We start from the raw sequence: 72,089 nt of genomic DNA on the forward strand, positions 1-72,089 counted from the left end.
GGCAGCTGAGGTGGTTCTCTATGCGCCAGCTCTGATGGGGAGGGAGTGGAGCTCAGACTCCTAGGTCTGAACTATCCTGTAGCCCTCTGGGTGTTGTCTAGGGGCCATAAGATTGCTCTACCCTTCATAAGAAGAGCCCTGCTGAATCAGACCAAATGCCTACCTAATCCAACATTCTTATCACTCTGGGTCAACCAGCTGCCTGTGAGAAGCCCTCAAGTACAGTAGATTATGACTGCAATAGTGCCCTTCCACTCATGTTCCCCAGTAACTGGCAAACTGCCTCTGATACTGCAGGTAACATCCAGCCATCAGGACTAGCAGCCATCAATAGCCTTCTCCATGAATTTGTCCAATTTCCTTTTAAAGCCATCCACATTGGTGGCCATCACTACATCTTCAAGTAGCAAATTCCATGGATTAACCACATGCATTGTGAAGAAGTATTTTCCTTTATCTCCCACCAATCAGCTTCATAGGATGACCCCAGATTCTATTATTGTGAGAGAAGAAGAAAAATTCTCCACTCCATGCATAATTGTGTACACTTCTATCATGCCTCCCTGTACTGGTCTTTTTTCTTAAGCTAAATAGTTCCGGACATTGTATTGGGCCTGTTCTGACAACACACTAAGCCATGATTAGTCTACTAACTCTTTTGCAGCAAATGATTAATGAGCATGTTTAAACCATAGTTATGTAGCCACAATGGTTACGAATGGTTAGTGTGTTGTCTGAACACGGTCAATATCTGAACATATGAAATTACCTCACAGTGAGCCATTCCATCAAGCCCAGTGTTGTCTACTTTGTGGCTTCAGCCTGAGGTCATTCCCAGCACCTGATCCTTTTAACTGGAGATACCAGGGACTGAACCTTCTGCATGTAAGGTGTGTGCTCTTCCACCTGAGCAATGGCCTCTGCTCAACATGAGGATGCTGTATCAAAGGGAACAGTACTAAGGATGCGAATCATAAAGTGAAAATCTGCACGGAGGCCACTTTGTGGGGAGAGAGCTTCAAGGAGTCCATCTGAAGATTTATATGAATTGGACGCCTGCCATCTCCATATGGAACTTGAACCGACCTTAATGGCTGAGTTCATTTTGCGAGAAAGCCCGCTCCCGGGCAAGCTGGCAGACCAGCGTATAAAACATTATGAAAACATAACAAACACATGGCTGAGCAAACCCCTCTGGAAGGTTCCCTGTGTGAGCATTAAGGGCTTAGGAAGCAGCACTTCAAAGAGACATGAATAAATGCTTCCTAGAAGCAAAGGGACAGGGGAGGGTTGTATTTCCCCACAAATAGTCACGGGCTTCTGCAAACAATCTTTCACCTTCCTTCTTGCCCATGCTGATTTTAGCCTGCTGGCATTAACCATTGCCATTGGTTTAAATATGTATCGGGGACAGAATGATATGTGTCCACTCCAATTTGTCCCCGTGCACTTTCTCGTCTCTAACTCCTCACTCTGGGTTGCCGTATGTTCCTGTTCTCCCACTACCATGTAGGGGTTCAGAATCCTAGGCTCAGGGGCCCAATGTGGCCCAGGGGGGTTCCCCAAATTGGACATGCCCCCTTCCCCTGGCCCCCTTTCTCCAGACCACCAATTGTTTCGGTGGTTTCCCAGCTTTTGCACAGTTTTTCCCCGATCTAAAAATCTGAAAGGCTTCCCTACTGGCAGTATTATTATTATTTATTACATTTAATATACCACCCCATAGCCGAAGCTCTCTGGGCGGTTTACAAAAGATAAAAACAGTGACCATTAAAAAGTATACAAAATTTAAAACCATCAAAACCATAAAAACAACAGTATAAAAACAACGGTATCCATTTAAAAACAACAGTTCTGGGGGCCGTTAATAACAAACAAACTTAGCATTGTTAAATGATGTTCAATGCCTGGGAGAAGAGAAAAGTTTTGACCTGGCGCCGAGAAGATAACAGTGTTGGTGCCAGGCAAGCCTCAGTAAGAGTTTTGAGCTAAAATATGTTGGTATTTTTGGTGTTTGGGCCCCACCCCCTTTTGCATATGGCCACGCCTCTTTTGCTTTTGGCCCCACCCACCACTGGCCTCCAGAGAGCTTCTCCGAAATGGGATCCAGCCCTCAGGCTGAAAGAAATCAAACACCCTTGTTTAAGGCTATCTACTGGAACTGAACTGTCCAAAGCCTTGCAAGCCAAATTGTGAGAGGTTTTAAGAACCATTGACAGTGACCCTGTTGAGATGAGATTTGGGGCTAACCATGAAGGCTTAGTGTGTCTTGTGTAAGGCATTTTCCCTAACCATGGTTGCTACATAACCCCTTTCTAACCATCTTCACTAAGCATTTATTTATTTATTTATTGCATTTGTATACCACCCAATAGCTGAAGCTCTCTGGGCGGTTCACCAAAAAAAGCATGGGCTGCAACAGGGTTAGCAGCCCTAACCGTGGTTGAGTGTGTCATCTGTGCAGTCTCTATGTCTAAATCACCACTACCATAGAGTTCAGCAGTAAGAACGGCCAAAATTGGCCACCCTACTCTGCCCAGCCCGCAATGCTGAGATTTGCTTCACAGCTCCAAACACAACAGCCGCCATTTCAAATTCTCACCCATATTCGCCACACACAGCTTGCAACGCCAGCTAATTCAGTGAGCCAGCACACTTGGAAGATGGAAGGCAGGGACAGAGCACATAGCGAACATGTAATGGCCACCAGAAGATGTGGTGCCTCTTGGCATGAGTGCCAGGAGCTCTCAGCATGGGCTAACATGGCCGCCACAGCCTCAACATGGCCGCCAGCTGCAGCCAGGAAGAGGCCGCCAGGGACTCTGCATGCCGCTAGGGAAGCTGGGACGTGGAATGGACCAGTTGGAGTACTGAAGAGACCAGTGGAGAGGTATAAGTTAGGCAAACCAAGCAACGGGCCGTGATTCCATCTGTGGCAGCAGCACTAGGCATGGTTAGCATAACCACATTTCCCAAAGTTAGGGTGACCATATGAAAAGGAGGACAGGGCTCCTGTATCTTTAGCAGTTGCATAGAAAAGGGAATTCCCTCTTCATCACAACAGTTAAAGCTGCAGGAGCTATACTAGAGTGACCAGATTTAAAAGAGGGAAGGGCACCTGCAGCTTTAACTGTTGTGATGAAGAGGAAATTTCACCAGGTTCTCCATATATACAAATAACACCTGCTGAAATTCCCTTTTCAATACAACTGTTAAAGATACAGGAGCCCTGGCCTCCTTTTCATATGGTCACCTACCAAAGTATCATCTCAACAGGGTGATTCATTGTGTGCAACTAGTTGCTACTCAAAGAGCCTGCCCCACTTTTCTAGGTCTGATCTTTTTACACAACTAAGGAAGGAGCCCGGCAATGTACAAAATCACCGAGCCCTTTAACAATCCACAGAGAAGGTTGGACCTTTGGTGGTTCACTATGTAAATTCAGGTTCACTCGTTTGCAATCCCAATCGCTAACTTGCAAGCAAGTCCCCAATTTAAATCCATGGAACTGGCTTGTATGGAGCACATAAGCTTTCCATTCCTCTACTGAAGCAACAGGGCTTTTGAAACCTGTCCTGAGCGTCCAGTGGAGAGAATGCAAAGGCCTTCCTGAAATAACTCAAGATAGGGGCTGCAGATGGTGGGTGGCGGAGGGGAGGGTGTTGGCTGGGTAAGTTTGGTTCTGGCTGTGTCTGTTGCTCGGAAACAGAGTCTTACAGTAGCATTCTGGAGTAGCGTGCACAGAGCTTGTTAGATTTCTGGAGGAAGGAAGGGAGCAGCTGGTGTGTGATACTGGTCTGTTGCATCAGATTAGGCAGTACCCTCCTGCTTTTATTCACCGCTACTGTACCCCTGCAGTTCCTTATCAATCTGTAGATTTCTAGATAGATCCCCCACTCCAATACATCATTTAAGTTTCTAGTCTTCTCTCCTCCAAAGGGAACTGATGTTGCAAAGTGTGGCCTGAGGAAAGAGAGAATGAAAGTGAAGCAATGTCCCCCCCCACACACACAAAAAGATGGTAACGTTTTATAGTTCTGTTTTCTATCTAGATTTAGATTTAGATTTAGATGATGATGATGATGATGATGATGATTCCACCCTTTTCCCAGTACTGGGACTCAAGGCGGTTTACAAGATTAAAACATGTACAATAAAAAATAAAAAAATAAATTACAAAAATTAAAATAGAATTAAACCTGCAGTAATATTAAAAACATGTTAATTTAAAAAGATTTAAAAAAAAAAAACTAGTATTCTCAGCATTTATGCAATACTTGCAACCAGGGCTGGGCAGAGCGGGGGCCAGTGGGGCCAGTTGGCATGGGCCTATGATTTTGAGGGGGGCTACTCCAAGTCCCCCTGGGCAAAGTTGCTTGATTTTTCTGTTGTTGATGATGAATTTGTCCAAAGAAAATCACGTAAAGCATTTCTGAATGTGAAGAAGTGATGTCTTATATACATCTTGAATGAAAGTGCTTGCCATTACCCTTTTTAATAAATCCTTCTAGTTCATATGTATTTAGAACTGATTAAAAATACTTAATGAGCAGTTTGAAATGGGGCCTACATTTCCTATCTGGCCCAGGCCTATTATCAGCTTTGCCCGGCCCTGCTTGCAACCAAGTACTCAAAGACCAACAGTTCACATACATTAACTCAGACCCCCTTACAACAGTCTCAAGAGGCAGGTCGGTACCAGACTGAAAGCAAATGCATCCAAATATAATCAGTGTTGGCTCCTGACGCAAAAAAGCAAAGTGAACCCAATCCCCACCCAAACCTGCCTTGCGGGCTGTCTATATGCAGAGAAAGCCCTGTAGTGGCTGCAGATCTGTGCTGCGTCAGTTATACGATGCAGGCGCAGCTTTGCAGCCACCGCTGGGCTTTCTCGCGAAGCTGCACATTGAAAAAGTCAGGGACTTACCCTTTTTCAAATGGAGCTACATCGGTATGGCTCTTCCGCCATCCGATGTTGCTCTGGGGCCAATACGGATGTTGTTTGTGGTGGAAGGCAACTGGTGACTCGTCCCCTTCCACCAGAAAGAGGGTGGGGAGCGGCCCTGGTTCTCAGATGGCCACAGAAACCCGCACTCCCTCCTCAGCTTCAGGATTACCCAACACCACCCTGGGAGATGAAAACCTCAGGGTTTCAGAGGGAGGTGGTGCCAACTTGGTCCAAAAGACCAGAGTTCTTTTGTTTTAAGAAGATTTATGTTGGATCAAGCCAAAGGCCTCTCTAGTTCAGCATTCTGTTCCCACAGCAGCCAACCAGCTGCCCATTGGAAGCCCACAAGCAGGACAAATGTACAAAAGCTTCCTCGCACTCATGTTCCCCATCAACATTCTGGTTACATTCTGCCTGTGAATCTGGAGATAATATACAACTATCAAAACTAGTAGCCATTGCTAGCCTTATCCTCCACGAACTTATCTAATCCACTTTTAAAGTCGTCCCAGTGAGTGGCCATTACTACACCTTGTGATAGCAAAATTTCATCATTTAACCATACTTCATGTGATGCAGTACTTCCTTGTGTTTGCTGTGAATCTCTTTTCTTTATCTGTTTTTAAATGATGCACAACCACGTACATTGGGGACAGGAAAAATAGAGCCTATAGATTAGAATCCGCTGCCTAAAGCGTTTCATGGTAACAGGTCAGCCCTGAATATAATTACCCTAAACCAGGGGTGGGAAATGCGTGGCCCACCAGACGTTTGGTGGATTGCAACTCCCGTCAGCCCTAACCAGCATAGCCAATGGTGAGGGATGATGGGAGATACGCTCCTACATCTGGGGCACCATACATTGCCAAACCCTACTCTAAGCTTTTTTAAAAAACCAAGATCATCTCTTAAATTAAATGCTTTATATAACACATTTTTTATTATTTAACATTTTGTGGATAATATTTCTATACCATACAGGGTAGTTTACCAACAACTAATCTAAAAAATATATACATTATTGTTTTAGCTAGTCCAATTTTGCTAGGACTATAACATGTGTGCTAGGAGGGTGGCGGGGAGAGAAAGCTGTGCTCCAGTAGAACTTCGTAGTTATGTACTACAAAGATCTCTGACTCCCTCTTGTGTCTGATTAACAGCAAGTGAAGATGCTCGTGTTTTCTTCTTCTTCTGATCCCACAGCACTTATTGCCAGTCATCTATCTCAGTGAGGAACAAAAAAAAAAAAATGTTCCGGGCCAATAACAGTACAGATTTCAAAGTAAAATTAATCCAGGAAGCCTCTTCCATTCATAATTGCAGCCCAGAAGATGGAGCATACAGCATCAGTGAAAGATTGGAGGGGGATCAGGATGCTCACACAAGCTGCTCCTAGAGCTACCAATTAAAAGAAACCAGGTTAGATCTAGATTTAGGTGTGCACAACTGGGTTTGTGGAAGGAGGCTTCCCCCACCTTTATTTATTTATTTTTATTTATTTATTTATTACATTTTTATACCGCCCAATAGCCGAAGCTCTCTGGGAGGTTCACAAAAATTAAAACCACAGTAAAACACCCAACAAGTTAAAACACAATTACGAAATACAGTATAAAAAGCACAACCAGGATAAAACCACACAGCAAAATACAGAGTTAAAACAGTAAAATTTAAATTTAAGTTAAAATTAAGTGTTAAAATACTGAGTGAATAAAAAGGTCTTCAGCTGGCGACGAAAGCAGTACAGTGTTGGCGCCAGGCGGACCTCTCTAGGGAGCTCGTTCCACAACCGGGGTGCCACAGCGGAGAAAGCCCTCCTCCTAGTAGCCACCTGCCTCACTTCCTTTCCTCCCCATGGCAGTCTCTCCAGCCCCCTGAAACTGCTACACAGAAGGTCAGAGGATCCTGCTGAATAGGGTGAGCTGGGTAGAAGGGAGAACCCCTGAAAATCTGGTGGAGCCCCCTCCTATGAGCAGAGCCAACCCAACAATGGAAGGCAGATCCAGCATCCAACCCATTTTGCAGCCATAAAAATGGAAGATGGCATCATCTGGTCGCCTTGTAAAATCCCATCAATCAAGCAGGGTGATTACACAATAAAAGCCTCATCTGGAAGTACCCTCACCCCCACCCCCAGCCCCCTGGATCTCACAGGGGAGTGCCTGGGTTTCATTATAGGTATACGGGCCACCTGCCCTGATGAAGCAAGAGAAACAGGCTTCCAAACAACTTCCCCTTTTGTATTTGCACCTGCCCTCGCAAAAGGGGGCTCCCTGACAGATGATAGGCCCAGATTTTGAAAGCTTATAAGACATTAAAACTGAGTTTATTTTAAGGCGAACTGCTATATGAACCTACCACAAGGTTTTTCGCTTACATGTAAGAGCAGCACAGAGAGTATAAGCTAGGTATAAGATGAGATAGTTAAGTGAACCTTAGATTATTAGGCCTGATAAAATATTGGTTGTGTGGGCCTAGTTTGAGCCAGAGTGAATTTTGAGAACTTTTGACTTTGTAAAAGAGAGAAAAGCTTGCGGTCAATGTACTTTTTTTCTCTTCTTCTTTTTAGATATGATTGCCAACTGCAGGGAACTAAGACAGGATGCTTAAGGAGGTTGGGGACTTTTCGAGTTTCTCTGGAAGACATCATTAATGATGTTTGTAAGAAGGGACGTAGATTTATAGTAAGGAGCATAAATGAAGCTAGACCAGCTTATAATATCCAGGCAGTAAGTAAATAGCAGAATCGATACCAAGTATGGTATTAGACATAGGGCTGGAATAGGACCTATGGGCATAAAAGAATTTTTTACCTGATGGCCAAAGGCTCCTGCCTTCCAACTTGACTCTATCTCACGTTTTTGGTAAGAGAAGAGATAAGTCCTCTGCTGACAGATTTGTTGTACATCTGAGTCTTTTCTTTCTCTTTCTGTATTAAGTATGAATGGTGTGTGTGAATGAACCTTTATTTAAAAAAAGTACTTTATTTCACTCTAACTGGTTGTACGTGTAAATGATATATGTATGTCAAACACAGCACTTCATTGCATCCAGAAAAGTAATGTTTCCTAGTCCAAGTCAAACTCTAGAAGACAAGAAAGAAAATCATGTCTAAAATTCACAGTTCTTTCACAACGTTAATGGCATTATTGGGAGGGGGGCATTAAACATAGAATCATAGAATAGCAGAGTTGGAAGGGGCCTACAAGGCCATCGAGTCCAACCCCCTGCTCAATGCAGGAATCCACCCATCCACTCTTCTTCCCTCTCTTCAGAAAGTATGCTGCTACACATGATCAGGGCCATTGCTTTTGTGTGTGTCTATTTGCATATGTCCCGATACAAGACAAAAAAAGACCCACACAATCTCCAAGTGCTACCATTAACTATTAAATAAATAAATAAATAAATAAATAAATAAATAAATAAATTCTTACCCGCCTCTCCCTTTGGATCGAGGCAGGGAACAACATTAGAACAGGAATCAATACATCTTAAAAATTCTTGATTTTACATTGATCTGGATAGGCCTGCCGGAAAAGGCTAGTCTTTAAAGCTTCCTTAAAATCACAGAGAGAGTTAATTTTACAAATCTCCACCGGCAGGCCATTCCATAATCTGGGGGCAACAGAAGGAAAGGTCCTCTGGGAAACTGATGTCAGCCTAGTTTTAGTTGTCCTTGAAAAGAAAATGGGAATATGTTGATACATAACATATGTATCATTCACCGCCAGCTGAAGACCTTTTTATTTTCTCAGTATTTTAACACCTAATTTAACTTAAATTTAAATTTTGCTGTTTTAATTCTGTATTTTAATTCTATATCAATTTCTGCTGTGTGGTTTTATCCTGGTTGTGCTTTTTATATTGTATTTTGCATTTGGGTTTTTAGATGGTTGGTTGTTCAGCTGAACTTTGGATCGCTGCCATGCACGCTGTACACTGAGTAGGCTGACATAGGGTCATGGCACTCTGTTGGCGCCACCTCCCTCTGAAACCCCATGCTTTCCCTCTCCCAGGTGGCATCGGGTAATCCCAACACCGAGGAGAGAGCATGGGGTTTCTGGGTGGCCATCCGGGTATCGGAGCTGCCCTTTTCCTTGGTGGAAAGCTGGTCGTCTTCCACCAGGCACTGACCCTGGACTGACCCCAGATTGGCTCCAGAGTGACATCAGACAGTGGAAGCACTGTACTGATATCACTCTGATTGAGAAAATCAGAGTAAATCTCCAACTTCTTCAATCCACAGCTTCACGGGAAAGCCCTGCGGTGACTGCTAAGCTGCGCTTGTGTCTTCTAACTGATGCAACGCAGATCCACAGCTACCGTGGGGCCTTCCCCATGTATCAACAGCCCCCTAGTAACATCATATCAATAGAAATAAACAGCTTTTCAGAAACTAAAGGGACTTTTTTGGCTATTTATTTATTAATTCAATATATTAGTTGTCCTATAACAAATTGTTCTCAGATAAAACAAATAAAAGTCCAATAAAATCCACATACATTTTCTCTTTTGCTGATGCACAGGGAACCAAAGTTGTATGAGATGACATATTTCTCATGTTAATGACATTATCTCATCTATGGAAAGCCCTTGGATCAATGTTCTATCAACTAGAGTAATATTTTATTCTTTATGAAATAATAAATTTATCCCTAGGTGGAATGAGCCAAGTTGAGATATTCCTTCTCTATAAGCATTGAACTTGGCTCCTTTCTCTTTTAGCATCAAAACTGGAAAAAAATCAGAATTTCCGCTTTCCTAAGCATTGTAACACACACATATATGTGCGAAATGACTGAATTTCACCTGGCACCTACATTGTACTCTTTCTGGCACCATGTGAAGACCTTTTTATTTCCCCAGTATTTTAGCATTTTACCATCCTAGACATTTTAACTCTGTTTTAAATCTGTATTTTAAATCTCTGAATTGCTGTTCAGTTTCATTCTAGTTATACTTTTATATTGTGGCTCTAAGCTTCTATATTTTATATTTTACACTGTACCTTATGGTTTTAATTTTTGTGAACCACCCAGAGAGCTTCGGCTGTTGGACAGTATAGAAATGAAATGAAATAAAATAATAATAATATGGCTTCTGAAACTAAAATGGCCTGCATACTGGATGGTGGGGCTGATAGATATGTTTCCTGTCTTCTTTATATGGATACCAAATTAATGCTGGCTGAGAAATTTGAGTTCACATTATAATAAGCATTGTAAAACACACACACATATGCTTTCCAGTTACCTAATTTCACATGCATGCACACTTTCCACTTACCTAATTTTGAACTTTCGAACCACTATGCAAGCTAAAAGTCAGTTATCTGTTGAAATTTGCACTTCTCTGAATTTTGCAATGGAGTTCTCCAATCAAAAAATGTTTACAGAAATGCATATATTGAGGAAAATAACTTTAGAAATGCATGATATTAGGAAAACTGCCTGAAAAAATGTTTATATTAGACAAAAACACATACAAAATGCATGTGTTAGGAGAAACATGCACAAAAAATGTTAATGAATTGTCATGCAAACTAAAAAAAAAAATCTCAAAGTTTGGCATGAACCAAATCTAAGACTGGAGAAATTCTCAGTTTCAGATGAAACAATTTTTAGAATGAAATAAGGAGAAACTGAAATGGACAGATTTGTCTATCTCTGTACTGAATATAGTGCAATAAAGACTTAATAGTTAAAATAAATATATAGTTGCCAGAAAAAGACAATATTTGTTTCATCTTTTGTTATTAAAAAATTATCACAGAACCAAACCTATTTTTTTCTTCCAGGTAAAACTATGAATATTAATAATAACATGCATTCATAACAGCAGATGTTTCTCTGTACATTTATGGCTTCATCTTATAGATCAGTGGTGGGGAACATGTGGCCGTCCAGATACTGTTGGACTGCAACTCTCATTAGCCATAGTCAGAATAGCCAATGATGGAAGTTATAGTCCAAAAACATCTGCAGAACCACATGTTCCCCATCCCTGTTATAGATCCTTGGTTCCTAGAGCACCTGGATAGATCACAAAATGACTCTTTTTTTCCTTTTGACTTTGCTATGCCAAGAGGAAAGAAGAGCAAGTAAGAAATCTTGGCAATGGTAGGTGAGGAGTTGGATCCTGGCATTCTTAGTAGAGATAGAGCAGAGGAAGGAAAAGTGGTGCCTGTGGTGCCCAACACCTTTTTGGTGCCTACCAAGGTGCCCTATCCAGCCCACATTTTTAAAAAACCCCAATAACAACACATTTTCTGACTGGCTGCAGGGAATGCTGTGAAATAGGTTTCTGTTGGTGCTGAAAATGACATGTTCACAGGAGTTGTTTCGTGGCAAAAGGGGCATAGCCAAAATTACAATAAAATCAGCATGTTGTAGCTTAAAGCTCTTACTGTCAGTACCTAAGCCTTAGGAAAGGCATTTCAGCTTTTTAGAAGGGAGTGTATAAAAGCTTGGATCAAACCATTGGTGGTACGGGGAGGGGGGTTAGGGCAGGGTCATGGCTATCTCAGCAATCTAAGAGGGCCACATTTGGCTCCTGGGTCTGAAGTTGTCCACCACTGCTCTAGTCCCCCGTTTTTAGCTCTGGCCTCATCCACTGCTGACACCCAGTCCCCGACTGATTTCCCACAAAGAATGTGGCCCTCACCAGAAAAAAACGTTCCCCACCTTCCCTTAAATGCTGCAGTCCTCAGTGTAAGGAATGGTGTAACGATACAATGACATGGCAGATTCTTGAATTTCCCACTTATGAACCAAGCCAAAAAAAAAAAAAGGCATGTCTGTAAAACTAAACATTCACTACTGTGGGATTTATTCTTGGTCCAGTACAGAGTGACTTGTTTAATATTTAAATGTGTGAGAACATCCAGAAACCTGCCACTCAAATGCCCACTTGTCTACAGCTCTCTTTTTGGTTCGATAACTGTAGCATCCTTTCAAAGGAAAAATTTGAAAGAAAATCAATATTAGAAAGCCTTTCCATGCCTGTCATTTCTTCCTTATCAAGCAGAAATGACACCACTCCACCTCCTCCTAATTACTCTGGAAGATATTCGCCAAGCATTCCTTCCAGAGTATTTAGGAGTATTTGACAAGTTCCTCTGCACATCCTCAAGACAATCACTTCTTTCTTATAAGTTCATGTGTTCCAATTCTATTGTCTAGCCTTTGAAAATCAATACTTATTCAAAAGAAAACTCTTCTTTTGCCATCTCCCTAAGAGTGTCATCACACAGGGGAAAATCGCATTTGCTTACTGTCGCTTCTCTGCCCATGTGTTTGTCCCTCATTACTTCCTCTTTTGAAAGGAGCAGTAAACAACTTGCATGTGGCCCATTCAGTGGGCTGTTTTGATCGCGCTGCTTCTCCTGCACACAGCAGGAGATAGTGGCAACTTCCATCTTTATTTTAAGTTGGACTTACTGGGGTGTTTTTTTGTCATGTGAAGAAGGCAAGAAGGAGCGAGAGGTGTTCAGGACGTAGATGATGTCATGAGGGACCCACGAAAATCCGCGAGTGCCCAGGAGCTCGTCTGATGGAGCTCCTACTTCATGCCTTTTACAGGGGATCCAGATGACGACATCTTCCATTTTCTTGTCTTCCTATTGCTTCCTCCATCCTTTTTCTAACCAGAAAAATCCCTTTATGGAGGGAATTCCCTACCCACAATATATAACTAATATTACAAATTTCAAATGGAAGAAAGCCTTTACTGACTTACGATTTCAGTCCATGAACTCTGCTATAATCTTAGGATGCTACTGTCAGATTCCCTACAGACGAAGAGTCTGCCCGTGCAGGGCCAACATGCCTGAAGGCCTCCCTCATTATCTGCTTGTTTGCCCAATTTATGAAGATTTTAAAAAAGCCTTGTTTGGGGATTTAGATCTGCCATCAGACAGATCTGATGGGTATTTGATCAATTTTTAACACAGGAGTATATCGCCTCAGGTTTTTGAAAAAGTGGCCTGCTTTGCTTTCAGAGCAGCAATTTGAAAGAGGAACGTTTGTGAGAAGTCAAACTGTCTTGATGAGTAATCCCTGACTGTTAGGTTTTATTATCATTTTAAGTTGATGTGTATTTTACTCTTGTTTTTATGTGTTCTGTTTTATTGTAATGGCTTCTGCTACACAAATAAACTATTTGATTGATTGGTTGGTTGGTTGGTTTAATGAGGAAAAGACAGAATACATGTACAAAATGCCTTTTGATTGATAACGTTAGGAGCCCTCTATTTATTTTTTTAATTTTATTTTATTAATTACATTTTTATACCGCCCAATAGCTGAAGCTCCCTGGGCGGTTCACAAAAATTTAAACCATGAAGAGCATAAAAACAACCAACGAATTTAAAATACAAATTTGAAAGCTTCCTAAGACTCAGTTCTGCTGCAACTGAAACCTTAACATTCAATGTGAAGTAATGTACAAGTGGATCTTCTCTTACGTAATTTTGACATTGTGGTACCTTTGAAAAATGAGAATTGGGCTTTTTCTGTGTGGCTATTGGAGGATTCCTAATTACTCACAATTGTTTCCAAGTGCAGTGTTTCCATTCTGAATGCATAAATCTTACACTGGGAGAGATGAACATAAACATTCTAGCTCTAAAATAGACCATTAGTTGCCTGGTTCATGTTAACACTCACTATGACCGGCTAGAGAAGTATATCTAATCTGATCACTGCAAGGAACCACAGCCAAACTACTGCTTGAGGGCACTGCCCAGTGAACAAAGGAATACAGAAAGACCCCTGTGAATTGTCATAGAACAGGCCCAAAGTCCTTCATTTGAGCTAAAAGGATTAATTGTGCCCTAAGGAACTAATCTACCTCCTAGTTTTTTGGAACACCTGCTGTCTAATCATCACCACAAACTGCACAACCATAAATTGATTTCAACAGGGCGTTTGGTCTTCTTGTTTAATTTTACCCCAACCAAATCCCCATCTGATTTCCCCAAGGAACAATTAAGAAACAATCATGCCCAAAGTTGTTTTGGTAGCCCCATTTAAAGCTAATCACAAAGCAATCACAAAGCATTTAGACTAAGACTAACAAGGATGTGCTATTGAAATGGGCAGTCTAAATTATAAACAAATTGTTCAAATGATTTGAAAAAGCAATAAAAAAACCACTTAAGCATTTCTGTAAAAACAGGTAAAGAAGACCCTTGCCGCAATGCCACATAGGGTGAGGCATGCTCAGGCCAATTGAAGTCAATGGATTTCAGAGTGACCAACTCTGGGTTGAATTCTGCCCCCCCGCCCTCTTCTTACATTCAAAGGAATCACGCAGGGGTCTTGAAATCCTTTCAGTTCAAGAGCCAAATTCCATTTCAAAAGTGTTCCTGGAGGACTCATTCCAATTGTGGGTGTGGCTTAGGGCAAAAGGGGTGGAGTCAAAAGCAACAGGTACAGGGCCAAAAATACCAGCATATTTTAACTTAAGGGCTCTTTCAGACGGTGGGGGGGGGGAATCACGTTTCTTTACCGTCTCTCTTGCTTCTGCTTCTCTTCCGCGATAGGGACGAGAAGAATCACATGGGGAGAAAGGGGAAGAAAGTAGCGACCACATGGCCCATTCAGTATAGTGGGACAGCACCCTCTAGTGGGCATTTTGTAGTGAAACTTCTCCTGCACATGGCAGGAAATAGTGACAAATGTCGCTATAGCTCAGAAAAGTCACATTTTTTGAGAATTATTTTACAACGGAAAAAATGGCGGAAGGAGCGGGAGACCAGCAGGAGAAACATGTAATCGTCAAAATGATCTGCAAAGATCCGTGAGTGGCCTGTCGCCAGCGTGTGATAAAACGCTTGTCTGAAGGAGCTCCAAAGCACTCACTGCCAGTAATAAGACCTAAGAGAGGCATGTTGTGAGGATAAAAATGGAGAGGAGGATGATTATGGGTTCCTTAGAGGAAAAAAGGTGGGATATAAATATTTATTTATTTATTACATTTTTATAAATAAATAAATAAATAAATTATACCGCCAATAGCTGAATGCAACAATAAGTAATAAACATACAGCTGAACTTGTGTGAGCGCTCTGTGTAATCAGGAACCCGTTCTGCATCGTTCCTAACCATGCAGAAGATGTACATGTGTAGGGTAGCCAGGTGTCCTACTTTGCAAAGAACAGTCCCCTAGTTTGGAGAGTTGGCTGAGGACAGTCCTCAAATTGAAGGTGTCTGCTGCTGGATGAGCTTTCCAGTCCAAGTCTGGCTCAAAGTCAAAGACCCCTAAGGAGGGAGTGCAGCAGGGGTCTTGAAATTGCCCACCAGGTCAGCAAACTGGGCAGGCACGCAGATCACCAAGTCAGCCTTATCCACGATGGTGAGAAGTCTTGTATTTCTATTTCAATTACAGGGCCAGGATCTGTTCTTGATCATCCCAGAGTGCAGGACACGGAATAATGGGCTCAAGTTACAGGAAGCCAGATTTTGGCTGGACATCAGGAAAAGCTTCCTGTTAGAGCAGTATGACAATGGAACTAGTTACCTAAGGAGGTTGTGGGCTCTCCCACTCTAGAGGCCTTCAAGAGGCAGCTGGACAACCATCTGTCAGGTTTGCTTTAAGGAGGATTCCTGCATTGAGCAGGGGGTTGGAGTCAATGATCTTACAGGCCCCTTCCAACTCTACTAGTCTATGATCCTTTCTAAATCTGTGTGCATTTACACGTGCAAATGTATGCAAATTGGTGTCCTCTCTTTTGGGTGATGCGTATTTGGTAAACCTATTGTGTACAGCTATATTTCATCACTTCTTTGGGAACCAGATTAACTGCAGCGGAGAGCCAGGGTGGGGGAGTGTGTGCATCCATTTTCTATCAATGAACCATCATTCTTTCACACTAGTAGACTTGAGTCATATTGGGACCTTGGAATCTGTTTAGTGTGGGTCCTGGCTGGATCAGGCCCCAAAGTGAAGCCACTATACCCACAGCTTCCCCCTTTTAGGCCCTCCAGTCTGTGCATAAAGATTGGCAGCAGGGTCCAGCAGCAGTTCAGCCCCGCTCACGATTTCTCCACTTGTTAACTGTACCCGTCGAGAACATTGGAGCAAAGCTATACTTCTTCCATGTACCCCCATCGCAAGTACTTAGGCTGGCGCCTTAGCTGTCAAGGCTTATCACACATCCAAGACTGTGTTGTTAGTCGAATATATCTCAGCAAGCCTTCATTAGATTTCAGCCAACCTGACACTCTTCCTGTATTTGTGCTCCGCCGAACACAAGCCGGCACATAGTTTCCTGTGTGATGGCGATAACATATGTCTGGCTTTGTTCTTGGCTGCTGAAGTGAAGGAGAAGACATTCCCCTTTGACCTATGTAAAGTGGCAAAGTCTTATCAGATCCTCTCCAGATATTGCTGAAGGAAATTGACAATGAGGGCCGGTCCTACCCAGGAAACATATTTTTGTTATGTCAGTAATAATCTGTTTTATAATGTCGTTAGATAAGCACTTTTGTACACTTGAGCCCGGTCCTTCTGGACAATGCACTTGGTAGGATGAGACTGAAGAAAAATAGCAAGACAAACACTTTACTCAGCACATTGTCTATTGTTTTACATCTTCTCTGGTGACGAGCTGCATCACACTGAGCATCATTTCATGGTGTGGTGCTAAAATAAATTGCAGCTAACTGTTATTTCCCAACCACCACCACCCACACCCCCCCCCTCTTATGACAAAACTCAATAAAGCATTTTAAAAGATCAAACATTTTACAAACCATTTTAGTCCTGGATATATATAGATATAGATACACACACACACACATATTATAGGATCAGGCCTTTCATCTTTATTATTAACAAATTGAAAAACAGGGAGATTAAAACCTGGCTTTCATTCAAGGTCAGGTCAGTAACGCTAAGAGGAAAAAGAAAAGAAAAAGAAAAACCCACCCTGAAGTGACCAGTAGGATAATCTGTGGTTTTGGTAATACCTATGGGTTATTCATCTTCTAAACTGGCAAACAATCTTATATTTAAAATCAATTAAATATCTTACTTGACATGCACTTTGCCTGCCTTAAATAAATTACATAGCAGTAAGAAGAACCCATATTTCTCTCATGAGGAATGCTTCTGATAAAACAAACAATGGAATAGGATTCTAATCTCTAGTCACTTTCACCCTTTCCTCTTTGAGTAGCCTCATAAAACTGACATTACTGGAAACACAATGGGTAATTGCAGTGGAAATTGGAAGTGAATGGATAAAGGATACAGTTAGAGAGGCATAAAATGCATGGCATAATCTCTTTCTTTTTTTTCTCCATACTGTTTTGTCTTTTGTAACCATAAGACTGTGAAATGTCTATGTCCACTTTGTTCTGTGATGTAACATTAGGTAGAATTATGTAACATCATAATTCATATTCAAGTTTATTTGCCAAACTGTCAAAGGTGATTGTATCTAGGAAACTAAAAACATGCTGATGGCAGGGAAAAGTTAGATCTTCAACAGAGCACTTCCAAAGCTGGGATCTCTTAAAATAGCTGGAAATGTTGATGAATTCTGCCAAATATAGAAAACAATCTGTTTAGTGTCCCAGTGCTTAATAGTACATTTACCCGTTTCGATTTGGTTTAGAAGCACGGTCTGATTCCTCTCACCACATACAGCATTAATAATGCTCCAGTGAAAGCATTAACATTCAACTGGAGCTAGCTTTTAACTAGAATGCATTTTTAAACATGCCATAAGTATAGTTAAGTGAAACTCGGAGTTCTGTTTATAATAGCTTTGGATCCCAAGATAACTGGAGGAAGTTTATGGAAGGAGAGTCTTGCCTCCCCTCCTCCAATCTGCAGCCATTTGTGACTTCCAAAAAGCCTCTTCAGAGGATCGGGGGACCCTCCTAAACAATGTGGGATTCCCCAACCTTGGGAGACTGCTGTAAGAGCGCAGGGATCACCCAGAATTGGGCTTGGACCCTAAGATACCTTAAGGAAGAAGGAACATTTCCTTTCTTCCACCCAGCAGTTCCCCTGTGCCATACCCAGGGCCCCCACATCCTTCAGAACATCTTTTCAGGGATGACAGAAGCCTGAGCGAAGGAGGAGATGGAAAATGTTCCTTCCATGAACTTCCTTAAATGGACCTGTCTTAGGATCCATTATTTCCAGTCTCCTCTGCACCTCCATCCAACATTCTTCTATATGCCAGCCTTCCGGAACCTGGTGCCCTCCAGATACGTTGGACAGGGCTCATTTTCTCCAGACAGTAATTGGGGATGATGGGAGTTGCAGTCCAACACATCCGGCTGGGGAACGATGCTATATACACACGTACTCCTTCAATAATCTTACATTCTGAGCATTCTATAAGCTAAAAGCTGTCTTTTGGGACTTTTATGTAAGAAGAACTCCACTGTCTCATACCAAAGGTCCCTCTAGTTTAGCATCTTTCCATCATGTCAATCAGGTGCTTCTGGTAATAGCCCTCCTCCACTGTTGCTCTCCAGGAACTAGTATTCAGTGGCATACTGCCTCTGAACATGGAGGCTCTATTTAGCTATCATATACGAAGAGTGAACTCCATTCTCCCAGTCGTGTGGCTTATGTAGCCAAATGGCAACACACACACACAAGAGGGAGGTATTAGCGGGTTGACAGAAAGACAAAAATACCTTTAGGGAAGAAAAACCAGGGGAAACTGAAACAGCCCCATGATGACTGGGAGTGTTCGGGGGTCTTAGAATGCCAACTCTTGTGGGGGAAATGGAAAACAGGGTGGGAAGGGAAAGGAATGTGGTATCCTGCAACATTGTGTTGCAGGTCCCTCTTGCAATGCCTAAGAGCCACTTAACTTCATCACACCAGCGTTATACTGTGCAATCACTGTGAATTGCGTGCAAAGGACTCCGAAGTTTTCCATCTTATAATCTGCTTTTACTGTGAAGTATTCCCATGCATCCTGCCTTAATTGTGCTTCTTAGTCAAAAGAACCGACATATTTTGGACTCCTTTAAGAATGGATCTTTTGTTGTTCTCCGAGCAGCCACTGGAGGCGCAGGAGGATGATTAGATATTTTTAAACTTCAAATTAAACAAATGCTTATATCTGCATAAGTTTTAAAGATAGAGACATCAAAACTGGCACAGTAATATATATTAAGGAGGGCTTTCAGCATACCAAATTTGAATCAGATTGGGTCATCTGTTGATTTTTTATGATTTTTTTACATTTCCCCCCTTAAACCCTTTTCCTGGTATGCAAAGGATCTTAGAAGCACCACCGCCTGGGGTGTGATATAGCTAAGAACAACAACAACAGCTTTACGCTTTGGGGATAATTCGAGGGAAATGGGTACATGGGATGAAGCTCATTGAGAGCCTTATCCTCCACTGATTTGTCTAATACCCTTTTAAAGCCATCTGATGGCATTGAATTCCATAAACGAACTGTGTGCTGGATGAAGTTTCTTTTTTCTATCCGAGGAGGGGTCGTGTTTCCCTACTGTCACTATGGCCTCCTGTTCCTGTCCCACAACAGCAACAATTTCTTTACACGGGGAAAGAAAGAGGAAGCAGCAACGACCAGATGATCCATTCAGTGGGCTTTTTTTCTTGCACTGCTTTTCCCGCACACAGCAGAAAATGGCAGCAAGTTTCGCTTTGAAACTATAAGTCAGATTTACTGGGGTCTATTTTGTCATGGAAAAAAGACCAGAAGGGGTAGGAGACACACAGGAGGATGTCATGGAAAAACTGTGAGTGGGCAGTAATGAGCATGCAATAAAACGCTCATCTGATACGCCCTGTATCTACTGCCACTTAATTGTATTGAATGATTTCAAGTTCACGTCTTATGGTAGAGACAGAAAATGTTTCTTTCTGCACATCAGTCATAATTTTATAAACCTTTATCATGCCCCCCTCCCCCATTAGCTGCCTTTCTTCTAAGATAAAAATCCGCCCAGATGCTTTGACCTGCTGCCCTCCACTTGTTTTGGACTACAACTCCTAAAATCCCCGACCATTGGCCATGCTTGTTGGGGCTGATGGGATGGCCCAAAACATTGTTGCAAGCACCTAATACTTTGCCTACACAATAGGCTTTCTGGGTTGCTTCCAAGGCCTGTGATTTCCATAAAACTACCTTACTAATTTAATCAATTCTGCTGCTGACTTTAATAGTATTACTTTGTACTAGTAGGTATGTGATTCGATGGTTGCAACAAATGTCTAAATCTGATTTAGCTGCTGCACATAAAATTGTTCCACAGAATCATAGAATCATAGAATAGCAGAGTTGGAAGGGGCCTACAAGGCCATCTAGTCCAACCCCCTGCTCAATGCAGGAATCCACCCTAAAGCATCCCTGACAGATGGTTGTCCAGCTGCCTTTTGAATGCCTCTAGTGTGGGAGAGCCCACAACCTCCCTAGGTAACTGATTCCACCATCGCACTGCTCTAACAGTCAGGAAGTTTTTCCTGATGTCCAGCCAGAATCTGGCTTCCTTTAACTTGAGCCCGTTATTCCCGTTATTCCATTATTACATCACAACGGGGACACCATCTGGAACCGACTATGGCCACAATGCTGTGCACAATTTCATGGGAGTAAACCCCATCGAACACTCTGGGACTTACTTCTGAGTAAACGTGCTTAGGAAACGTGCAGATCGGGTTCCTCCCGTCCTTCTACGCACACATACCCAACCTGCTTTTTGTTATCTCTTGCCTGATGAAGGGCTCTGGATACCTCTAAAGTTTGCGCAATTTGGGGGAAATCATTTGATTGGCCTAATAAAGGCATTAACCTAAAACTGGATTTGGGAATTGCGCAAACTGCAGCCTTAGAAAACCTGACCAATTGTCAACAACTATACATAATTTTTGTATATTTCTTTTCCTAGGTTTCAAAATGTATATGTTTTAAATTTTGTAAGGCCACCTTGAGGCCCAGTATTGGGCAAAAGGCGGGATAAAAATAAATATAAAAATAACAACTTTCAGGACATCACAAGATGATTTAGGGTGACCATATGGAGCGGAGGGCAGGGACTTGTATCTTTAACAGTTGAATAGAAAAGGGAATTTCAGCAGATTTCATTTGTATGCATACAGCACCTGTTGAAATTCCCTATTCATCCCAACAGTTAGCTGCAGGAGCCCTGCCCTCTTGACCAGATAAAAAAGAGGGCAGGGCTCCTGCAGCTTTAACTATTGCAATGAAGAGGGAATTTCAACAGGTGTTGCATGCCTACAAATGACCCCTACTAAAATTCCCTTGTCTATGCAACTGTTAAAGATACAGCAGCCCTGTCCTCCTTTCCATATGGTCACCCTAGATTATTATATATATTAAAAAAAACCCAGCAGCAGTTCGTCTAACCGTGGTTGCCCTTATTTATGTAACTTCTCGCTCTCTTTCTTAGTTCAATTGTCCGGAGACGGGAATTCCTGGTGACTTCAGAACGCGCTCGCGCCCTCCTTGGCGCCCAGCAAAAGTGACATCATCGGGAGGCGGGTTGAAAAGGGAGGGAAGCCGGAAGCCGAGAACGCGCTTTTGCGGGGGGGGGGGGGCTTTCATCTCCTTCCCTCCGCTCTCCCTCTCGCGCGGTCTCCATGGGAACCACCCCGCCTCCTTATAGACGCCTCTCTGCTCCCTCTGAATTCATGGGAGAAAGCTGAGGCGAGGAAGGGGGGCGGCGGCGGCGGCGGCGGCGGCGGCGGCGATGTGAGGCATCTTAGCAGCGCGCGCCTGGCTCCCATCTCCATGGGAACCAGGACCCACGCGCGCGGCGGAGGCCGAAGCCGGCTGGAATTTGAAAAGCGACGGTTTGGCCGAGACGGCAGCGGACATGTCTCGGCGGCGGGTCTCTGCCAGCCCGGAGCTGAGCTGGCGGCAGGACCAAGCGCTGGGCAGCACCATGCGCGTCGTGCGGGAGTTGGGGCCCACCGCTTTCGTCCTGCAGGAGGAAGAGCAGCGGGCGACGGAGCACAAGGTACGCCGGGATGAAGAAAGCGTTCCCGTTTCCACAAGCAAACCGTGGCGGTGGCGAGAGGAGGGACACTTGGGAAATCCTAAGCAGAGGCACTTCAAGCCTTGTGTATAAAAACATTTTAAATCTGCAATACTATAACTAAGCCCCACAGAATATAAAGAGACTTAATTCTGAATAAATATGCATAGGACTAAGATACGAGTCCCTAATTTGCAGCAGCACTAATGTTTTGTTTTCTAAATACATTTCTCCATAGTATTTGTTGCTAGATTATCTCTTTCTCCTCTACACCTGTGCCTCCCTAAAAGTCTGCTGCTCATCCATTGCAGCATCTCTCCATATAACTATGCTCTCACAAAGCCTTTCCTTTTCATCCAACAAAAAACCCAGATGTATGGCCTGTGACACCCCACAGTCACCCCAACAAATTATCCTCTGTTTTATAGCCTTCTACTATACCAGGCATTATTATTATTATTATTTATATAGCACCATAAACAGATATTCATCAGCCTTTGGCCTTCAAGTTTCACCTGAATTCCACATGGCTGCAGAACAAGGGCAGAGAAGAGAAGCAGGGCTATTCCATCACGTCTACTGAGACAAGCTGCTTTTGGTTCTCCCCAACTGTCACCTAACTAGTAACCATTCCATCAGACTACCTGAACTATTTCCATCCCAGCTGTATGTGACAAAAGTGGTAACTTTTAGAATTGGTGGCTGCACATGCCTTTTTCCGTCACCTGCCATCCAGTCATGTCTTCTTGTTTATAAGCCCAAGGGAAAGGACTGTCTTACTACTGAAATTTGTAAGCTGCCCTGGGAGCCCTTTTAACTAGCAAGCAGGGTAAAATGCTTTAATCATCTTCTACCCATGTAGCAATGGGTGACTACTATTTGCCCAGAATAATATATAAAGTTCCATGGTATATTTATACTCTCATTCTACAGTTTGACAATAGCAGTTCTTAGTGGTGCTCTTCATTTCAGAGGCCTTTCCTCCTCTGGGAGGCTTGAACTGCAGCTGTCTACCCATGCTCTCAAAAACCACATTATGACCCTGTCTCAATACTATTTCCCCCCCCCCTCCCACTTTTGTAAATATACAAAGTCTTAAGCTGCCAACCTCTCTTCCTCTCAGGCACAATATCAGCCCTCCACCACCCATATACACAGAGACGCAAAGCCACAAATCCTGTGTCATAAACTCCAGTGATGAATCAGATTTCTCAAGTACAGCCATATGATTGATTTAAAGAATTCATAAAATAAAAATAGCATTTGTATTTTTTCCATTAGTCGTCTTCTGGTTTCCTAGCACTTGAGTAAGCTCAAGCCAGTTTTTGAAGCTTTTCAAGTATTAGATAAAAGCTTAGTTACAAAGTAACAAATAAGTGGCATAATTATAGCATTACAGGGTTTAATGCTCACAAGGAAAGGGATGGTTCTTCTGTGCCCACAAAGCAAAGGCCAGGGCATAAGCAGCACTGCTTTTTCATCTGGGAGTTGTGTATATTTACATTGTGTAACATTGCCGCAATCCAAAAATAAAATCTGCATGTGAGAAAGCCACAAATGGATAGCCTTTCTTGATATGTTCTACTGTACAAAAAAAAGTTTTAAAAACATGCTTTCAGTGTCTGGAGTATGTCTACTCATCCTTGATAAAGCAGGCTACCTTGCATTGCCCAATAGGTTCTCAGTGCAGTTCATTCTAAGGTGTAAGCATCTAACTTAACCCATTTACTACTCCTGGCACAGCCCCTGGTACAAGCCATATATTCTGAAGGTACACATGTAGAGATCAGTCCGCACAACTAACTGTTACACAGTTTCTCGGGAGATATTTTTGTAGGGATGTGTAAATAAAAGTAGAAGAAAAATAAAAGATTTTAATAAACACTCTAGTTACATCTTCATTGCAACTTTAGCTCTCATTTATCTCCATTTTGTAATATCTGTATTAACCTTTTTAAAAGTGTTTTCTGTTGCTTTGATACAAGGTGTCCTTGGGGAACCCCCATTCATGCAGCTGCTCAATATTTGTGAAAGAGAAGGACCTCTGTAAACATATCTGCTGGTAAATTGATTTTTTAAAATATGAAACAATTTAAATATATTATTCTTTCTCAAAGACACAATTATTCAGGTGTTTTTTTAAAAAAAAATCTGGTAATTATTCTGATGTCACAGAGAGACTGGGAGGAAGTATAGCAGCAAAAAAGGAGGGATAGAGGGAGAGGGCACTTAGGGAAGAAGCAAGAGCCAAAGAGTTAAAAAAAGAGGGAGTGATGAAGAGGGATGAGAAGAAGACTAGCGCAGGTGGGGGGGGGGATTGAAAGTTTACTATTCTGAACATCCTTAAGTAGATATGATGCATTGAACTCACAGAGAGTGCCTTTTAAATTTTTATTTATTTATTTAAGGATTTTTATGCCGCCATTCAGCCAAAAAAGGCTCTCATGGCGACTTACAAAATTATTTCTTGACAGTCCCTGCCCACAGGCTTACAATCTAAAAGACATGACACAAAAGGAAAGGGGATTGGGAGGGAGGAGGAGGAGGGGGAAAAGGAAAGCAAATTCAGGCACTACAGTCTTAGTTGGAAAGTTCAGCCCTTACAGGTGACAGCAGGAGGGAGGGGGCTCTGAGCTGGAGCTGGACCCAGGCACGGTGGAGAGGTGTCTGGCTGCTGCTTCCTCCCTCACTGGTGGCCTCTCCAGAGACAGTTGGTGGCAGGAGGGAGGGGGCTCTCAGCTGGAGCTGGACCCAGGCACGGTGGAGAGGTGCCTGGCTGCTGCTTCCTCCCTCACTGGTGGCCTCTCCAGAGACAGTTGGTAGCAGGAGGGAAGGGGCTCTCAGCTGGAGCTGGACCCAGGCACGGTGGAGAGGTGCCTGACCACCGCTTCCTCCCTCACTGGTGGCCTCTGCAGAGACAGTTAAATGCGAGGTTTGGTGTAGCATAGTGCAGACAACTTCAGATTCAGAAGCCCCTGCATTTGAGGCCAATGTATATTTGGTGTTGAGACTCACCTTAGGTCAGATATGGTTCCCTATCCACAAGACAATGACATAGTGGCTAAGAGACTGAGTTACGAATTAATAAGTCCTTAGTTAAGTCTTACCTCTTCCATGAACTAAACAGGTGATGTTAGGCAAGATACTGCCACTCATTCCCCTCCTATCCGCAATATAGGGGTAATAATGCCCTTGTACCTTATAGAGTTTTTGTGAGGATTACAACATGATAGTGATATGAAGAGATGTTTGTATTTAAATGTCTTGTCCAGGATTGGTTAAGAGATAGAGAAAGAAATGTGATTGATAGTCATAACAAGCCGTGACTTTTATAGTATCAAAACCAAATTTGGTGCAGATGAAACAGACAAGTATAGAATTGCAGCTTTTAGGAGATAAGGAGTCGTGTATGAAAGATAAAAAGATTAACGAGAGTATTAAACTATATATATATTTCAAGCTAAAAGTTTTGGCTTCCACCCTCATCAGTAGCTATGCTATTAAATGAGTAACAGGTGTGGCATTTTGGAATACCTGGAGATGAAAGTTCCTTAGGAGAAAAAACAGAAGTATTACTTAACACCATGTTAAGTAATCTGGAGTCGATTTATTTGCTTGGAGAGAAGTAGGCAGACCACACTAAAACCACATTCCACCAAATATGATGTTGGAAATGCAACCAGGAGCTTCTGAACCACTCTCCATAGTGCAGGATAGTGGGGCACACCAAGCAGGGGATGTCTCTTCATTAGCATTTTGGTGCTTTTGAAACATTTCAATTCACCGTTAAAAGGACTCTTCTTAAACGGTATTAATACATGTGTGGATTCTTCTCCTCTATGGCTTGGGACCAAACTACCTTCTCCCATAAAAATGTCCCTGGGTTTTAAGACCTTCTGGAGAAGCGCTTCTCAGAAAAGACCACCTCGAGCGCTCCCCTGCTGCCCCTTTGCGCCCCCCTGCTGCCCCATTGCCTCTTAACGCCCCCCTATGCAATCCCACCGCCCCCAGGGGGGCAATACCACCCACTTTGGGAACCACTGGTCTACTGGAACCAACTGTAAATCAAAGAGACCATGGGCAGGAGAGTTGAAATGTTTTGCAACAGGCTGCTCCATTTTTTTATATATATATAATCACAGATTTGTGGTTACAGAATCTTGTTCTTAGGTTCATAGTAGTTTCCCTTACATATTGCATATGGCATCCTTTTTTAACATTCAATTAAATAAAACATTAAAGTGCATGTTAAAGATTTACTAAAGGAATAAGTTTTGTTGGTAACTGCTCTTGAAAGAAACATTTTTTTGGAGGTAACTGCAGGTAATGCAACATGTTGATTTACAATGATATGGTCCTGGGTTGCAAATATCTTAAGTGCAGCTTTGCCTAACAATTCACGCAGATTGGGTAGTTTTCTGAATGCAATGGATGGTGGAGAATTAATGGTTTTTGTTAAACGAACACAAAAGGATCTTTAATTATCGTGTGGTGATTAGGGGTAGCAGGATGGTAGTCCACAAAAAAATGTAATGCAATTTTCTTTTAGACAATTTTTGATTCATAAAGAAGGGTATTTCTGGATATTACTGACGCTTGATTGATGTTTTAGTCAATAATGTGACTAGGGTATTATTGGAGATGTTCTTTAAGTTCATTATGAGCCAGTGTGGTACTGGGTCTCAGGAGATCCAGTTTCTAGTCCCCATTTCGCTATGAAGCTCACTGGGTGATTTTGGGCCTGTCACTGACTCAGCTCAACCTACTTCCCAGGGTTGTTGTGAGGATACACTGAAGATGAGGAGGATCAAATAAGCCTCTTTTGGTACCTTGAAGGAAAAGAAGTGGGATATGAATGTAATAATGATAAATAAAAATAAATACAGCATTTTTGTAATAAAAAAAGTTTTGCTTATTCTCCTACAATTTTAAAATTGAATATGCAACTCAACTAGGGACTTCCTAATTCATAAGTCAGTCTCTTAGCCACTATGCCACTGTCTTCAACTGGGGCCATAGCTAGACCTAAGGTTTATCCCTGGATTGTCTAGGGGTCAAACCTGTTCATCTAGGTGACACACAGGGGATCCAGTGCTCAGGCAGGGGCGAACCCTGGATGATCCCAGGATAAACCTTAGGTCTAGCTGTGGCCTGGGTCACAACCTGCCTTAAGATGAGGCACAAAATGGCACTCCCACTATACAAATATATATGGGTCTCCTGGAAGGTCCCACTCTTAAAGATAACCTAGAAAAAAATTCAGATAGAGATAGATAGATTAGCTACATTGTCAAGTTACTGAATAACTATATTGCTTTTGCTGTTTTATTTTTAGGTTATTACTCAAAAAGTTCAAACTTCCAAGGGACCATGAATGTAAGTAATAGCTAGTTTTGTATTTTTTTATTTATTTCTTTGTTGTGGATCAGTACAGGAAGTGTTAATATCTTATCATAGTTTTTCATTTCTCCTCTAAAATGTCATTTTCAGATGGTCAGTTATGCCATTGATCAACATGGAGTCTGTTCTTCTGATTGGTTTGTCATATGCATCACAAACAATATCTCCACAAAGGGTTCATGCCTTCATCAATCCTAACCTATGTTCTCAGTGTGTGGGAAATTCTGTATCTGAATGAACATGGAATGGGCTACTTCTTGGATTACTAATTCAGTTGGGAACCAACTAGAAAGATATTTTATCAGAAATTTTCCATTTTGATTTTTTCTATAGATGCTTTCCAATTGGGTCTTGTGGAAAGAGAAATTAACTACATGCTTCAGGGTCCACAAGTTACTCCCCAAACAAGAGTAACTGCTAATTCTGCTAAGGAGTTGCAGACACCTGATGATGGGTATATTAAACAAAAAGAAATTGATAATGAGGATATATGTCCTGTTTGCCAGGACACACTACTGAAGAAAATGCTTCCTGTTACTTACTGCAGGTGAGTTACCTCTGTTACTGAAGAAGGATAAAATGCATCTTCATTAATGTTCTGTTTGACTTAAATTGTCAGAAGAGAAAAGTCTAGAAGAAATGTATTATTAATATTCCTACAAAAATATACATCTTTAGTGCAGGGTTCCCCAATCTTTTCGGTCTCCGTTGAATTTGGATTATCCACATGCAAAGACAGATAGGGATTCTGGGAAATTCTGGTAAGCACAACTTGTCATTCTTCCACGATGCTCTAATTTAATCAGTGTAAGTTTTTAAATTAAGCAGAAAAACCTCATAACATCTACCCAGTTTTTAAGATTGAACATTTTATATTTTTACAATGCATACTCTATTACTTAACAATAAAACAAACAGGTGAGGTGCCTCCCTTTTTTCAGCAACCTATAGGAAAATTTCCCTCTCTGTACCTAGAATTCAAATGTTTAGCATTTTGCACTAGGAGCAGGCTACTACAGCATATTTACACAGTACGCGCAAGTGCCGACGAATGGACCAGATTCCTCTCAACCCCTGTGATAGCACTATGTTGTCACTTTTTCACTTACATATAGAATAAGATGGTTTTTTAAAATAAACCTCTTAAAGCTGCAATCCTATAACAGTTTATCTGGAACTAAGCCCCATTAAATTCAGTGGTACTTCTAAGTAGACATGCATAGGATTGCACTGTTAAGTCTTTTAAAATGATCACAGCTAACTGTTAGATCATGTTACAGAGTTTAGTCAGAGACCATTCAGGGGCAGAGTTAAAATTGTAATGCGTTGACATTAGTGTGTAGTACTTCTAGTAAATTAAGGAAAGTTATCTATATGTTAACAAGTGTATGCATTATTAGGCACCGAGACATTTTCTTGATTTTGTGGTTTTGCATTTAGGCTACTGCTATATGTTCGTAACAGCTTTCATAGTTTAATAGAATACTTTGCATATGAATTTCCTTGAGGATATAATTAATATTTCGTTTTCTATAGGTTTGGTTGTGGCAACAACATACACATAGTATGTATGAAGATCTGGGCTGATCATCAAAGAGAGTTAGAGAAGGACTCATTGGTGAAGTGTCCTCTGTGTAGGGAAGACTTTGCACCCCTGAAGCTCATCTTGGAAGAATTCAGAAACTGCAAAAGACTTGTAACTGTAGCAGAGAAGCAGCGTCTTGACAAACACCTTGGAATTCCTTGCAATAACTGCAGAATATGCCCCATTGAAGGAAATTGCTACAAGTAAACATTTTAAAGCAGTTAAATAATTATATCCTCACTAATGTCTTTGTGATATTTTTAAACTTTCTTTCAGTCAAAAATTAAACAAACAATCATAATACACACAGATGCAACTTTTGAGATTAATAACTTGTTGGTGTATGTCAGTTATTTGCGTAGTAAATCCATTAGGCTGGCTAATAATTATGCATGTAGGTAATTTCATTCTTCAATATTTCCTAGTAGTCTTGGAGGGAATCTACACGTAGTACTGGAGGCGCTTGCGTGCGCCTCCAATGCGCCGTCAAAACGATGGTGTAGACGGCGAAAGAAGAGACGGAGGAAGAGGCGGTGGAGGAGGAGGCTGGGGAACCGGTCGTGTCCTTGCCTCCCTGCCGGCCTCCTGCTGCCGGGGTAAGCGCCACCCAGGTCGGAGAGCTCGGCTTCCGCCGAGCTCTCCGACCTGGGTGGCGCTTACCCCGGCAGCAGGAGGCCGATGGGGAGGCAGCGGCAAGGACGCGGCCGGTTCCCCAGCCGCCTCCGCCTCTTCCTCCGTCTCTTCTTTTGCCGTCTACACCATCATTTTGACGGCGCACTGGAGGCGCACGCAAGCGCCTTCAGTACTACATGTAGATTTGGCCCTGGTCTGCAAACCAAACCACACCATGGAGTAAGCTGCATTGAAAACCGTGGAACTTGTTTCCCCATAATATGCATAAGATTAAGCTGTTACAGGAAAAAATTCTCTCTCACCAAAGTCAATAGCAAAGTTCCCATTTACTTGTGATTATGTATCTTGGAGCATATTTTATTTATTTATTTATAATGTTTATATATCGCTCCCCATTGAAAAATTTCAGAACGGTGTACAAGATAAAATGAAAATTAAAACAATAAAACAGTTAAAACAAAATTTAAAAGAGGCAAAAACAGATTCAAGGCTGCATATTAAGGAAAGGCTTCCTGGAATAATGACGTTTTCAGGAAGCACCGAAAAGAATACAAAGTTGGCGCCTGCCTGACCTCCAGAGTAAGGGAATTCCATAGGAGGGGGGCTACCACGCTGAAGGCTCTTCCCCTGGTGGATTCCAATCGGAGGATGGATCTATGTGGAACCACCAGGAGCAGGCCCTCGGATGACCTCAGTGACCGGGCAGGTTAGTAGGGGAGAAGGCTCTCTCTCAGGTATCCTGGTACCAAGTTGTTTGGGGCTTTGTACACAAGTACAAGAACCTTAAACCTGGCCCGGTAGCGAATAGGCAGCCAGTGCAGCTCCCTCAGCAGAGGAGTTACGTGCTGGAAAGGGGCAGCTCCAGACAACAGCCGAGCTGCAGCATTTTGCACTAGCTCCAGCTTCCGGAGCAGTATATAGTCCAATGCAGAAAACCTTACTCACATTAATAATCTCTCTTACATAAAGGCTAGATTAGATTTCTCCATGTAAAACTTAAAACATGAAGTTGTAGGTTAAAGTTCAGTTTGCAGCTTCTTTTCCTTTAGATCTCTTGTAATTGAAACTGACCAGTTTTAGTTTAAAATATCACTAAAGACCAGTTTTAGTTATGTGCAAGTAATTCAAAGTAAAAAATTATGATAGTTGAAAGCAAACAGTATTTTCCCCAAGGAATCCAGAGTAGCAACCCAAATTTAGAAATAGTAGGGGGAAAGGCTTTTGCTCCATCTTGTGTTCATTTGAGAATGTTTTTGTTCAGCTTCTGTCTTTTCTTATTGACAAAGGCAAGTTGCACTTTTCCCCTATGCTGCTTATCTCTTCATTTTTCCTGTTAAACTCGATTTCCAGTGACAGGCAGGTTTGTATTAATTGAAGCCAGCAATATAGTTTTGAGGTCTGAGATAAAGAAGAGCAGGGATCCTTCAGCTTTGAAAAGAGTGTGTACACACTCATGCTGTGAATGACTAATGTTTTATTGATAGGATTCAAAACCATCAAAGACTTCTAGCTAGCTGAAGGGATTTTACTTTTCACCTACGTGATGCAGACTGTTCCATACTTAACTGCTGACAAATTCAGTCTAAGTCAATCAGTTTTATTTTAAGATAATAAATCTCTTTATCCTCAAACAAAAAATTGACATTATTATCTTGTTTTAAGGTGTACAGAGTGCATTGAATACTACCTATGCCATGGGTGTTATAGAAGCTTATGTCATCCTTCACATACATTTGCTTTCCGAGAGGTACAGTACTAATCCCCCGCCCCCCATTTTAAAATTTATCTTAATCCAAGTGTTAAACAAGGAAAAATTAATACAGTAACTGCTAGCTCATCCTATCAAAAAGGTCTGTCTGCGAATCAGTTCTAAGGAAGAAACATCTGGTGGTGTTTTCTCTTGTCTTATTTAGACATTGCTCTTCCATAAATCAGTGGCAAGTGTGCACAAATTAGCCTATAAGCAGCCTTAACTTGTCAGTTTCCTTGTATGTACCCTGTTGCGCTTTTTCCCTTTGACAGCTGCAATTTACAAGGCAAGAAAAATATCTCGGATAGCCAACCAACAATAATAATAATTTACAAATTACAACCCCCATTTGCGCAAATTTCTAGGGCTGGAGAACAAGTGACAGCACTTCCAAAGTGTCATTTTGGAAGCAGTGGATGGGCAGTCGCTGGTGAAGGGGGCTCGAGGCAGCACAGGCAAGCGCTAAGAGCAGCAAGGTGGGTGGGGCTTGCTGCTTTTGCCACGCAGATCACTAGCTGCTTGCTGCAACCCAAAATGAAATGCTATCTGGGGTTGGGTTGAACAAGCTGTGGGTTGTCGGGGTGGCTTGTTGCCAAAAATTAAACCACCCCGGAGAAAGCAGTTTGGGTTTAGACATCAGAACAACCCACCATGTCTACTCCTGATGAGTTGGCATGTTGTGCGAACCCAGTCACCGTTTCTTTTTTCTCTTGCAATTTTACCTGCCTGTGAGACTGATAGTCGGCAGATATAATTTTTCCTGAACTTAGTGCAGCGCTGGGGAATGTATTACCATCTCAATGTTGCTGGACAGCAACTCCCATCATTCCTCATCATTGTCTTCGCTGGCTAGGACTGATGGGAGTTATATGTCAAAACATCTGGAGAGCTGCATGTTCCCCAACCTAGCTTAGTGTAATACTTTTGCAAATCACCTGTCAAGAATATTGAGATCCACATTGGCCTAGGCTTTTCAGCCCAACCCCAGTTATAAACTACAGACACCCATCCTGAACTGGGATTGTTTGTACAAACAGGACACTGCCTTGCTACCTGCAGTGCTTGTGATAACACATTTCTTCAAGGGGCAGTGTTGTATTTAAGGACTACAGTCTAAACTATTCAGTATTCAGTAGCTGTGAGAAAATTTGGATCTAATCAGGAACACTCTTGTTTTCTCTTCCTCTCAGGTTTAGGCCATGTTGCAGGCCTCTCTAACATAGCCTGTTGGTTTTTACCACAATTGGATTGCTTTATTTTTGATGATAAACAGCAAACATTGTGGGTGGTCCCTTTGCCCAATGCACATTGTGGTTTGAAAGGGGACTGGTGTTATAGTTGAAAAAATGATTTCCTAGCTTTTGTGTGTACAGTCTAACCATAACACACGAACCACTGTAGGTTTTGCCACCGATACTCATTTTTCTGCTGTTGATGACTTTAGAATTGCAAATGCTGACCATTTCCTACAAGCAATTATTATTGTTGCTTAGTTTTCAATAGCTTTTTGTTCATTCTCTAGAAAAGAAATCAGAGATGGAGATCAGTAGAACCAATAGTGCAACTATCTACTTCAGGAGAAAATCTGCAAAGCATTAATCCAGAAAACCATTCTAAAGAGGAAAGGGGCAAGGAGAAGTAAGATGAGAGATATAATGCAGTTCATTTGAAATCTTTTTAAAGAAATGGCATTTGAGAAGGGTAACCATAAATAGTAATTTCACATCTTTTAACCCCATCTTAAATATCTTTTGTTATTTATAGGGGATTTACATGCATTTAAAGGGATGTCACTCAATCCTATGGTCCTACTGAAATTAGCACCACTGTACTATTACATTGATTAATATCCTTTTTATTATGATTGTGGGATATGTAGGAAATTCATTATAAACCTTACCATCTGACTTCAAAAACATTTATTCAAATTATAACAATATTGTTTGCACTATTAGAAGTAAGTTCAAAAAGTGGGGTGGGGCGGGGAGCACAGACAAACCAATGTGACATTATATTATTTGCTTTTTAGGTCCAGTTGCATACCAGAACACATAGTAAACTCATTACCAACTGTACTGGTTAGGAAATGTAGCAGTTTACTTGATCCAGGTTTGCAATGTAGACTCTGTTTGAAGATATTTTGTCTTGGTCAAGTTACAAGATTCCTACCATGTAATCACAAGGTAAATAAAAAATGCATCCGATAGAGCTGTCCCTGAAAAGTGCCTTATAAGGGTTTGGAGGTGTTGTGTCTCCCTAGATACCTCTCATAAATGCAGTACCATTATTTGTTGCCACACTTGTGAAGTTGACACCAGTGACAGGTAGCCAAGGGCATGATTGAAAGGATGGAAAATAAAGTAAAATGAAAGCACTGGCCTGTAAGCCAAGAAATCATACGAACGTTGGCAGTTGGATTTTGGAGACCATCACTGCAATCATGGAATTTATCTGAGTTAAGAACTTCATGGCTATTTAAGTGTATTGATTTACAACAATCAATCCCATTTGAGCTAATGCATTTTCCACAGCAAATTACTGTGCGTGAGCCTAATATTCCTGAGGTAACTAGATTTGGATCAGTATTATTCCAATGAGACCATTTATGTTCTGCCTGATTTTTTTCTATAGTACGAGAATCTGGCCTCTTTGCAAATAATTTGTTGGTGGTCATACCCTTTTGATAAGATTTTATTCAGTTGGGAAATGAATAAACTTTTGGTGGAAAATTACCATGATACAGCCCCTAATGTGTTTTGTTTTTTAGTTCCACAGGAAATGCATTGACCATTGGTTACACAAAGAAAATGCATGCCCTATTGATGGCCACATTGTGTATAATCCATTAACCTGGGAGAATATACCAAGCAAAGGCAAAGTCAATCCATTAGGATCTCGAACAAAGACATACCTTGCAAAGCAGATTGAGCAGGAACTTTTTATACCAGGGACTGGAATGCTTGTCAAGCAAATGAAACCTGGCCATATCCCTGAGAACACTCAAAGTAGCCTTCAAGGATGTTGTAGCAAGAAGAAAAGTCCTTCAGAGTTTGAACAGAATTTAACACTGAATGGCTTCAGTTACACTTGTACAAGAGATTCTGGTCCTAGTCTGCATGGTACTCAAAAGTTCAGAAAACTGAAGTTTTCTAGGTATGTTAAGGGATTGGTCCTTATTCCAAAGCCTCATGCTGATGTGTTTACAGAGAATGTAGTTGGCACTGACCTCAGAGGTTTATCTATAAATGGAAATTCAGGTTAAGATTGCAGTGTGGTACAGTTACTTGGCAGCAAGCTCCACTGCACTCAGTTTCGTTTATTTCTAAGTAAATGTGCTTATAGGATCAGGATGCAAGACTTGGTTCAGTTTAATACATTTCAAGAAAAATCACAATTTATAATAGTCTTCTTCACACTTTACTTTGCTATTGGAAGCAGGTTATATTTTTCAACACTTTTAAAGTCTCAACTAATCATACATTTAAACTTACCTTAAATTAGTATTTCACCTTGTAGCAGACTATATCAGGCTACATGACACTTGCACAATTTTGAAATATATAATGTGTTTCCATTAATATATAAAATGGTAAGAAAAATGAATTTGGCATTTGAAGTCTTCGACATACTATTAAACTATTTGCCCTGATCCTGCTTCTGCAATGCATGTTAAAAGGAATCATGTGCACAAAGGGCTGCTGTGCAGGTAGTTTACCAGCCTGATTCAGCAACTGGAGCTGCACATGTGTGACCCTTTTTTAAAAGTTTGAAATCTCAGAATAGTTGTTCAGGCAGGGGAAATAGTTGGGTTCATTCCCTCCCCCCTGCAAATTAGCTTTTCTAAAAGGTTTACAAAGGCACTATGTCGATTTGGAGCCTTCGTTCTTTTAGCTTTTCATAACCAGCCAAGACAACACGTTATTGGGCAGATTCAAAATATGATACATAAATAAATAATTTCAACATCATTTTCTTGTACTAATCAAAAGCATGTAATATAATGTGGATAAATGAACTAAAAAATCTACCATAGATGAGAACTAGGATGTTTCAAGCAAAGGTGCAGAGTTTAACATAAAGATGCTATGATTGCCTAATAAAAGATACATGATTTTGATTCTCTTAAATTGTGGCAGGTGAGTTTCTTGTGTAAACTTGTAGGAATGTTGCAAGAAGAGAAGCTTCTGAACAACATTCCTGAGAATGGAAGTTAAGTTTAGCATACTTATTACTTGTTAGATTTATAGCTGTTTTATTGATGCAGTTCAGTTGAGCAATGTTTATCTAAAACAAGTTTACACTGAACCGCATTTGCATTTTTAAATTTGCATGCGTTTGTACCAATACCAAATCCTGAAGTCACTTGATAGACCCAAATCTTCACAGAAGTGGAAACAAGTTGCAAAGAGAATTGCTCTTATAATTTATAGCATAGATGTAATGGCACTGTACTAAAAGACATGTGTTTTATTTAAACATGGATGGTAGTCTTAGCATGAACCAATAGAGACCACACATACAAGCCAATAGGAAACCTATGAGCAATGAATAGAAAATTAGGTATAAATCAATTTGGATGTACAGAGTTCAAAGGAATAGAAATTTCAAAGACACTGGGGGAGAGAAGGCTAGTGAAAGCAGCCAGGCTCCGAATATATTATGAACAACCAAACATGCTGGGTCATTCAACATATGGGAGCTTTATGCACAGGGCTAAACATCCCACATTGTTTTATACAACTGATTGGTATTTTTATACAGCTGTCTTCTGCAGAACAGCAATTAGTGCCTCTGAATAGGACCCACTGAAGAGCCATCAGTATTATTTATCATTGCCTGTAATAGGCTGTGAATGAACATAAAGGTATATCCTATTGTAGATTTCAGGATGAGTGTGTTGAGGGCTAAATCTCAAAATGTAGAAGCCAACTTCTAGTCAGCTAACCTTTTGTGTTTTTTTATGCTTTATCACGATTTCCCTAAATTGTTTCTACTGCAACAGATAATTGGGTTACTAAGTACAAATTCTCATTTCTCATTTGATTAACTGCCTAATATTACAGAGACCCAGGTTTTCCTATTAATCTAATGAGCAATGCTTTTTCTTATTAGAAGTCTGCTCATGCTACTCCCCAAACGACATTATAATCAACTGTGGTGTGGATTTAGGCCAGTGTCAAGTCGACTATTGGTCAATTGTGTTTGATTGACACATCCCCTGCCCTCTCTCCCCCCTCAGTCTTCCCCCTGGTATCCCATCAGCCATTGCGAGTTCTGCCAGCTGGACTCGAACAGCAGCCACCGCCTTGGTCACTCTTGTCAGGGGACTCTGTAGTCGCTGAAAATAACCAATTGTGTACAACAAATAGTCAACGGTGCTGACAGACATCACAATAATCAAACGGTTGTTCAAATAATCAATTCAGCACAGCACTGCTTATTCCGTCCGAATAACCAACTGTGGAGTGAAAATGTCCCGACAGATGACACAATAACCAACCGTTCACTATTTAACCCACTGTTGGTTATCATGTTGTCTGAAGCCAATCAAAGAATTGCAGGGGAGCTGGAATTTGGATGAGGTACCTGAGTTGTTATGGTTACTGACCCAACGGTTTTCATGTACTGTGCACCGAGCACAAGATTCAGCTCAAATCCTGATTTGGCAATTCTTAAGTCCAATTCAGCTCATACTGATTTGGAAACTGCATGATTTGATTCGATTCAGTGGCTTAATACAAACCTCCCATTGACTATCATTGGAAATGAACAAATGACTATTTTATTTTGCTGTTTGATACCTGCCAAACTTCAAATAGGTACCGGGGATTTTGGGTCAGATGCCTTTGAATATTATATTATTATTATTAATTTATAGAAACTGCCAAAACCTTTCATTTCTTAGCAGAATTGGTGGGCTGCAGCATGTCAGGTGGTTTTAAACAAGCCACAGTGGACTGTGGTGATTGTGCAACCCAGGTCACTGTGTCTCTTGTGTCCCTCCAAACCATAATTGCTAACCAATTATTATTATTATTATTATTATTATTATTATTATTATTATTATTTTTATTTATTTATTTATTTATTTATTTATATAGCACCATCAATGTACATGGTGCTGTACAGAGTAAAACAGTAAATAGCAAGACCCTGCCGCATAGGCTTACAATCTAATAAAATCATAGTAAAACAATAAGGAGGGGAAGAGAATGCAAACAGGTACAGGGTAGGGTAAAACTAACAGTAGAAAGTAACAGTAGAAGTCTGCACAACCAAGCTTAAGGAGGGTTCAGATTCAGATTTGATTCAAGTTAGAGCCCCTCTTTGATTCTGCCTTTGATTTAAATTGGCCTGAATCTCTATTTGGCTAAATCAGATGCACACCCATATGCCCATTTGTAGGGGCGCAACAGGATTGAACCACCTGCTCCTCCATAGTTGGGGAGATTTCCGTTAAGGGAGAGTGCTGCTATCAAGACCCAGTCCATTGTGTAAGATTGCCACACTCCAGCGCTGCAGAAAAGGGCTGACGTTAGCTCTCTGTGCTGTGGTATGAACCCGACAAAATGTCTAGTTAGCTTAGTGTTTACAAGAAGTTATAGGCTCCCTATTTCCTTTTTTATAGTCATTGGAGACTCAAACCTACACATTATTGAAAATCTTTAAAACAAAAGCAGTTAATTCTACTGAACTCTAATTCTCCTTTGGAGCAGAGAAAGGGATCTGCTGATGTTTTAGGGTCTATTCACATTGTTGCATTCCTCCATTGAATCATGCACAGATATGTGATTGCATGGAGAAAATTTAGCGTGAACTCTGCTTTACACATGGGGGAATTGGCAACCATCTGATAGGAGATGTTAGGAAAACTGCAAGTGGTCAGAAAAAAGGTTGTCAGCCCCTCTTAATTTTACACACACACACACACACAGAGAGAGAGAGAGAGAGAGAGAGAGAGAGAGAGGGAATTCAGCAAAAGGATTCAGTTTTAAAAATTATTTTATTATAGTTCATGAACTCTTTTAACATCTTATAAATTTTAAGATACACTATAGCAATAGATCCATTAGTACCATGGTAGTTACACAAACATTATAAGCCACCCCTAACAGAATAGAAAAATGTAGAAAGACTTTTTAAAAATGGTGGGTTATAGAATGTCATAAACCCGCTATTAAAATTACATGGAATTCTAATGTGTGTGTCAAAGAATCAACGCTGTGGCAAGAGTGCTCATTCTCCATATTTATAGCTTAAATCTAATCAGCGGTGACCAGTATTGTCTTGGAAACACTTGGGCTGTAACTAACCTTTATGGGAGCCATGTGGCTTGATGCTGAAAGCCAAGGGCTCTGCATTATTTCTTCCTTGTTCCCTTAACATGACAAGGGCTGCTGTTTTCACTGCCAGCAACTTAACTCTCATCATGTTAAATTCCAGCCTCAGTTTCCAACAGCTGCAGATCATAGAACTGGGTTCTTGATGCTATTTGTGCTCTTAGGCTGCAGTCCCATCCATACTTACCTAGGAGTGAGTCCAATTGAACTAAATAGGGTAGATATGTCTAGTACTGCACCGCTAGCACTGACAGAATAGAATATCTTCCCAGCTGTGCTGCTAACATGTAAAAATAAGTTTTCTGTTTTTTTACAAAGACTGCATTTGCTGAAGTACAATAAACAGTTGTGCTTTAAAGTTAAGCTGAGGAATAGAGTATCACCAAGTGGAAAATGTACAAATCTTTGATTATCTCCAAAGTTACTTTAAATTTCAATTGGTAAAACTAATTGATATAAAATTTTAAAATGCTAAGAACCATCAGAAATCACTTCAGAAATATTGATTACGAAATGACTGTCTTATAAAGGGGTGGTTTGGCTTCAGTTGCTCATCAGCAATAATGCCTGTAATGTTTTTAAAAATATTAAGCCACAAAGTTTAAATAAAAATGTTTTTGCTTGAAAAATATTTTAGTATTCCAAATGTGTTTTCATGGTTCAGTCTAACTGTACTCAACAAATCTAAACGTCAAACAATTTAAGCGAAAGAATTCATATTTTCTAAGGCTGCAATCCAATCATTACCTGGATATAAATTTGATTTAAGTCACTGTGATTCCCCCCCGCCCCAAGAAAATGTGCTTATGACAAAATTGAAATCATCTTGGTCTTAACGTTTTGTGCATACTCCAAAGTCAATGGCTGAGACTTAATTTATATATTCAACAATTAAATGGCAAAGTCTTTTCTGGAATACTCTACCAGGCTACAGGTGGTGACAATCTTCAAATACTAAAGCAGACCAAAATCTCCTCTATACATTAAAAAAAATGTCAAAAAGAAAATATTTGACTTAAGTCTTTCCAGGTTGTTGTTTTTTAATGTAGAGATTTTATTATAGGAGAACATTCAAATGTGTGATTTCTCCCGCCTGAAGTTGTATAGCCCAGGAACAACTTTACAATTTAATTCGAAGAGTGCAACCCCATTTTTACTCAAAGTCCCACCAGGTTGGAACCAGAAGTTTATTCTATCGGGAGGGGTGTCCCCAAGAAGCACACACATTGACAAAAAGGGGGTGGGACAGACAATCTTTGCTGACTGCCTCTTCCATTTGCAGCTCCAGCACCATCTCCCTCACTGTTCCTGAAGGGTCATCTGTAGTAGATTTCGGGTGGGACAAATAAGGCTGCAGGCAGAGGCAGAGGGAGCCTCCTCCCCTGTTCAGTCAGAGGAAAAGCGCTGCTGGATCTAAATCTCTCCAACTGACAGAAAGAACCCTTCCATCCATAAGAGGCTCTTGCTGGATGCAACCCGGTGTGTCCAATTGGACTTCCTCCCTAGTGTGTTTAGGATTGCAAACTAAATGCATAGACTACTACTGTGAAATCAAAAAGGAAAGCTTTGGGTATGTTATCACTGTAGGGTCGAACCCCAAAGTGGATAAGTTCTGGGTTTCCTATCTCTATGCAGCCAATTAACTCTGGCCCAGTTTACAACCAACCCAAAGAGAGAATCCCCATCTTGACTAAGTTACATTCCATAAATACATGCATATTTCCATTAGACATACTTCTCCAGATTTTGATGTATGCATTATTGTCCTGGTCCAATAATGGTAACCCAAGCACAGTAACAGTTCTCTGCATATGCATAACCTCTTACTCCAATTTATTCCCGATGGGCTGCATGGAAGCAGGGATCCAAAAAGCTTGTTTTGGCATGCCCAAGAGACTGAGGCAAGCCAACTGGAATTCTGATCTATTTTTTCCTTGGAATAGAGATCTGCCATTCCTTATCATCACACACTGATTTCAAAGCTCCATCTCAAAAGAGGTTTGCCATGTGATAACGAATGCTGCTGTTTAATAAATAGAAGTGCAAAACTTTATTGGGCACACAGGATCCAGGCTGTGATGTTTTAATAAAATATATGTTGCTCAAATTTATCAGTCCATCTTCCTTCTGGCAAAAGTTTGTCATCAGTTAGATGTGTGGTTTGTGGGATTTTTTTCATTTTCTTTTTTTTAAGGTACGAGTAAATGGACATGCAATATTCCAACAAAACAGATCTGGTTCTCCCCCTTTCCCCAGAAAGAAAACAATAAAATCTATGTTTTCTAACAATCCTTTTTAGCTAACAGAAAACATGCATTGGCTGGGCGGCGGCGGGTGGGGATAATTTAAGCTAATTGGTTTAAACTTTTCATCAAAAAATTAATGGCACCTACACAATTATGAAGACCAGTTTCAAAATGTTCCCAATTTTTACACATGTAACTCATATCACCCCCAAAATACAAAAGAAACTCATCCGTGTGCCAAAAAAATATGTCTTAATGTGAACAAGAATAATCTTTTTAATCCTGAACTTTTAAGAGCGATTCATTTTGCAATTCGTGAACCTAAACTTTCTGAACTTTAATGCCAGTCATTTAACTTAGTAAAATATTTTCTATTTGCATTCTGCAAATAGTGAGGGGGGTGGCAAATTTTACCTGGTTTCTATTTAACATGAGACAAAGGAATTTTAGGTTGAAAAATGTTGTCAATTAAAAGCCCAATCTCTTTGAATCTTAACTAGGAAGTAAGTCTGACTCTGATCTGTGGGACTTACTCCTGAGTAAGTGTGCATAAGATTGCAGCCTTTAAATAACCTAAAATAAAAAAATAAAATCGTAAGCGCCCAGACCTCAAATGATTATGACCTGACTGGTGAAAAAGACTGTATAACAAACTTCCGAGTCTATAGAAAGGCTTCCCCAATTTGGGGCCCTCCAGATGTTTTGGACAACAATGTCTAGCATTCCTGATCACTGGCAAGACTAGCTGTGGCTGATGGCAACTGAAGTCCAAAAACATCTAGAGGGCAAAAGATTGGGGAATGCTGCTAGAAAATATGACTTTTATTTTAGTTTGAGTATGGATAATTGTTTGGAAAACGAAAACGGACTCCATTAGATTAGGTTAGATTTAGTTAGAAAGCATCATCATTGCTTTCTATTTAAATTGCAGAAGTTAAAATGCTCTGAAATACGTCCTCAGATAAGATTGTATTGCATATACATGCAGCTACTTTTCTGTTAGCCAAAGTTTGAGCACTGACAAAATGAGTATTTTAAAACAGAAGATGTGTCTTTATGGACTTCCCTTTCCTTTATACATTTACTTAATTACATTTCATGCATTCATTTCTTTTGGTTATTCTTTTCAATTCTACAATAAATTCTACACCAAGGATGGCTGTTGTCCTAAAGGCCAGATCCATAGCTTACCTTCTTCATATTCAGAAGTGCCAATCGGTAGTCCCTGAACATGTTCATAGTGCACAAGTTATGTTAGGACACACTTAGGGTGCATACAGACAAACATAATGTGAATGGCAAAGGCTAGCTGGGGTTGGACACTTGCCGTGTTTTGTAGAAAAGTACAATTTTCTTTCCAGGAGTGAGCTGCCACAAACAGTTTCATCCTGCTTGTAGCAGAACCAGGCCATGCAGAATGCTTATTCGTTAGTCCCTGTGATATTACAAGGACATGCCCCAGTACCTCTGGCTTCCCAGAGCAGTTTTTCAACTTACAAGGAAGTTGGCGTAATAAATGTTGGGAGGATAAACTTCTATGGTGTGTGTGTTAAAAAAAAATACAACCCATTTAAAACATGGGAGGTTAAGTGAAGGGCCCGTTCGCATTCAAATTGCTGATGCACTAATAAGTACGTAGTGCATTTGCACTGCAAACCTGGTGGGAAGCTGGGCTTGCTGTGCACAAGGGAAACACGTGGGACTCCTGATTTCAGGTGACTCTGTATGCACCCTTATGCCTTCATCCTGGGCAGTAGGCACACTCACTTGGAATCACGTTCCGTGGAACACAACTGCATCTACTTCCAGATAAATGTGCTTAGGATAAACAGTGTCCGATATTTTCCACAGGGATTGATTAGCAGCAAACAAGCCCAATACAACTTCCCTGCAAGATCAGCTCTGTGTCATCAGGATAACCTCAGAACTGTCGACAGTGCCAGAGCATTTCCCAAACCTGGATCCCCAGGTATGGATGGACCAAAACTCCTACCATCTCGGACCGTTGCTCATGGGAACTGTAATCTACCATCATCAAGGGACCGAAGGTTGGGAAAGGCAGCTTTACACGGTTCAGCAGCGACTCCCTAAGGGAGCAATTCTATGCATGTTTAGATAGAAAAAAGTCCTTCAACTCCCAGCATTCCTCAGGCACTATAGCTAGCTGAGGAATGCTGCGAGTTGTAGGACTTCTTCTGTCGAAGCATGCATAGGATGACACCTTAAGGCAGCCCTCCCCAACCTGGTGCCCTCCAGATATTTTGGACTGTAACTCCCAGTATTCCTGAACACTCACCATGCTGGCTGCAGCTGATGGGAATTGAAGACCAAAACATCTGGAGGGAAGCAGGTTAGGGAAGGCTGTGCTGGGATTTCAAACAGGTACAGATGTCTTTGCCGTCGCTACCTGAAAATGCTGGTACCTTTTGCATGTGTATCATGTGCCCTTCTTTGCCAGTTTTACAGGTATGCTTCCAGATTAGGAAATTAGCATGCTACCAAATCAGCCCCGTAAGGCCAACGTTCCAATGCAAAAAAACCAACCAACCCCACCTTTGTAGAGATGTCTAAGCTTATTCAGATCACAGTTGATTCCAAAAGAGTTCAAATGGAGTTTTTCATAAGCAACAATGGACCTCTAAGATTGGAGCTGAATTTAGCACAAAAGGAGGCACATAATCAAATTGCTTACGTACTACTTCTTCTTTCTTTTTTTTTTAAAGCTACAATGTAGTACAGGGCAAAATGTTTTCTACCTGGGCCATGTTTACAATAATATATATCCTGGACACTGAGGGCCAAACTCTGCCCTAATTACTTTAGTACAAATCTAATTATCCTAAAAAAAAAAAAGGAGCACAATTTGGCTCAATACATACTGGAGTAGCACATGAAAAGCAGAAGTGTGCACACATGAAATACCACTTGGATAACAAGTCCCTGATTCTCCCCCTCCCTCCCTTCACGAAGTATACACAGAGAACAACGTGGTGGAATGTTATACCAAGCATCGAAAAAGAGGGTCCTGACTGTGCATTCTAGATGACAAATGCCAGCTCTCATCTTGCTACCCAGCGTTACACCTTCAGGAAACAATATATGGCAAAATGCCCATTATCAGACACCAGCTGTAAAAATAACAATAACAACCTTGTTATTCACCGTGTGTCCCTTCCCCATGGCAATGCAACCTAGCCTAAACAATGCTTCTTCCTTGACAAGTGTCCAATTCTGTATCAGATAAACAAGGTTGCGTTTGGGCTTTTTCTAGAGGATGTATAGGCACCCCAACAGATGCATCTCATAATTTTTTTGTACATTGAAACAACACCACCTGACGCTTCGCTCAAAGCAAGGAGAGCTGCTTTCCAAGAAATATCCCATCACACCCTTATGAACGTGTGATCTGCTCTGCACTTTAAAAAAATGCAACTTTACCTGATTCAGGTTGAACACTGCAGGTTTACAAATAAAAAGCAAAGAGAGGAGAAAGGCTATGACGCACCGTACAGACCAAAAGGCAGGCATGATTGTAAGTTTAATTGATTGGAATGAGTGGTCTCTCTTCTCTCTTCTTCCAGATGTTGGCTTTGCTTTCTCTCTTGGTTAGAGGTGGCCTTCCCAGCTTCTTAGCTGGAGGAGGGCTGGCCGCATCCTCTTCTGCTGTGCTTCTCCTCCTAGACACTTCTTCCGTGTGCTGCTCTATGACTGGATCGCTCCCTCCACCGAGCATATGTTTCACAGCCTGATCCTCAGGGGTGCAAACGGTGGTCCCACTCTCGCTGCCGCTCAGGTCCAAGTCTTCCAGGTAAAGGATCTTCGAATGTTGTTGCATGCTTTTAATGAAGGTTTTCTCCCTCTCCAGTTTCCGACTGGGATTATGCTCGTTCATATCCACACCAGAATCCAAGCTGGTATCGTTACTCTCAGTCTTCCTGCCCTTCTTGAGGTCGATGAACGAATGCCTCACTTGAGCGATTGGCTTGCCATCCAACGACACAAACCATGCCCTTGGGTGCGGAGACTGTTTGCCTTTGGACAGCTCGAGTAAGGTTTGCTCTGAAATGCCTTGAAGTTCTGATGAAAACGGTGTCATCACCACGGCTTCGTTTAGCGTTCCTGGGACAGAAACCGACTCTAGCAAGCTATTGGTGTAGCGCCCCCAATTCGCAGCTTGGGGCGACAAGCTCTGCTGCCTGTCTAACGCAGCCGCTGCATCTCTGGACGTTGGCGCTTGCAGGTGAGAGTGCGCCGGCATTTTGGGTAGCGTCTGGGTATAACTTTCCCGACTCATCGGCTCCATCATTGGACTGTAGACTAACTGTCCTTTTCTTGGCAAAGTAGCTGACTTGGCTGCGTGCAACTGCTCTGGGGAGTGGAAAAGGTCAGATGTTTGAAGGATAGCAATAGGTTGGCTATAAAGATGCATTAATTGTTCTGGGAGGGGAGAGAGACCATATATTTCCTCATTTATAGGGAGATATTGGTTCTGTCCTTGCAAGTCTCTAGAAGGGGAAATGCTTCCACCGATGTGTTTGGTTGGCTGCAAATGCCTTACTCCCATGTTAGGTTCCAAAGGCTGGGGTGAGCTCCTGCAGTGAGTATTCTTGCTGGAGGACTGGTACAAAGCACCTTCTGTGTAGATTTTAAAACTGTCATGGCCTTTCCTCTCTTCACCTTCTGCAGAAGCTCCTCTCTGGGGGCTATAAGGTGCTAACCTGGGTGAATACAAAAGAGATTTGTCCTCTGGCTTCAGCGCCACTTTGGCAACGTCAAGGTGATTTATGTGAGTTGTTGAGGTTGTCTGGTCCTTTTTTAAGATGTCCAGCTTAGTCGTATTTTTCCTTCTCTTTTTTGACTGACCGCATTTATCCCTGTGAAAGAAGGAGAAAATAACCATTGTTCAAGCTGTACCTTGTACATCAGCAGAAATCCTGACTGCAGCTAAATACCGGTGAAATGTAAAAAGCCTGTGCTCAGGATCACAGCCTGGTTATATAAAGCATCCATTTTGTTTTAGATTTTACAAATAACATGTATACTGGATATCTGTTATCCATTTATAAATCAGATTGCGAAGAAAACAGAATATAAAGGGAGAGTGCTTCACAGTCCTAGAACTAGTATCTTCTACATGTGTGTGATTGTGTGCATACGCCATAGCATAACTAGCCTTGAAAAACAAAACAGAATTGAACAGAAATTTCAAGGGCAGTATCCTATATATCTGCTTGTTCTGTTGTGCCAGTGGGACCCACCACTAGCACAATGGGGAGTTGGCACCTCTTAAAGCAACCGCGGAAATGAACAGAAATGCTTGTTTCCAGATTGAGGCAGGTCAGCGGAGCTTATTTATTTATTTATTACATTTTTATACCGCCCAATAGCTGAAGCTCTCTGGGCGGTTCCCTTCCTCAGGCTCCACTTACCTGCCCCATTTCAGAAACAAGTGTTTCCACCCATTTCTAGTAGTTTTAAGAACTGCTAGCATGCCTAGCATGCTAGCAGGCAAGGGTAGCATTGGATACTCCAATGCTGCAAGGAACAACTCCAAGCAGCAAGACACAAACATATTTATCAGTCATGCCACAGTTCCACATCACCATTCCCATTCCCCTTACCTGCAGTAGCAAAGGAGTACAATAAAGAACCCGAAGATAATGACAACGGTGCCTCCCAATATGGCTGTAAGGAACACTGTGTGGTATGCAGTTATATCCTTAGTAACTGTTGTAATGAGGGAGTCTATATTTTTCATCATGAAAAAAAAAGAGAAAGGGGGAGAGAAAGTGATTTTCCTGTGCAATAATATACTGTGACTTCTCATCTTTCACTTACTCTGCTTCTCCTTTACATTTTGACATTGGATAGTTCAGAAAATATCCATGTTCCAACTCAAATGAAACAGATATGGCTCACATGGGTGGAAATGACTTTTGTGGTCCAGTTTTTTGGTCTACAGCTCCCATTGGCTTAGCCAGTAGTCAAGAGTTTGGGGAATTGTAGACCAAACTAGGTTGTATGCTTTAAGGAGGATTCCTGCATTGAGCAGGGAGGGTTGTACTCAATGCCCTTATAGGCCCCTTCCAACTCTACTATTCTATGACTAACCCATGCAGGGTACATAATGGGCCTTAGGCCCACACCAGTCTTGGTGCAATATAAGCCTTTTATAGGTTTGTGATACAAAAACCCAAATAACGTCAATAGAGTTCCACATCAACCAAGATATCTACGATGCCTGGACAGGTTGACTACAAATGTGGGACCTGGTGGGCAGGGAAATGGGACACCTTGTTCCTTTTCAGGAAGGAATTTCAAACCACACCCATTCCAAAGTTATGGTGGTATGTAACAATGAGAAGCATTCAAAGTTTAATTAAAGAAAAGCGGTGGAAATGTACACAAAAGTATTGTATAACACACACTACAAGAGTATTCCCAACCACCACCATCCTGCGCCTTCCTGGAGAGACAATTTCCCCAGGAACTGCAACAGTGCAAGGATGTTGTGTCTGTCTTCTGAATTAATTCTGTGCATGCATTGCACACCTGAAAATCTGAATTATCAGGAGACTCTATTTTATTATGCTACAGAATAACACACAATTTTCTCATGCCTAACCCCACTCCCAACCCCAGTAAAACCACAAATTCCACTCCCAGAGCCATTTTTCCCTATCCAAAGTTCTGACCTCTGACTCACATATAATGATGGCCGTGAAAACAGTAGCAACTAAAGGCACAATTGTAGTATGCCTGTTCAGAGAGAAAAATAGTCTTGCAACTCCCAGCATCCCTTCAGCCAGCCATGTTGGCTTGGGCTTACTTGTAGGACATTTTTCTGTCTCAACATGCCTAGGATTGCACCCTAAGTAGCATTCCAAATAACTGCATGTTTCCATGGTATACCTCTAGTTCCAGGCAATGGGGCTGCTATCCAATAGCCCAGACTTGGAGCAGTGTATGTCCATACCAGGTGATCACCTGCATCCTTTACCATGCCCAACCCACGATTTACCCAAGCACCTGAAAAAGAAAGAAAGAACAGTTACATGCTTTTTTAAAGGAGGGCAAAACTCCTTTAAACCAAACCACAAGCAGTCCAATGCAAAACTCTACAGAGCTCTGATGATGTTCCTGGCTGGATTAGACTAAGGTCCATCTAGTCCAGCATTCTGTTTCTAACAGCAGGAAGTGAGAGGTCTCTTCTCTAATGTTCATTGCCAAAATCTGAGTTTATGCCTCAGAACAAGGAGGTTCCATTTAGACATCATGGATAGGGCTTTTGGTCCCCCATAGCCCTATGCAGGCTTTCAAAGGATGCACATGGGCTTAGGCATGGAGGGGGGATGGGCCTATACACCAGCCCTGCTTGCCCCCAATGTTCCTGCATGTGCTGGCTCCATCCCGACTTGCACGTGTGAAGTTTGAAGGGCTGAAAGGGGATTCTAAGCATGGTAGGCTGAGCGTACTTGCAATCCTCCCCATGGTCAGAAACTGTTCCACGGGGAGCATTACAAGAGAGTTCAGCCAAAGCGTGGAATCCCCCTTCAGACCTTCCTGCTCAATGTAGGAAGGGCAGGGGATGCACAGGGACATTGGGGCTGGCATGCATGCCCCACCCCATGATTTATCCCCACACATGTTCTTTGAACAGCTGCACAAGATTCACGAGTGTGTCTAATCCTTTCTAAAAGTCACCTCAGCTAGTGGCCATCGCTACATGTTAGGGGCCTCTGCATCCACATCCATGTTTAAAAGCTTGAAGTGTGCTTCAGAGATTTCATGTGAATGAAGTAACCGTTTGATTTCAGAAATAGCATGCAGTTGCGGTATGGAATATGCCAATTCACATTTAGCTTCTAAGTTGCCCTTGGAGAATTTCTTTCTTTCTTTTTTAAAGTATATATTTCCTAGTAGCAAAATGATCACTTTGCAGAAGTACCTGTTTTGTGTTCAGGACTGGATCAAGCACTCACTCTAAGCATATTGTACAGCACAATCCTATACGTATTTACTCATAAGTAATGGGATTCCATCCTGAAAAGGAACGTATCCCATCCACCCCAAGATGAACCTGATGCTCAAAGAAAGCTTTCTTATTTGTCATTCTCTTCCCTCTTTTGTAACCAACCACTCCAGGGTTAAGCATTAGAAGATAAGTGCCCTCATGCTGGACCAGACCAAGGGTCCATCTAGTCCAGCACTCTGTTCATACAGTGGCCAACCAGCATCGGCCAGGGATGAACAAGCAGGATATGGTGCAACAGCACCCTCCCACCCATGTTCCTCAGCAACTGGTGCACACAGGCCTACTGCCTCGAATACTGGAGACAGCACACAACCATCAGGGCTAGTAGCCATTGACAGCCTTCACCTCCAGGAATTTATCTAACCCCCTTTTAAAGCTATCCTAATTGGTGACCATCACTACATATTGTGGTAGTGAGTTCCATAATCCTAAGCATACTGTGCAGCATCTGCTCAGAAGTAAGCAACACTGACTTCAACAGAATGTGCTCCCAGGTAAGTATGTATAGGTTTGCAAGCCTAAATGTATGTAAGCCCCCGAGTACATTAGTGGAACTCAAGGGACGTTATTTGTATTTGGGGATTTATTCTGGAGTGAATGATGGCAATGCTGATGTCTGTTTATTTATGGTCAAGAGGTAGACTTTTGTTTACAGATTTTCATGCCACAACAAACCAGTTAGATTGTAATCCTGTGCACACATAGATTGCAACCTTATTTATTGCAGCATGCAATCTTACACCCACCTACCTGACAGCAAGCCCCACTGAACTCAATTGGACTTACTTTTGAGAAAGAATGTATAGGGTTGCACTGTTAGTGGGATTTCTTTTCTTCTGAAGGAAGTCGACATCAGTGAAGCTTTCTTCTGTGTAAACATGCATAGGATTAGGCTGGAAGTTGCTGAGATGCCACAGCACTGTTTTCCTTGTGTGTAAATCATAACGCTAACTGTGCTTCGTTGTCTGTAACAATGCACAGCAGGGAACACTTACCAGTTTTCATGTCAAAGGTCCATGCTGGGATAGGATCTCCTGCTCTCAGACCACTTCTTGGCAAAAGAGGCAATGTAACTTGAATAGGGCCTTCCACTTTCAGTTCTTTCCCAGCTGAAAATAGGTTTACACATATTGCAGCAAGAGGGGTTAATTCAATAGTTCTGAAACCTAAACAGATGAAAAAGGAGATTATTTTTAAATACACAAAAAAAAGATCATATGAAATATAGGCAAAGTGCAGCCATTACATTTTTAGGAGCAGTTTGATAACACCGCTGCTACCTGCAATTCATGCACAGATTTCTTCCATCCCCTTGTGGGCTCCAGTCAAATTGGTTTTATTATAGGTGTTCAAGCTGAACCCAAGGAAACACAGTTCCTTTTCCAGAAGAGAAACAAAAGCTGATTCCTTAGATATGTATTGCTATTGAAAGTACCTGTTTATTTTTAATTTATTTTTAAATTCAAATGGTGGAAGATAAGGGTTTTTTACCCATCAATGTATATGGGGGCTGCTTTAAAAAAACAGCACAAAGCTACCTTGTCTCCTCCACAGCAAAGCTCTACAATTCCATGGTAAATTTATTAAAAACAATTTTTCAGTGAACAGAATGCACTTCCCCTTCCAGCACTAAATCTAACATCTCTAGGTTTTTAAAATATTTCAAGAAGGAGCAAATAGGCATTCTTCCCTATCCATCAGTGTAGAGTCTATGAGGCTAGCTTGTCCAAGGGTCTAATTCATTACCCCATTGTATCCCACTGAATCAAACATCTGCCCTCTTCTCCGTTAGATTTTCCCAATGATCCAGTTGCTGTTATGGACTGGAACTGGAACAGTAACTGTTAATAGGGAAATAACTCTTGAAAATGTGTCTCAACACAAGCTCAGGTTCAATAGCCATTAGCGATGGAGGCAGTACAGAAGGGAACCACTAGATGGTGATAAAAAGCACCAAATCAAGCGCCTCTTTAATAATTAAAGAGCATAGCACAACCTGGCGCCCTCCAGATGTGTCGGACTGTACGTCCCATTATCTCCATGCAATGGCCTTGCTACCCGAGATGATGGGACTCAGGTGCCAGGTTGGGGAAGGCTAGTATCACAGTATTTAATAGAGGATGGCGCTTTATATTGAGTTATACCCTTGGGTAAACTAGCTTCATATAGTATACACAGATGGATAAGTGAGTCTCCAGGGTTTCAAACAAAGGCAAATATTTTACTGGACAAAACTATCCTAATCCCTATACAAAAATTATCACAGTATATGTATTACTGTTCTTGTGCTTAGTAGGCTAAGTTCATAATCAACAATTCAGTGAACAAGATAAAAAAAATAAAATCACTATGCAGGATACTTTGAGGGCTACTAAAGACCAACGTACAACACAATGCTGTCCATATTTATTCAGACTTAAGCCCCACTGATCCAGTTTAGACAAGACAACAACCCAAGGTTTATACAACCCATGGGTTGCTATGAACAAGCAGGAGCGAGTGAGTGTGCTAGCTCCCAAGCACTCGCCCACTCCTGCTTTGCTAAACAATCCAGGGATGTCGTGTCCCTGGGTTGTTTAGCGCAATGTGCAAACTTGGAATTGTGGGTTGTTGAGGAAGAAAGAACCCAGACCTGGAACCCCAAAATACCCCTGGGTTGTTCAGTGCAGCAGGTGAGCCCTTAAGAGTCAGCGTGCTTGTTCACTCCTGAACAACGCTGTTTGTTTAACCATGGGTTGTTGTGTTGTTCAAATCAGGCCACTGAGTCCAGGTATGAGTGCATAGGATTGCAGCCTTAAAGGATCTGCAAAGCTGTGTAGATCGAGAAGAAAAGGTTTTTCGCTTTGACAAATAAGTGCAACACAGGAATGCTCCCACTAATTACTCTTCTGTCCAAAAGTGGAAGGGATGAATCAGTGCAAGCAGGTTAGCTCAAAACAAACACACCATAATCTTCAAGAGGCTGAGCGCAGCCCATCCCTTGCTCTAATCTACCTATATTAGGCTACAACCCTATATGCACTTACCCAGGATCAATTCCCATTGAAATGAATGAGACTTACTTCTAAATGTACATTATTTATTTGATTTACTTATTTATTACATTTTTATACTGCCCAATAGCTGAAGCTCTCTGGGCAGTTCACAATTTAAAACCATAAAATATGTCGGAATAAGTTTTAAATTTTAAAAGTTAAAAATACCATATAAAACATGTAGTAGATTGCGCTGCTTTCTGACATTCAGTTTTTAGACATGGGAATTACTCATAAACATAGAGGGGGAGAAACTTATTATTATTATTATTTATTTATATAGCACCATCAATGTACATGGTGCTGTATACTAACAATTAGTATAGCAACAAAGAAAGAACAGGAGCAATTAGATTGCATGCACATTACTTTGCAGAATCAGCATACTTAAGCATTATTTAAAACATTTACTGTGGCCATAGCTAGACCTAAGGTTTATCCCTTGATCATCTAGGGGTCAAACCTGTTCATCTAGGTGACACACAGGGGATCCAGTGCTCAGGCAGGGGCGAACCCTGGATGATCCCAGGATAAACCTTAGGTCTAGCTGTGGCCTGTATCAAGCTATTCATTAGGTGAAAAGTATATACCAGGCATCTGTATTTAACGATAAAATACATGGCATTGTTTTGCGCATTCGAATATTTGTCCCCTTCTTTTTCTAGAAGCTTGCAACACCTGTGTAAAATGACTAATTCTTGCACAGCTTGCAAAGAGAGGTTGTCAAGGAAAGGCTAAAAACAGAATTATTAAGTATCTGAATCCTTCTTAAGATTTGCAGATAGTGGGTCGCAAGGAAACTGTCAAATACCATGTATCAATTAACTTCCACCTGCCCCTAGGATAGAAGCTGTTTTCTCAGGAACACATAAATAATTTAAAAGAACACATCAGAGAGATTTCAGGAGAATCAAGGGGAAAAAATAGAAAGTTGCTTTGTTTGCGGATTCTTCAAATGCAAAAGGTGTAAGCATACATTATTAATCTCCGTATCTCGGCATGCCTGCACTGCTCCGTAGGAGAGATGGAAAAACTGGGCAGCCACATTTAAACAACCCAAGATACACCACTGTAATGGTTGACAATAAAGCTATGCTCATTAATGCTTCTATGAATACTGTGCACATAGCCTGATTTACGACAAGGGAGAATGCATTGAAACCTTTATGTGGGTATTCCAGGAACAAACTGATTTAGAGTAAATTATTCTGCATTGACATTATTTATCTTTCTTTCTGTGTGCATTATTTGGGGGAGTTTAAATTTGTATGGATTTTGTACAACTGCACTGTAGCCAACGCAAAAGGAGATTTTGAAGATTCCATGATTATTAGCTAACTAAACAGAAAGCAAGAGAGGGGAGATAAATCGTTCCCTCTCCTCCACATTCCCTTGCAACAGGTGAAGAATGACAATCTCAGCCAGCAACAAATCTGCAGAAATGCAATCAGACTATGGGACGTGACTTCCGATGTTATAATTTCATCCAGTCATACTTTTTAATCTAGTGGCAAGAGTTTAGCAGTGATTCTGCTGCAGAAGCTTCTAATTCTCCAGGACAAGCACAGAAAAGCTATAGTGTCTCCTCTGTGCTCTGACAACATTGCAGGCATAGCTTTCGACACGCACACACCCAAACCCACCATAGTTCAAATGGCAGAACACCTGTTTTGCATGCAGAGGGTCCCAGGTCCGATCCCTGACAACTCCAGGTAGAGCTTGGAAAGAATCCTGCCTGAAACGCTGGACAGCCATTGCTGCCAGTCAGTAAAGACAATATTGGGCTAGGTGGACCATCAGTATAAGGCAGCTTCCTGTGTTCCTAAAATAATCTTTATCATGGAGGCTTTGGAGGATATAAACTCACCCCAACCTCAAATGTGAGGCCATTGGTTCAAACCAATAAATAAGGTCATGACTTGTCACATGACAAGTTAACATTTCTGAAATAATGTTGCCCTAGCGCAGCCTCCTTTAACCTGGGGCGCTCCAGATGTGTTGGACTGCGTCTCCCAGCAGAGCTGGCTGGGGCATTCTGGGAGTTGTAGTCCAACACATCTGGAGCGCCCCAGGTTGAGGAAGGCTGCGGCCTAGCGAAACATGAATGGATTTTATATGATTTGTTGTCTAAAAGAATTCAGTGAACGGCATCTTACAGCAAGTAAAAGTGCATTTGCTGAAATTTATTATCACAAGAGACAACCTGTTGGGAACATCTATATGACAGACTTAATAGGAATTCCTAGGAACTCTGTTCTGTAATGCAGACTAGGCGGCTCTAATGCAGAATTCTGGGCTTCTTCATGCAGCAACCATTCTCGGGTTCTTTAGTGAAAGCAATGGCAGCTAAACTAGCATAACCAGGTATACGACACTGTTAATTTTTATGCTGCCTTTTGATAAAAGTATTATGTATATTATTGTAGTGTTATGTATTTTATCGTCTATTGTTGTTCCCCGCCTCGATCAAAATGGAGAGGTGGGCAAGAAATATTTTTTTTATTATTATTATTATTTTACAAAGGATAATATAAATAGGAAATTCAAACAATACAAGAAAATACAGTGTATACATTTATGGCAGCAATATCTCAACAGCCTATTTAAAAAGCCAAACACATCCTTCCTCGTGCTTAAAAGAAAGGAAAAAAACAATCTTCCAACATGCCAAAACTACTTATATGTTTTCCCAGGTAGGGGAGAGTGGAAGAGCAGATGGAAAAGCTTGCCTCTGATGTTAACAACAGATTCTTCCTTGCAGCATCGATTTCTTGTGCAATACAGCCCCATGGAGAATTGCATTACGTGCCCTGGTGAACTTTGGGATCAATCATTATTCATCTGCACCATTACATTTTCAGGTCTAACCTGTGCTTACAGGCTTGAAAGCCGGGGTGAAAAACCAGCAAAGTAAGAGCTATAAGTATCAGGATCGCTGGATTAAGCTGTGTGGTGTGTGTGTGTGTGTGTGTCAGGGTACTCATCGGGGGTACAGATAAGGCTTTGGGGGTCCGCATGTAGCCCGTGGGTCATGGGTTGTGCAACCCTGCTTTAAAGGGACCCTCTTTAGTTCCCCATAGTAAGAGGATAAAGTAAGAATATTTTTTTTATTTATTTTATTACAATATTTATATACTACTCCCCATTCAAGAATTTCGGAGTGGCGGACAAATAGAATAAAAGAATAGAAATAGAATAAAAACAGATGCAAATACATTTTTAAAAGAATCAAAATGACGGCTGGTCATCAAGGGAAGGCTTCCTGGAACAATGAAGAATTAGAAATCCTCAAGAGTTTATGGTGAATCTGACATACCTGACTTGTTTAAAAGAACTCCTGTTGTATAGAGGAAATGGTCCACTTTCAAAAATTGCTGTGGCACCGTAAGATAAGCGGTTACATTTGTGATATGGTGGTTTACAGGAAGCTTAATTAAATATTTTGGAAACTGAACACTTGGTTGTGATTTGGCATCTGAAAGAGAGGAAGAATCCCAAGTCAGCAATCTAGCAATGCTTCATTCAAATAATTGTCACTTTTGATTGCCAGCACCACCTGAGAACTCATATTCAAAGAAGACACACATTTTCTACCTCCTTTCTAGCATTAATATTTGCAAATATTCAGGTAATATGCTACATTCAGACTGAATGTTTGTAAGTTAATAATCTATAACAGGGCTGGATACCCTGTGGTCTGAGGGCTGCATGTGGCCCTTGGCCTAATTTCATGCGGCCTCTGCATACGATCCGACCTCTGGTATGAGCCATCAGTCCCTTCCCTGGCAGCCTGCTTAGTGAGAAGGAAGAGGGAGCAAGAGAAAAAAAGGGGAGGCAGAAAGATGAAAAGAGCGACCCACCCACTTTTCCCATGGGCTCCCTCTTGAATCAAAGTTCTCCTTTTTCCCTTGTCAACCTTAACCATAGTTAACCAGGACTCCTACCTTAACTCTGACTTCAAGTAGATTTTCAACCCCTGGTTTAAAAAGGAACCTGGTTAGTGTTGGTGCAGATATAAAAGCAGCATCATGGTTAACACCAACTGGAAAAGGGAGGGAGCGCGTGAGCTTGTGACCACCTTTAACCATGGTTAAGAGAGTAACAGCATTATCTGGTAACAAGGGAGTATCTCACTCACACACAATACCAGCTGCGTTCTGACAACGCAATAGTCAATGGCACGTTAATAGTCAACTCCACAGTGGATCATCGAGGGCGTACTCCTCAAACGACGTGATTATAATAAACTGTGGGGTGGATTAAGGCCAGCATCAAATTGACTATTAGGCCCTTTCTACATCTAAGGGTTATCCCAGGAAAATGGAGGGATCTTCCCTGCCTGCTTCCGGGATCCCCTGTGTGGCATTTGGATGCACAGGAACTATCCCGGGATATATGGCTGGTGTAGACATGGCCTTAGTCAACAGTGTGTTTGATTGACACATCCCCCCCTTTCTCACCCCCCTCAGTCCTCCCACTGGTATCCCATCAGCCATTGCAAGTTCTGCCGGCTGGACTAGAGCAGCAGCTGCCGCTTTGGTCACTCTTGCCAGGGGACTCTGTAGTCACCGAAAATAACCAACTGTGTGTGATGAAATAGTCAACGGTGCCAGACACATGACACAATAACCAACAATTGTTCAAATAATCAACTCTGCACAGCGTTGGTTATTTTGGCCAAGTAACCAGCCGTGTGAAAAAGTCTTGACAGACAACACAATAACCCACTATTTAACCCACTGTTGGTTATCGTGTCATCCGAACGCAGTCGCCATCTTTCATACCAGAGATTTCCCCATAAATACATTCACTATGCATTTAATTGATTAATTAATTAATTAAAATATTTCTTGGCCACCTTCCAGGGCAGGAGTCTCCCAAGGTGGAGGCGTACGACAGTAAAATAAAAACTGATGCAGTAATAAAAACAGCAAACATTCTAAAACAAACAACGATCACTAACATAAGACAAAACCTACAATACACATTTCCAGCTGCAACCCAGACCAATAAAACATCATCAGCGGAAGGGCCAAAGTAACGTAGTAAGCTCAGCAGTGCAGGCAGGTATTGTAATTAAAGCTGTTAGCCTCTCCGTGACCTTCTGAGATTTTTATGATCATGCTACTTTCATCCCCTGCCCATGCCAGTTCGTGCTGCTGCCACCCCTACAATCCCACCTCACCCCGCCCCACATGCTCTCACCCCACGGCATGACTTCCCAAGTAATTTTTCTGCTAATACCTCCCTTCTCCCTCTGCTATACCAACCAACATTATCCCAAAGGGAACCCCAAATTGCCACTGCCCAAATGGCAATACCCAACACATTAGCTTTTAGCGGTGCTCTCTCGGTTCATGATCTACCGCTGCTGGTCTTGTTTCTTTCCAGATATTAGAAGAGTATGTGGGGCTGCTTGCGCTTGAGGAGTACATTGTTGGTGGGCTTGTCCCAGGAGGGGCACGTTGCTGGGGCAGCAGTTAAAGACTGGAGGGCCAGGCTGATGGTTCAAAGGGGGGACACTTCAGGGTCTGGGAGTTTATAAACAGTAGAGGACGTGGCTCTCTGCAGCTTTGGCATGCTAGACCCGATAGCCCAAGCAGTATAGGGCAGAGTACGTATTGATAGGCCTGGAGTCGGGTAGGAGAACTCACGAGTTGGAAGCTGGCAACTCTTCAAGGACTGGTGCCAGATTCTCAAGGGAATCCCGTTTCCAACAGTATAACTGGGCATCATATCCCTTTGATCAAGAAGGATGCTTGCTAACTTGTCATAGAATGGCATGGTGTGTGGTTCAGCCCCGAGCACTTGTTCTGAGTTATGATTTCTTTAAACTTCTTCTTGTGATTTCTTTAAACTTCTTCTTTAAACTTCTCCTTGCACTCTGTGGGTTTGTGGGAGTAGCCTCTTGGTAACAGCTGTGTGGTTATCGTGCTGGGTTCTGCGTGGGAACTCCTGGGCCTCTGGGCTTATCCAAAGATCTATTTGCTCAGTTCAACCTCACTCCAGAAATGCATCCTAATTTCCATGCAGTGTTTCTCTACCGCCTACTTGTAAAGAGCTCCAGATGGCAACAACCATCTCCTGCAATGCTTGTGTAGAGGAGTGGTGAGGACTCATAGAGTTGGAAGGGGCCTATAAGACCATTGAGTCCAACCCTCTGCTCAATGCAAGACTCACCATCTGTCTCCTCTGTGGGATTCAGAGTGCCCTCTGGAGAGCAAATGGCTCTAAAAAAAAAAACCACAGTGGGGCTGGTGAAGGCTGTAATGAAGGAGTGTCCTCTGCATCTGAGGAGCAAGGTAGAGGCACATCCTCTGGTCTCGAAGGCCCTCTTTGAAGGCTGGGGAACATGACATCTTGTAGTAAGGGGGCAGAGGAATGTTAACTTGAAGACACAGCTGAAGTTGGCAGGATAACAAGCTCGTTTGAGGTTGTTGCACAGATTACAAACAACTGGCCCACATGGGTAACAAACTACTTCACTAACAAGTGCACTGATGACAGGGCACAGGAGGTGAGGGAGGAGACTGCCAAGGAAGGAAGGAAGGAAGGAAGGAAGGAAGGAAGGTGCAGATGGCATGGTGCAATCTGTTGCTAGGCAGACTTCCAGAACCAAGAACGGTTGCGAGGAGAGGAGTGACTGCATTGCCTGCCTCTCTATAGCCGATCACTGCAAACTACGATAATACTACTGTTCAGGTTCAGATAACACGACAGCCCATCATGGGTTAAATAACCCAAAAAGAAGCCAACAGGGTTGTTTTTTCATGAAAATTATGCCACTGAACTGACAGAGGTCCAGGTTTGGACAACACAACAACCCACCATGCCTTATTTCAAATGACAACCCACAATGGGTTGTCATGTCATGAAAACCCAGTCCATAAGTCTTTGAACCTACCAATACCATTTATAATTAAACATGTGATGAAACTGCATGTACTCAATTCAGTATGGGATGTCATCCTAAGAGAAAATGCTTTACAATCTTGTATATTACTGCTGTTACTTACCAGATAGTTTCCCAGTAATTAAAATTGTATCATCAAACAGCCATATATTTGCCTGGCTTTGGGGGAACAATGAAAGTGTGACGGATGAATATACTGCAGGAGGAAAACATTAAGAATATGTTATTACATAGGGTATACATTGCAAAAGAAAGTTAGATAGAAGACTAGAGCTCTGGAGAATGGTAAAATATAGGTCATGATACAGTAGGTCACAAAATACTTCAACTGGGGAAATAATTGATTGCATTGATTTGGATTAAACGTAAGATCCTGTTGCTTCCACAGAGTTTTCAAAGGGACAGAGTGTTGGCTCCATACACAAGTATTCTAGAAGTTCTATAACGTTTAAGGACGTTTCACTGATGTTAAAACAGTACTGAAAATGAGATGAATGTTAAAAGTTCCAGAATATCCAATATATTTTTTTATAAAAGACTACCTATGGTATTTCCTATGTGCTGAAATTACAGAAATCGCATGAAATAACTTTAGACATATTTTAGCAATGTGAAAATTTATTGATGTATTTATTTTTATTTTATTTATTTAGAATGCTGGTGAGAATTTGATTTATATACGGATGAACTTATAGTTTGGGGTCATTGCTGTTGTTTTGGAAACAGAAGCTTAAAGCTATTTCAAAGATAATAATTTACACACTCTCTTACATGGATTCTGGGTTTGCGAGAAAACAGTTTCAATCAAAATTATATATGTTAGGAATGTATTAATGAACATTAGCTTAGTTACAGTAGAAACCTGGAAAATAGGCATAATATCCTGCATAACGGGACACAGCGCCCTTGAGTCGTTTAAGCTGCTCCTGCATATGCAGCGGCAGCAACTGGGTAGAATGCAGCAGCACAATGCCTAATTTTAAAAATTGTGGTTGTCATGATGTGTGACAACCAGCATTCAATGTTCTGGTTTTGACCTATAAAGCCTTACACGGCTTGGGACCACAATACCTGACGGAACGCCTCTCCCGACATGAATATACCCGGTCACTACGTTCAACATCTAAGGTCCTCCTCCGGGTGCCTACTCCGAGAGAGGCTCGGAGTGTGGCAACGAGGGATAGGGCCTTTTCGGTGGTGGCCCCCAGACTATGGAATGATCTCCCTGATGAGGCTCGCCTGGCACCAACACTACTATCTTTCCGGCACCAGGTTAAGACTTTCCTCTTTGCCCAGGCATATGGCGGCACATCCTAATTACCCACATGTTTAGTTTTTAATCGGTTTTTAATGCTTTATGTGTGTATGTACTGTGTTTTAGAGTTTTAAATTTTGTATACTTGTTTTTACCTCAATTTTAGAATTTCTGTAAACCGCTCAGAGAGCCCTGGCTATAAGTGTAATAAATAAATAAATAAACAGGCCAATATGTTACCCATCCTACTTCCAACTATCAAAATATAGAAGAGGTTTTCAGCCTTCTTCAACATAACCTTCATATATTCAGTGAAGAACAATAATTACAGTAATTTCATGGATTAATTTGGTATGTATTTTATATGTGTTCCCAGTTACCTTTACAGTTACATTCAGGCATGACCTACTTTGGGTGGCTTCATTAAATCATATTCATTTGGTGACAATTAGTGTTGGATTACCCAAGGGAAGAAAGAAAGTTCAAGTGCATTTCATTTAAACATAGGCCTTTAAAAGTGGCTAACTTACATGGCATTCTCCCAGTCTTCCAAGGCAAAGGTGTTAACATATAACCATCTTTATAAGATGCGATAGTTAAACTTAGGCCTAGTAGATAGGGAACTCTTATCAATACTGCTCCATTATTTCCAGTTAACGTGGAATTCGTTTTTGTGTAGTTGACGAAGACTTCCACAACTGCTTGCTGTAGATATTGATGACTGATGATGTCATTGACTTGTACCTTCAGGGTAAACATAGATCCTAAATGGGAGGAAAGGAAAAAGACAGCCCAAACATTACAATGAGATTCGTTATATTCCAACATATGTTTTAAGGTGGCAAGTCTCTCACTTGTTAGGGATGGGTTTCTCTGATTCAATAGACGTATTTGCTTGAATTTCAGACTTAATTGTTTAAATGAGAGGGAAGAAAGCACAGTGCATATTCTACTGGGCTGCGGAGTTCCTTCCTATGGAGGAACAATGCACATGCATCTCTCCATTCCACCACATACCTCCTGGGAGTGGTGCACTGGTTTTGCACATATACAAAGGCCTCATTCATGCAAACCCTCCCGCTCAAAAAGAGGGGGGGGGGGAAGAGACGCAGGGGAGGAGATGTGAGTTGGACCTATGCACATTTCCAGAGCATTTTCATCCGAGTCACATACTACTGGAAGTGCTTGGTGAAGTGGAATGGGATGTATTAACTCTACTGCCATGCGAGGCTGACTAATTCCAATCAAAGTTTCTCATTTCAAAATCCATATTTTATTATTTTGGGAATAAGTATACAGTCTTACTGGTTTCTATAACAATTAAAACATATTGGTTTACAAAAAAATAAGACTTTTATACTAGCCTTCCCCCAACAACTCCCATCATCTCTTGAAATGTAAAATTTCCGGAAATTTTGAAGCCACGGATCCAGTAGGAATGGCTTCCTTGGATCCAGTAGGAAGCTCACAATACATGACATAATTTGTCACTTGTAATATTTAACTATAGAGATCATATTATTATTATTATTATCATTAGTAGTAGTAGTAGTACATTTATATACTGCCCCATAGCCAAAGCTCTCTGGACGGTTCTCTTTTATACATGTTTGATAGACAACCATGGCTCAGTTTTAAGAGATCATGGGTCAGGAAACACTTTGTGCCCGTGTACACTACTGGCATTGTGCTAGAGGTTGCTAGCACAATGTCAATTGCACAAACGCAACAGCACCCATTGGATACTACCCTGTGTGTGCTTGCATTTCATGGAAAAGAGATTAAATTTTCCAAAGTATCAAAGTTTCTGATCATTGCAATTCACCATAGTTGAGTCAGAGTTCTAACTGGAATTCATGACGGAAATACACTCCTTCATTTTGGTGGTTTAATTTGAAATAGGTGAATGCAGCTGCTTAAACAAGTTCAGAGTATGCCAAATGCTTCCCTGGAAATAGCTCAGACTGTGTTCAGACAACGCAGTAGTCAACTCCATGGTTGATTATCACAGCAGTGCTCCCCACACAACATTATAATCAACCTTGGTGTGGATTAAGGCCAGTGTTGAGTTGACTATTAGTCAATGGTGTGTTTGATTGACACATCCACCCTCTCTCCCCCCCTCAATCCTCCCCCTGGTATCCCATCAGCCATTGCGAGTTCTGCCAGCTGGACTAGAGTGGCAGCTGCTGCTTTGGTCACTCTTGCCAGGGGACTCTATAGTTGCTGAAAATAATCAACTGTGTGTCACGAAATAGTCAATGGGGCCGGACAGACAACACGATAACCAACAGTTGTTCAAATATTCAACTCTGCGCAACGGTGATTACTTGCATTGGTTATTTTGGCCGAATAACCAACCATGGTGTGAAAAAGTCCCGACAGATGACACAATAACCCACCATTGGTTATTGTGTCACCCAAAGCCAGTCAATGAGAAATAAAGGTTCTCACCAGAAAATTCTAGCCAACTATAAATGCCAGTGTGCTTATTTAAAGGCCTATGCACAGATCAAAGTAGAATAGAGTAGAACGGAAAAAGCAAAAGTCCAGAATACTATTGAAAGAGGAAGAATTCACTTTCCTTTTATTCTTTTCTAAGATGGAAGGAGGAAAAAAAATATTGACAAGTGCCAAAAGATAAACAAATTCTGAGGGAAAAGGGTTCTCTTTAATGAGGCACCCTCATTGAAATAGACACACTTCCTCATGTTACATTTTAAGAGCAGCAGGTAAAAGTTAACACCAAGTGGGAAATTAAAAATGCCGGATGTAGAACCGTGATTTACTCTTCACAGGTTCACATCTGTTGAAAGAAGCCTTAAGAATCTTCCAACACGTTACCTTTTCCTTCTACAGAAAAGGCAGATTTTCACTTCAACAGTCACAAAATGTATTGGCTTAGATCCAGCATTTCCTCCCATAAGTGGAGTTTTGCCCCAAACATTCCAGCTGGTGTGGGGATGGGAAAAGGGATTTGGCCAATTCTCCCCTCCCACTGCAGCCTCCAACACCACTTTCTAGGTTGTTTTGGAGGGTCCCCTAATCGCCCCACACAGCAGGTTTTCAAAGGAATTGTCAAAGATTGTCTCCTCCTCGCCAGTGGAAACACTTCACTAAATCAGAAGCCTTCCATGGACAGCAGATTCTGGATCCATAGTATTTGTTTTTCAAGGTGGGGGGGGGGAGAATGAGAAATGAGGATGGATTATTGATGAACTTGGTAAATTCAAGGCATACATTTTGGCTAAGGACTACTTCATGCATTATAAATTAGTGGATGTAGCATGACTAACCCATGTGAAGGAGATACACTCTTTTTCTTTTCTTTGCTCACCACTGGATGCTGTTGCAGCATCAACACACAAATTGATTCAGTAAACTTTTAAAAAGGATAATAATCCAGTTTATGAGGTGTTTTTTTATTTGCTGCTATCTGAACATGTCTAAATTCATACTACAGAAAAGAGGAAAAAACGGAGAAAATCCCTCCTGTATTGTAATTAACATAAACATTTTAGGTTACTTTTCCGAAAAAAGGCCCTTCAAAGCAGCATAGAGGATAACAATACTCAAATCAAGTAAACCATCAAAAATACTAAAAATAAATAAATCATTTGCTAGGTATATAAAAGAAAGAATACCAGGGGAAAAAAGCAGGAATAATGACTGTAAACTAAAAGTCTTATGAAACAAAACACGTTTTAAGGAATGTTGGAATGCCTATAAAATGCAGGTCCAGATGGACCTCTCAAGGAGGGAATTCCAAGCCTAGGCACCACTACCCATCAGGACCTGTCTCATATCACCCCCAGTCACATTTCTGATGGTGACAGTATGGGATCTGCAGCACTGATGATTTCAATGAGCGACCAGGTTCATTATTATTAGTATTTATTTATTTATTTATATAGCATGCAGCAGAAAGTGGTCCTTTAAATGCCATGGTTCCAAACTGTATAGGGTTTTTAAATGCTTTGAATTGTGTTTAGAAACTAACCAGGAACCAGTGCAGACAAAGTAGCAATGCAGCTGCAAGATCCATGCTTTGGGCTTCTAACAGCAGCCTGGCTGCAGCATTCTATACCAGCTGCAAATTCCAGCCCTAGATAGGGTATTTACAATAGTTCGGCCTCGATGACGAAGGCCTTAGCTAGACCTAAGGTTTATCCCGGGATCGTCCCAGGATCATCCCTGTTCATGTAAATGACACACAGGATATCCCAGGAGCAGGCAGGGACAACCCTGGGACGATCCCGGGATAAACCTTATGTCTAGCTAAGGCCTAAGCCATGGATGACAGAAGCCTGATCAGCTTTCCTCAGTAAAGGGCACAGCTGACTCACCAGCTAAAGTTGGTCAAAAATGTTCCTGGCCAAAGCTGCTACCTGAGGATGCTGGAACATGCCAGTCCAGGGGCATACCCAAGCTGTGAATCTGACCCTTCAGGGGAGGCACAAACTGGTTCAGAACAGGCTGTATATCGAAATCTGGACAATTATATTGTAAGATGCTAGGTAGAGGTCAGGAAAAGTGGGATATAAATAAATAAAACCCCAAGTGCCTTGTTACTTAACAAGTGATGCAAATGCCTAGGAATTCTAAATACTTTAACAAGTTCATTGTTTTTTAAAAAACTGCTGAGGACACAAAGAAACTGAGGTGTTTGTATTTATTTATGATATATATTACTCTGCTTTGTGATTCTACAGAGCCCTCAGGGCAGCTGGAAAATATGCTTCCAGCCTTGGAGCCATCTGTTCTAAACTTACTATCAATGGTAAAAAAAATTCTTTTATTTTGGTAAAGTAACATAACCTTTGCACCTTACTCCAGTGCCCCAATTTCCAAAAGTAAAATGGCTTGATTAGCAATGCAACAGCAAGCAAGAATACATGAAGACATATTGCAATGTCAATATCCGTTATTCTGTCTCCGCTCTACAGATTTTCCTCGAGGCAGGTTGGTTATGTTTAATGCACTGTATTCAGCACAAGTAACATACTCAGCCATAAAAGGGGCTGTGGGAATGTCATAACTATGAGTTATTGAATACAGGCTTTTAAATGCATGTAAACATCTTCTCTTCCCCATCAACATATGCATCTGAATTATATCTAATACCACACTCTGCATCAGAAAGTCTCCATTTCTGAAATCATTTGGACATAGCAAAAACTGGCTGCCTGATTTTATTATTATTATTATTATTATTATTTATTTATATAGCACCATCAATGTACATGATGCTGTACAGATTACACAGTAAATAGCAAGACCCTGCCGCATAGGCTTACAATCTAATAAAGTTGTAGTAAACAATAAGGAGGGAAAGAGAATGCAAACAGGCACAGGGAAGTGTAAACAGGCACCGGGTAGGGTGAAGCTGACAGTATAGGGTCAGAACAAACTCAATATTTAAAAGCTATAGGGAAAAGAAAAGAAAAGAAAAGAAATTTTTGAGCATTTATTTCCTTTACACACAACCCTAACAAAAGTGGGCAAAAATTTCAGCTAAAAAGATCTGTGAACTTAGCATGCCCTAATTTGTCATTCTACCAATACCTATGGAGAGATAGCAAGTGGGAATATTATAGCTCAGCATATTCAGGGATGCAAATAATAAATCTTGGTTTTCCCAATAGGTAAGTGGGGAAACCAGCATTATAGGCTAAGATTGCAGTCTTATACTCACATACCTGATAGTAAGCCCCACTCAACTCAGTGGACTTAATTCTGAGGTAGACAAGTATAGGATTGCACATAACAGTGCAATCTTGTACATATCTATTGAGAAGTAAGTCCCACAGAGTTCAATAGTTGTTTTATATATAGCACAACTTGGCAAAGTCTAGAGATGTGAAGGCCCGGGGGGAAAAATCCCAAAATCAGAAAAAAAAAAACGTCCGTACGTACGTCTCCCCCCTCCCCACCATTGTTTTCTGAAGCCTCTTTTGTTTTTCGGAAAAATTGGGAAAATTGAAAAAAATGAAGAAGAAAAAATGGATTATGGGATGTTTTATTTTAGCACGATGAATAAAATGATAAGACAAGGTGTCCAGATATTTACTTCTCTGAATGATTTCTAAAAAACTGTACAGTATCAGATTATTACAATGTCTGTGTACCAAGGACAAGCAAATCCTAGGTTGCAAACTGAGACTACAACTCTCAAATGCAAGAGCAAGATGCATTTCTGCCTCTAGGGGGCACCACTGCCACTGAAGCAGGGACTGAAACTAATAGTGATAGCTATAGGTCAGAAAATGAGTCTGATTAAATTTCATGCATATTCATTGAATCTTGGTTCTCCCTTTTTTCTCAGTTCTTTTTATGGGAATGGGTGCTTTATGTTTTGACACTGGAGGACAAGCATAAATAATGAGTTGAGTTGGTGGTTTCTTCTGTTGTTGTTTTAAATTGATTTTTTGCCTGCTCCTCATAAACTGGCAGAACCAAAGAAGTTCCTTACAGTTCAGGAGCATGTAGCTCCATTTGTTACCAAAAAAAAAAAAGTAAAAAAGTAAATTAAATTTGTAATAATTGTTTGAATACACTGTATTTTTAATATACCAAACGTAATAATTTATGCCAAACCAACTTGGACATAATTACATTTTATGTTACTAAAGTAACAAAGTGACTTTCAATCAGTAAAAAGTGCTAATATTGCATTATTTCAATTTTTCCGAAAATTTCCGTTTCCCCCGAAAAAACTGGAAAAACCCCGGGTTTTTTCCACGGCTTCAAAATTTCCGGAAATTTTACATCTATAGCAAAATCACAGGCCAAACCCAGTCAAATAAACATAAGATAGATATCACCCAATTTGAGGGAATAATGAAGCAAAGAATAAGGACACTGAACTGAACCAAAGTACTTAGATGAAACAACCAATACCGTTTACACAAATTAAAAAGATGCATGAATATCACAAGCCAGGCTTTTTTATTTCTTTAAGCTTGAAGTTGTTCTTACTTTCTGATATTTGATCTTTTATATCGTATTACGATTTTATTGTTATGTGCTTGTCAACAAATTTAATTTGTTTTTATTCCTCATTATAAGCCATCCTGAGTACTTTTTTTTTATGAGGCAGCCTATAAATGCAGAAAAACAAACATGTTGGGGGTAAACTGTTAAATTAAGTTTCAAATTGAGTCAGATTTCTGACGTCATTATTCCCTGAGCTGCCAACGTGATCTTTAGTTACTCTTCAACAGAAAATCTACAACTGTGAGCTGTCAATCCCTGTGGTAGGAGGCCAGCTTGTTTAACTGAATAGCAAGGTTTGCTTATACTCTTAAGAAGCTAGGTCTAATTCACTATGGCTAATTGGGAGCCACCCACAGCTATAAATCTGGAGATTCCCACAAGACTCCTCCATTGCCCAGGAGGAATACACATAGTGGAGTGTAGCAAGAAATCTAGACTGCTATTAGAGAACACAAATGGAACCTGAACAAAACATTGCAGTGTGGAGTGATCGTGTTCAGTGTTCTCATCATCAATCATCCATACCTTCATCCAAGATACTCTATTTAATTCCCCACCCCACCAACAGTCAATCATCATTGGGATTTTCCTCCTTGCTTTGGGTATTCTATTGGCGGGGGGGGGGAGTACTTTCTCAAACCTCAAGGTTTCACTAAGTGCATTGATGCCTCCCTTGTGCCATTTTGGCTACAAGGTGCTGGTTTTGACCTATAAAGCCTTACACGGCTTGGGACCACAATACCTGACAGAACGCCTCTCCCGACATGAATATACTCGGTCACTACGTTCAACATCTAAGGTCCTCCTCCGGGTGCCTACTCCGAGAGAGGCTCGGAGTGTGGCAACGAGGGATAGGGCCTTTTCGGTGGTGGCCCCCAGACTATGGAATGATCTCCCTGATGAGGCTCGCCTGGCACCAACGCTGCTATCTTTCCGGCGCCAGGTTAAGACTTTCCTCTTTGCCCAGGCATATGGCGGCACATCTTAATCACCCACATGTTTAGTTTTTAATCGGTTTTAAATGTTTTATGTGTGTATGTTCTGTGTTTTAGAGTTTTAAATTTTGTATACTTGTTTTTATCTCAATTTTAGAATTTCTGTAAACCGCCCAGAGAGCCCTGGCTATGGGAGCGGTATATAAGTGTAATAAATAAATAAATAAATAAATATGAGCTTGAAGAATGAATTCAGTATCAATATATTCATGATCTCTGACCTACAAAAGTAATTCAAAATTTAGACATTCTTCTACAACAGCCTCCCTCCAATGGCTATGTTAGCTGGGGGTGATGGTGGCTGTAGTCCTAACATATCTGGAGAGTATCAGGTTGGGGAGGACTGCTTTGCAATAAGTAAAGCGAGTGCTACACTGTAATAAGCAGGGTTGATTAGATTTAAATCGCTTCTCTGAAGAACTCCATTTTAATGATTTAAATCAGTTTAAATCTCTAGTGAGGAAGATTCTAATTTGTTATTTTTAGAAGAAGTACATTATTGATGAATACAACCTTAATACAGATTCAAAGATGTGGGTTTCATTAGAAGGTAGGTACACACAAAGCAATTATTTTGAATTGTTTTCAGTTTAATTTTCAATCAAAAATTGAATGGTAACTTGGTTATTTTGATACTAAAGCAGATTGAATGTGTGAAGTTGTTCAGGAGATGAACCAGCTCTAACTGATCAATGACATGCCAGAATCACCACCAAACAGGCTTTTAAATTATACTAATAAGGTTGCTGAAGAAGAAAACTAACCAGAAGAATAAGCAAACAACATCATTAGTAAAACACACACATGGATTTTTCAATGGTTAACTATTTTAGTTTTTAGATAAATGTAAAGTTCTTTTAAAAATAAGGTTTAGGTAAGACCAACCACAGCAGGTACAGAAACAAAATATTCCCAAATGGGGTCTCTTTTATAGCCTGTTGATGTCACCCTCGGTACTTCCCTTCTACGGTGGAGAATACATGCAGCAGGAGTTTCCAGGAGTCAGGACTGGATGAATATGTTCTATTCACCATTTATTTATTTATTTATTTATTTTATTGCATTTTTATACCGCCCAATAGCTGAAGCTCCCTGAGTGGTTCACAAAAATTAATACCATTCAAAGTATAAAACAAACAGTATAAAAATGTGATATAAAATACAATATAAAAGCGCAACCAGGATAAAATCAGCAGCAGTGCAGAAATATGAATTTTGGGTTGTATTCAATATTGATTTCACTTTCTATTCCCCTCCCCCATCCATTGTATTTATATCTAGACTTCTCCTCTTTGTACAGATCTACTCCATCACCCCACATTCTCTATTCATTGACTTTCTCTATCTTTGCACTTGGGGGAGGGGCTGTTTAGACAACACACTAAGCCATAGTTCGGTCTCTAACCCTTTTGCAGCAAATGGTTATTGAGCATGTTTAAATGGTTATGTAGCCACCATGGTTAGGAATGGTTTACACAACATGCTAAGAAGCCATAATGTTTAGCTTAAAATGCTTAACCACTGTGGCTTAGCGTGTCATTTGAACGGGGGGGGGGGAGAGGGAGGGGGAGAGAGAATACACTTCTGTACACCACCTGCAGTGCAGAATAGGACTGATCAGGTTCTCTTCCATCTCCATAAACTGCAGTTAACATATTCATAGAATATAATTAGAAGTTGTATAATTAGTATTCATGATGATATCTTGACCTGGGCTCCTTTTTTAACTCATTTTAATAGAAAATTTCAAAAGCTAATTTAAATTTTTAAAAAAATGTTTTAAATAAACAAAAATCTGATTCAAATAAAAAAAAATCCTTTTATTACTAAAACACATTCTTTTTTTTTTTAATCAACCCTGGTAATAAGCTATTCTTCTTTCCTTTCTTCTGCAGGCAACATAGTGATCATACAACAATCTCTCCCCCTCCCCCCCCGCGGTTTCTTTCTACCCCTGGTCCAGTCCCTAGTGATTCATTATGTTAATAGCACAATCTCCTATACATAGCTACTCAGAAGCAGCTGTGTAGTGGTGAATTGCAGGCACTCATCATGACAGTCCCCATAGCCACATTCCCAAGGAGAGTCCAAAAATGCAGGTAGCTCTACTGATCAATATCAATAAACCAGTTTTAGCAGTTTTCATCTCCACCAGGAGCAGATATTGTAGTTGGGGAAATTCTCCTTCACCCCTCACTCCCCAAAGTACTGTGAAGATTGCAGATAATCTCAGGGGAAACAGATAAATCTTAAGAGCAGTGGAAGATGTCAGCATCTCTGCTAATAAAAAAAAAAAAGTGCAGACACCACTCTTGGATTATAGCCTAAGGCTGTAATCCTATAAGCACCTGTAAATGCACCTTAGGAGTAAATGCAACTTAACTACATTGGATTTATTTCCAAGTAAATAGGATTGGGTTGTAGCGTTTGTAATCCAAATGCTGGAAATGGGAGAAAAGATCCAGGCGCACAGAGGAATGTTGATTGAGCCCAATGTATTTTGAATATAAATGCTTCTTCAGGAGCACTCTTTAAACCCAACCAACTTGAGTCTTGAATTAACAAACATTGCCTCGTTTGTTTCAGTTTTGAGAAATCCCTGGAAAATCCATTTCTCCTTATGACTAGTGATGCACTGATCCTGATTGGGTTCAGTTGCACCCAGAAATGTTTTTTTTTAATGTGTGTGTGTGGGGGGGTGTCATCTGCTCTTTTTGGTCCCCATTTCAAAATAGGCCGCAAAAGGCCTCTGAGCTGCTGGGCGGTACTCTTCCCAATAATCCTCCTTCACTCTAGGAAACCAAACACCGGCTGCAAAGGCCTCAGGCTCCACAAAGGTTTAAGGTGCTGCAGTATCTAAAGCTACCACAGTTCCGGGATGCCTAAGAGATACCACACAACTAATGCCTTCTTAGCCTGAAAGCTGCTCCTCTACTTCAGCTGTCAATAACAGGAAATAGCTTTGGCTATTGGGCGGTTTAGAAATGTAATAAATAAGTAAAATAAAATAAGTATGTGGGGTGGGGAATAGTTTCATGAAGGCTGGGAGAGGCACAGACAAAGGGCCTGTCATGCTCCCAGTAACATTCGTGGAAACGTGATGGCATGCTAAAAGCCCAGATTCATAGTTAAGCCTTTTAAAAAAAATAAAATCAATTCAAATAACTGTCAAATTGCCTTTTAACAGGGTAGAGTTATTTCTTAAAGAGTGATGTCAAATCGTATCTGTTCATGTTTTGCTCATGAGAACACTGCTTTCTTAGTGTTGCTTAATATTAGTGTTACTTCCCTAGCAGTGATTATAATGAATGCTTGATTTGCCAGTTCTGGGTACCAAGCACAGTATTATTTATACAGTTACTCCCACTGGAGCTGAGAAAAGGTAAGAATGAGTCACCGACTATTAGGGTCTCTACTCATTTTGAACCGAACTCATTCAGTTCAAGGATTGTTAACAGATTGTGAACAAAAATGTTGTCTGCTGTTTATAGTAATCTTAGAAGTAAAAATGGCATTCTCACAAGAAATGTTTTCACTTATACACAACTGGAATCCCACCATGAATAAAAAGGTAATTTATTAATTTTAAATTGGATTAGCTAAGAAAGCACTCTAGATCTTAAAAACAAACAAAAAAACAAAAAACCACAAACATCCAGACACACAACTGAAAGTGGATCCAGTATAGGGGAACTGCTTTAAGATACAATTCTATATGCACTTGGGAGTAAATACACATTGGATTATCCTGTTATTCTCCTAAAAGCCTTTGGGCCAAAATGCACATTTCACACAAATGTGTTTATTAAAAATCCCAATGAATACTTCTAGGGGAAAAACAATTCTACAGGGAAAAGAGGAGGAAGGTGGGAAGAGAGGGGAAGGCCATTTCACCCTTTCCCCATTTGCCACTTTTCTCATGCATCTTCTCCCCATGCCAAGCTGCCCTCTT

The 72,089-nt window shown here is 41.1% G+C and overlaps 2 protein-coding genes across 2 annotated transcripts; one reads left to right on the forward strand and one right to left on the reverse strand.

Moving 5' to 3' along the window:
- Positions 1–21,792: 21,792 nt before the first annotated feature.
- Positions 21,793–34,588, forward strand: ZSWIM2 (zinc finger SWIM-type containing 2). The gene is made up of 9 exons (XM_063118580.1): positions 21,793–21,936; positions 23,940–24,016; positions 27,290–27,330; positions 27,688–27,901; positions 28,891–29,142; positions 31,235–31,319; positions 32,845–32,960; positions 33,352–33,505; positions 34,090–34,588. The coding sequence occupies exons 1-9, from the start codon at positions 21,793–21,795 to the stop codon at positions 34,582–34,584; spliced, it is 1,578 nt and encodes a 525-aa protein (XP_062974650.1). The 3' UTR covers positions 34,585–34,588.
- A 9,636-nt stretch (positions 34,589–44,224) lies between these two features.
- Positions 44,225–55,454, reverse strand: FAM171B (family with sequence similarity 171 member B). Its single transcript, XM_063118581.1, has 5 exons — positions 55,295–55,454; positions 49,939–50,109; positions 47,821–47,937; positions 46,530–46,653; positions 44,225–45,782 (listed from the first exon to the last, which is right to left on the reverse strand). Exons 2-5 carry the CDS (start codon positions 49,946–49,948, stop codon positions 44,447–44,449), a joined length of 1,587 nt encoding a protein of 528 aa, XP_062974651.1. The 5' UTR covers positions 49,949–50,109; positions 55,295–55,454; the 3' UTR covers positions 44,225–44,446.
- Between the last annotated feature and the right edge of the window lie 16,635 nt (positions 55,455–72,089).

This window comes from Elgaria multicarinata, chromosome 2 (assembly GCF_023053635.1).
Source record: "Elgaria multicarinata webbii isolate HBS135686 ecotype San Diego chromosome 2, rElgMul1.1.pri, whole genome shotgun sequence".
Taxonomy (NCBI): domain Eukaryota; kingdom Metazoa; phylum Chordata; class Lepidosauria; order Squamata; family Anguidae; genus Elgaria; species Elgaria multicarinata.

Bases quoted from the DNA above. Each gene is read 5' to 3' on its own strand.
- ZSWIM2 (XM_063118580.1), top strand. From the start codon at position 21,793: ATGTCTCGGCGGCGGGTCTCTGCCAGCCCGGAGCTGAGCTGGCGGCAG. The intron at 24,017-27,289 runs GTAAATTGATTT...TTTTATTTTTAG, and splicing joins CTCTGTAAACATATCTGCTG to GTTATTACTCAAAAAGTTCA. The intron at 32,961-33,351 runs GTAAGATGAGAG...TTTGCTTTTTAG, and splicing joins GAGGAAAGGGGCAAGGAGAA to GTCCAGTTGCATACCAGAAC.
- FAM171B (XM_063118581.1), bottom strand. The intron at 46,654-47,820 runs GTATACCATGGA...TGAAAAATATAG, and splicing joins CCCATTGCCTGGAACTAGAG to ACTCCCTCATTACAACAGTT. The intron at 45,783-46,529 runs GTAAGGGGAATG...CTTCTTTCACAG, and splicing joins GTACTCCTTTGCTACTGCAG to GGATAAATGCGGTCAGTCAA.